Raw genomic sequence first — 72,089 nt, forward strand, 5'->3', positions numbered from 1 at the left:
CCGGATACATTTGGTTGGCAAAATGGCCGCCGAAACGCAGTGCGCATGTGCGAAGATCAGCGCATGCGCGTAGCAACGCCTGATGACATTTAGACCCTCCTTTCAGCTCCGAGAATGCTTCGTGTTCTTTTCCAGTTACGGGGCTATTCTGAGATCGTCTGGGTCACGGTGGTGGCGTTTTTCGGGCTCGTCGGGTTTGCGGCTGTCGGCGGTCCTTGAAGTGACTTGGTATTCGTTTATTTCCTGTTATCAGGTACTCTAGTTGTGAATTCGATTGGTACATATATTGTACGGTCTATTGCTGAGTCCAATTAGTTTCTTTGGTGATTATTACTTGTGCGGTGTTGAAGCCTTTTTTCCTTTACTACTGGACAGAGTTTTCTTTGTTAGTGATTCCCTGTTGTTATAGGGAACAGTTTTTCTTTTGCTTTGGTTTGATTTCCACTCTGATTGTTTCTCGAGGGTTTTGAGATTCATGGCGTAGAGTGAGTCAGTTGTTCTTCTTTTCCTCATTCAGTACTAGAAGGAAAAATACCTAGTTCTGGTTTATTCTTATTTCTCCCCGACTCATACACAGGTATTACGAAAGATAGATATAATTCCTGAGATCTCCATTACATGTTCACAAAGTGAAAAAACAATCATTATATTACAGGGCACTCCCAGTGGTTTCGTTCCTGTTAGGCAGACTTTATCCTTTCATCCAAATTCTACACAGAGAAGAGAATTACCCTGTCATCCATATTCCACACAGAGAAGAGAAAGGTACATTCATATACTTATCTCTCCCCACTCACTCAGACAAGACATAGGGGGTTACATTAATCTCTGTTCTTTGTCTTTTATATAGGAGACGGTTGGCCGAGGCACGCCTATTCCCAAAATTGCCAGACATTTCCACTTTCTACGAAGACCCTGTGTTTCCCCTCCTTACCTTGTTTTGTTTCCCTTCTTCTCCCTCGCGGGCGTCATCATTTTTCCAGTTTTCTTATAATCTGGCATATGGTGAACCGGTAAAGGGGAGTTGTGGAATTGGCTTCACTTCCGTGGTACTTCTGAGGCAACATCAGCACCAGGCGCGACAGTTTTACCGGTAACAATATTCTGTTCGCATTCTTCTTTCAGTCGTGAAATGTATGTACAAGATCAAAGTGCCAAAATAGAAGGTGTTTTTGTGCTGCAACAAGTAGGTCATGCCAGTTCTGCTTTGTGTTTTACCGGTAAGAATATTCTGTTTGCATTCTGTAGGTCATGCCAGTTCTGCTTTGTGTTTTACCGGTAACAATATTCTGTTCGCATTCTTCTTTAAGTCGTGAAATGTATGTACAAGATCAAAGTGGCAAAATATAAGGTGTTTTTGTGTGAAGAATAAAAGTGAGTACAATTCCACGTGTTACTCCGGCCTTTCTTAGTGTAAGAAGTACTTCAATCTCAGTTCTGCTTTCATTGTTTTCCGGTAAGAATATCCTGTGCTTTATTTCGTAGTTTTGTTCTTTCAGTTTCAAATACGTATTAATTAATAAAGGCTTCTCATCTTGTGCCCTTTTAACACTTTGCGTAAATGGTACTGGTCATTCTGTATAATGTCTAGGAATTGTATAGAATGCCTAGGAAAAGTATGTAACATTTTCACAAAAAACGTATATTTCCTAATTTGCCTCTAAACCATCAGGCATTCTATACATTACTTAGGCATTCTATACAATACCGGGATTTCACAATTTGCCGAATGCCTAGGAATCTCATCTTGTGGCCTTTTAACACTTTGCGTAAATGGTACTGGTCATTCTGTATAATGCCTAGGAATTGTATAGAATGCCTAGGAAAAGTATGTACTTGTAATTACTTGTGTTGTGACCTCTCCCCCCCCCCCCTCGTCACCGGACCGCTCTCGGCCGAGCATTGACGCTGAGAGCTGGTTCAGGTCAGGCGAGTGACTGACGGCGGCCATATTGGGTGTGGGCTATTGCTGGGACGCGCTCTAGTTGCGCTTAAAAGGGGCTTTGGGAGCCCGGCGCTTGTCTTGGCAGAACGATACTTTCCCCCTCCTGAGGCGGAAGCCGGGAGGTCTATCTCTCACTCTGTGCGCATTTTAAAAGTCGCGCGTTTTAATTCCATTTTTGGCTTGATTTAATAAGCTTTTATCTTGTACTTGTAATTACTTGTGTTGTGACCTCTCCCCCCCCCTCGTCACCGGACCGCTCTCGGCCGAGCATTGACGCTGAGAGCTGGTTCCAGTCAGGCGATTGACTGACGGCGGCCATATTGGGTGTGGGCTATTGCTGGGACGCGCTCTAGTTGCGCTTAAAAGGGGCTTTGGGAGCCCGGCGCTTGTCTTGGCAGAACAATACTTTCCCCCTCCTGAGGCGGAAGCCGGGAGGTCTATCTCTCACTCTGTGTGCATTTTAAAAGTCGCGCGTTTTAATTCCATTTTGGGCTTGATTTAATAAGCTTTTATCTTGTACTTGTAATTACTTGTGTTGTGACCTCTCCCCCCCCTCTCGTCACCGGACCGCTCTCGGCCGAGCATTGACGCTGAGAGCTGGTTCCGGTCAGGCGAGCGACTGACGGCGGCCATATTGGGTGTGGGCTATTGCTGGGACGCGCTCTAGTTGCGCTTAAAAGGGGCTTTGGGAGCCCGGCGCTTGTCTTGGCAGAACAATACTTTCCCCCTCCTGAGGCGGAAGCCGGGAGGTTTATTTCTCACTCTGTGCGCATTTTAAAAGTTGCGCGTTTTAATTCCATTTTGGGCTTGATTTAATAAGCTTTTATCTTGTACTTGTATTTACTTGTGTTGTGACTTCTCCCCCCCCCCTCGTCACCGGACCGCTCTCGGCCGAGCGTTGACGCTGAGAGCTGGTTCCGGTCAGGCGAGTGACTGACGGCGGCCATATTGGGTGTGGGCTATTGCTGGGACGCGCTCTAGTTGCGCTTAAAAGGGGACGGTCATGACTCCGCACAGTGGACGCGTACAGCGGACGCGCCGGACCTGCGCCGGAGTCGTGCCAGAGTCCTGCCCGTCTGCGCCCGTCCGCGCACAACCGGGCCCTGGGGCCGGTCCCCCAGGCAGTCGACTGATATACTCTTCTGGTGAGCTACACCGATTAGACTCAAGTACCTATACACTAGGCTCAACTATCCTGGCTAGGCTAAAGGCGACCGGTACTTTACGGACCAAGAGTAGCATGACTATGAATCCACTCACTCTGAAGCTAACCGGCCTGAATACAAGATCACTACAAAAACATCATCTTGAAATTTTCACCCTCCTTCAGAATGAGGACATAGATGTTTTAACTCTCACAGAAACGTGGTTGGGCGATAGCTCACTACCAGACATCATAGCCGCCCTCCCAAATGATTATGACGCTATGTGGCACAATCGTGCATATAATGTCAGAGGGGGGGGGGTGGCAATTCTGTATAAAAAACATCTAACAGTTACTAAACTAATGGCAGAAACAGTTGACCTAGCAGATATACTTGGGGTGAAGATCACCTTAAAAAATACCTGCCTTGCTGTTCTTACAGTCTACCGTCCCCCAAAATCTACCCCTTTGTTCAATGATTTACTTGCCCCCATCATTTCAGATATTTGCACACGCTACCAAAAAGTCTTAGTAACTGGAGATTTTAACGTTCACTGGGATAAATCTCATAAAGAGCGGCAACCCGACAGCTGAAGACCACCATGACCACACTTGGGCTTCAACAACTAGTAGAGGTACCCACACATATTAAAGGCCATACCCTCGATCTTATTTGGACCTCAGATCCGGAGGTAGTTCTTACATGTGTCCTACCCTGTATATGGTCGGATCACTACCTAATAAACTGTGACATCCCAATAGATGGGTATCTATCTCAACCACCTCCCCCAAAAACTAAAAAAGTTTGTCAATGGAGGAAAGTTGATTCAAAAATACTGTCGGACACCCTTCTTAAATATACTCAGCCACCTGATACCCATGGTGATCTAGATCAGGAATATGTGAATGTGATGCAATATCTTAGTCTGGCCATAGATGAAATAGCACCCGAAAGGAAACAGAAGATAAACGGAGCAGTAAAAGGGGCCCCGTGGTTCAACTCTTCTCTGAGGGAACAAAAAAGAAAGCTTCGCCATTTAGAGAGATGCTGGAGGAAATTGAGTGATCACACAGATCGGGATCATTATAAAGCATTTCTTAAGCTGTACAAAAAGAGTATTCTGTTAGCAAAAGCAGATTACTATGAATCCCGAATTAACAACGCGGTTAACATCCAGAAAGAAACCTTTATAATTTTAACAGAGCTGAGCAAGAAAGCAGAAAAATCAGAAACCCCGATAGATTGTAATACCTTTCAGAACTATTTTCTTGATAAAGTGAAAACCATTCTCGCCGACATCAAGAACACTTCTAACAGTCATCCTCCATTACTACACTCTCAAATCCCCCCTCCAGAATATACCATCTCTAAGTTTCCCTTGATAGACTCTCCAGTTCTCGGGCAGCTTATGAGTCGAACTAAGTCTGGCTCTCCAGCAGACCCATGTCCCCCTAGCGTTTTTCGACTAGCCCTTCCCACCTTAGAGAGTCATATTGTCTCCATATTGAATAACTCATTAGATACTGGACATTTACCCTCTAGTCTCAAAGAAGCACAAGTTAGGCCCATAATAAAAAAGCTTGGGGCTGACCCAGCCAACCTAAAAAACTATAGGCCAATATCCCAGCTGCCTTTTCTGTCCAAGATTTTGGAACAGCACGTTTTGATGTCTCTTTCATCATTCCTGGAGTCACACCATCTACTCCAGGAGCGCGAAGCGGGGTTTCGTGCGCATCACAGCACTGAATTGGTGATGCTCTCAGTGCTGGATGAGCTCAGAGGTATGGCTGACAGTAAGAAGCCGAGTGCCCTGATATTATTAGACCTGTCAGTGGCATTCGATACTGTCAGCCATACCCTGCTTCTGGACAGACTGGCCGCATCTGGGATACAAGACTTAGCCTATCAATGGCTAAAATCCTTTCTCTCTGGAAGAACTCAAAGGATTCAACTAGGGGACTGTACATCTGAACTGGGTACCCTTGAGTGTGGAGTCCATCAGGGATCTGCATTGTCCCCACTTTTGTTTAATCTTTATCTGCAACCCCTGATTGACTCTCTGGTAAATATGGGCTGCAGAATTTTAAACTATGCCGACGATACTCAGTTGCTACTTAGCATTGATAACACGGCATCTGCACAGATCCTAGCCCAAAATATTCTCAGACACACTGTGATTTGGATGACAGCGAACGCACTGAAGATAAATCCGGACAAAACGGAGGTTTTAGTGGTTTCAACTACTGCCTCACCTTGGTGTGACCTGTTCTGGCCCCAAGAGCTCGGCCCTACCCCGAAACCATGTCTTAACGTAAAAAGCCTTGGTATAAAGATGGACCATGAGCTGTCAATGGCCAGCCAGATTACCTCATTAGACAGCTACGAAGGCTAGTCCCTCTTCTTTCCCCTTCCACGCTTCGTACAATTGTCTCCGCCACAATAATTTCAAGACTGGATTAAGGGAATGCTCTTTACTTGGGATTGCCTAAAACTTTGACCAGAAGGCTGCAAGTGGTCTTAAACGATGCAGCTAGGTTAATTTTTAGGCTACCTAGACGGACCCATGCTTCCCCACTGCTGTGTAGATTACACTGGCTCCCCATAAAGCAAAGGGTGGAGTTTAAAAGCTTATGCATTGCCCATAAGGAAATCTATGGCCAAGCACCTGCCTATATCAAAGAGCGCCTTGGGGTTTATAACCCCACTCGATCATTAAGGTCCTCTAATACACAGCTGCTGTCCTGTCCTCGATACAAATTGGCAACTAAGGGAGGGAGATCCTTTTCTGTGTTGGTTCCACAGATCTGGAACAAACTTCCAGAGTCCCTCCACAAAGATTCAAATTTGTTGCACTTTAGGAAGTCTTTAAAAACGCTCCTGTTTAGGGAAGCCTTAGGCACCGTATAGTGCCACGGCCAATCGCTCCCTCTTTATCTACTCTGCTGTTGTTATCTCCTTCTGTCATGAGCGCCTAGAGACCTGACGGTGATTTGGCGCTATACAAGCTTCAGTTAACAATAACAATAACAAGTAACATTTTCACAAAAAACTTATATTTCATAGTTTCCCGAAAACCATCAGGCATTCTATACATTACCTAGGCATTCTATACAATACCGGGATTTCACACTTTGACTGTAACATATGTATAAATGAACCTATAATATTAATATAGAACAATTAAATATAATAAGATTAAAACATTAAAATACATATTTGAAAAAAAAATAGTTTACACTACATTAAATATAACAATACTAAATATGTTCGATAGCGTAAAGGATAACATTACTATTTCCACTCCAACGAGTGGTACAGTAGGGAACGTGTTAGATAGTGGGTGGGTAAAAATTACTATTCCCACTACTCCAGTGAGTGCAACAGTAGGGAAAGTGTTGGATAGCGGGAGGGTAAAAATTACTATTCCCACTCCAGTGAGTGCAACTGTATGGAAAGTGTTGGATAGCGGGTGGGTACAAATTACTATTCCCACTCCAGTGAGTGCAACAGTAGGGAAAGTGTTGGATAGCGGGTGGGTAAAATTCTTATTCCCACTCCAGTGAGTGCAACAGTAGGGAAAGTGTTTGATAGCGGGTGGGTAAAAATTACTATTCCCACTCCAGTGAGTGCAACAGTAGGGGAAGTGTTGGATAGCGGGAGGGTAACAATTACTATTTCCACTCCAGCTAATGCAACAGTAGGGAAAGTGTTGGATAGCGGGTGGGAAAAATGTAATATTCCCACTCCACCAAGTGTAACAGTAGGGAAAGTGCTGGATAGCGTAGGGAAATAGTTTAGTATATCTACTCCTGCAATATAATTTACATTAATTAACAAGTAGGTTTTTTTTCAAAATAAGTTTACCTCTCACCATTTTCCCCTATAAATGTCACCTACAATATTGTAAAATATTAATAAGTTAACATAATTAATGAACAATTAATTATTTAACTAAAAACAATGAACAAAAATATTAATAACCATCAAATCTAAATTAATTCACACAATTAACACAATAAAATACCTTTTAATAAATATAATATAAAAATAATAAAAATTACATTAAATTAAATGACTTCCTATCGTCAACCCACTCCTAAAAAAAGTACCCAATTGATATATTTACACATTACTTATTAATAATTCATATCTAATTAATAAAAAACACAATCAACAAAAATACCAATTATTAATTGTTATTAATCAATTTATACTTAATTAATAATAAATTAAGTAACTTAATAACCAATATAAACTATTAAATACAAAATTATTAATTAATAAAAACTTTAATTAATTAATTACAATTACATTACTTCCCACCCTATTTCCCTATAAACCAACAACCCGCTAGAGAATTAAATTACACAAAAAGGAATTAACATATAATTAATTAAATCTAAATAATTCTTAAAAATATATGTTATATTTAAATTACCTCCCACCCTATTCCCCTATAAACCCACAACACGCTACGGAATTAAATTACACAAAATTAATTAACATAAAATTCAAACATATATTACAAAATTGATACATACTTTTAACACATATACTAACACTTAAAACACAAAAGAAAATCGATATTTTTAACAACTATATTATGACTGTCGATATTACTAACTTCGATATTATGACAAACGATATTTCTTACCTGCATTTCCATATTCTGAACCACTATGTTTTTGAAAGTCGATATTATGTCCACTCGATATTTTAAACTCGATATTTTGCCATATCAATATTTAAAATTCTATGTTTTGACAGTTCACCCCACTGTGAGCCTTAAATGTTTCTTCAAGTCTACTAAAGAAATCTGTTACTTCCTCGCTCTCCTTTTGTTTACATGCTGTTAATTTATCCCAATCAAACTTTTCTTTGGAGGCAACATTTATTTCACTCTCTTAATCAATAGTTTATGCAACCGTAAAATACTTTGCGGGGGAAAATCTCCTGCGTGTCTATTTCTATCATCTCATTCTAAATCAGCCCAAACTATGTTCAGTTGTGCATGGTCATTCCGTCCCGCCTCATCCGATATTTCCTGAGACACGACATAGCCAAACAACATATCAATATCTTTGAGGGTCATGGGGGCAATATTAGTGGCTTGTGGCAAATTGTCATGGAATCCCTTGGGGTCTTTTCTAGGATCAGGGAGACCCTTTTTTATTCTCATTAATTCTGTCGTTGTCCATGCAGTGTGAACAAACTGTGGGACAGGCTTCACTTGTCTAGCCGGAGGAGACAAAGGATGTCTTTCCCTCATTGGCAACATTTTCTCTATATTAATATCTCCCTCTCTACTATTAAAATCTAAATCTGGAATTTACAAAAGTTTACAGGAGGAACATGCGTGCAACGCATAACATTGCTCAAACCAATCTCTACATTCAATCTCAGACAAAGTGGAAACATTGCTATTTCTACATAGCTGTCTAAATTCTTGTTGAAACATTTCACTACCTTCCGTTCTCCTTTCTATTTCTCTAAATACATCAATTAGGCGATGTGCCATACCTTGAAGAACATAATTTTTAGAGCTTGGGAGCATGGAAGGAAATGTATCAAATACATTTTTCTTTGTTACTTTCCCTTTTTCCATCCATTCATAAGCCATTGACCAAATTATTTTCTTTTCTTGCTTATCTAATTGTGTATGTGTACTCATTGGTGTGCCTTCTTCCAAAGAGGAACGTCTCATGGGCATCTTATATTTACTTGATGACACTTGTGAAAGATGTGACCATTGAGAAGAATCACCAGACCGCGAGGGGAAAGACCCTCCAACTGTCCGTAATATGGCGGTATTAATAATATCGGACCCTATCCATGGACTCTGCGGTATCTCAACATTAGTGGTACTTTTGGCACAGTGGAAATAGGTGGAGGAGGTGCTGGAGGTGCATTTGGCGCGATTCACACCGGTTGGGGAATCTGTTGTTGGGATAATGGGAGTGTAGGTTGTTGGGCCATAATATATGGGGGTGGTATATTCAAAAGATATGTTAAAAAGGGGTCTTCTTCATTTGCCACATACTTTCTGTTTGCGATACAAAACATTTTCTGTCTTCATTTTAAGTTCCCTATCTATTTGTTCTAAGTTTTCCTGCATTCTCCTAGCATTGTATTCAGATGCTTTAGTTTGTTAGATGGATTTTCAGTTGTTTCTTTCTATTTCGATTCTCCTTCATTGCTAGGCTACGCTTAATTTTCCCATATTTTAAAGACTTCCAACATTACAGGATGTACTTTTCTTTGCATCAAACATTCTTGTAAGTACTGCAATTTTGTAAAATCAGAATTTTCTTTGCGAGGGAACTGTAATTCCTTATTTTCCTTAGTGTACTTAGTCCATAATTTTTTGTACACATTCACGACACCCCTTTCTTTACCAATAATATCCAACCTGGGCTATCTTCAAATGGACGGGGGACGCTTTGTCTAACCTATTCCCTGAACTTGTACAACAATAACACTTTGAAATGCATTTCGTCATTTTAGTACTACTTATACCCATATTTGTTGAGAATCCAAGCCAATACCAATACCAATATGACCGGTCAATACCAATACCCAAAATTCCAATATTAGTAAAACAGAACAACCTCACCAATTGTTATCAATCTGTTACTGACATCCGGCCACTGGTCTTTAGACAAAACGCCTACCCCAAAAGATCAGTCCGGGGCCCTCAGTCAGGGAAATCTTGTTGTCAGGAGGCCTGTTTTGGACTTCAGATGGCAGCTGCTTTAGAAACTTGGTCTTCTAAAATTGTAGGGTGCCCCACAATCAGTTGTTCCCAGGCCGCACCTCCATGACCACCATTTTTTAAACCTGTTGGATGTCTCTCTGCAAGGTCCTCTTCATGGACACCGATTGTGGAAATCGATCTCTTTTAGTCTCCACTTTACAAACAAAGAAGCCAGTAGTCTGAGGTCTACCAAAGTAATTTGTATTTAATGTTGACGTGCGGGTGCACATAATCACAGCACTAGGATGGCTATGACAAGAGTGGACACCGTACAAAGATCTGCAAGGTTATTTATACATTTATACATGTGGCACTGGCTGAGGATGTACAAAATATTTACAGAAGGAACAGTCCTGGATTAGGTGACAAGAATATGACTTGTTCCTCAAAGACAGTCAACAAACGGGTATAAACAATGCAAGTGGGCATTGTTAGTTCCATCCCATATATTGACAGACAATCAAACAAATGAGTATAATCATTCCAAGTGGACATTGCTCGTCCCTTCTCATACATTGACAGACAATCAACAATCAAGTATAAACATTATGAGTGGACACAATTAGTTTTAGACTAGCAAAGAGCATGTAGGTCAACACCAGGGGCCCGATGTAGGTAGCCAAATACCGGTCGGTAACGGCCGAAATTCGGTAATTTCGGCCCTTACCGACCGGAATAAGAGTTTCGAGATGTATGTGGAAAAAAAGTGTCCGAATCGGTAAAAACCAGTCGGTAAAATACCGATTCGGTATTTCACGAATCGGAATATACCGAATTCTTATTTACCGAGTCGGTAAATAAGAAATTGGTATTTTCCGAATCGGAATATACCGAATTCTTATTTGCCAAATCGGTAAATCAGAAATGGTAAAAATGGCATAGCGAGATGTAGGAAACCCAAAAAATACCGAATACCATGAAAATCAGTATTTAAGAGTCGGTATTTACCACGGAATGAAAGCAGGTGGAAACCAGGTGCAGGATATAAAAGAAGGCCCCAAAATGCAACAGTGAAACCACAATGGCGGCTTTCTACATAATGACAAGGCAGCTATGGATACAGGCAGCAGGAGAGAGGGTCTGGCTAAGTGAGGAGCAGGTGTATAGGCAGAGGATCACCCTATTCCAACTGACTGAACCAGAGATCCTGCAAAGGTACAGGCTACACCCCAGAACCATCCTGGACTTGATCAGGGACCTCCACCCATATCTGGAACACCCAACCCCAAGAGCACACGCCATCCCACCCCATGTGCAGGTGCTGTGCTGCTTACACCTTCATGCTTCTGGGAGCTACCAGAATGTGATTGCTGTGGCAGGTGGGGTGTCCCAGAGCTGCCTGTCACGTTTCTTCAGGAAATTACTTTACGCCATGATGCAGAGGATGGGACACTACATTGAGTTCCCTGACACACCTGCTGAACTAGCAAAGACCAAAACCAATTTCTACCAACTTGCACACTTCCCGCACATCATAAGCTGTATCGATGGCACACACATCCCACTATGCCCACCTGCAGCAACAGAACACATTTATAGAAACCGGAAGTCTACGCATTCAATCAATGTGCAGGTGATCTGCAACGCTGCCAACATCATTACCGACATTGTTGCCAAATTTCCAGGGAGTACCCACGACTCCTACATCTTCCAGAATAGTGGGATATACACACGCCTTGTTGCTGGTGATTTTGGGGATGGATACCGGCTAGGTAAATAACTGTGAGACACCCTGATAGTCAATGCAGAAGGATCAATCATGAGTATGTGACTAATCATTATTTCATTTTCCACCCAGGTGACAGTGCATATGCCCTGCGTTCATTTGTCCTCACCCCCTACCTGAATCCATCCACCAGGAGGGAAAGGCGTTACAACGTTGCAACAGAACAACACGTTGCGTGGTGGAACGCACTTTTGGACTGCTTAAAAGCAGATTTCGCTGCCTCCATAAGAGTGGAGGTGCACGGCAGTACACGCCAATGATCTGTTGCAAAATTATTGCGACCTGCGCCATGCTGCACAATCTTGCCACCAAGGAGGGCACAGAGGTTGAAATCACATATCATGAGGACATAGATGATGGGACAGAACAAGCCGATCACAATGCAGCGGGAGCAGCGCCAGCAACAGATGGCAGACTGAGACGCGCAGAAATCACAACCAGATATTTCTAATAGAGTGAGGAGACACAGGCATGTTTAGTTCCTGAAGCACTCAGTTTAATATGCACTACTGCACTTCACATATACCAGACCACATGAATCAAACAACATCCGCATTTCACACTGGGTGGCCAAAGTTCACATCACTGTGACCTGTCCTGTGTTCAGGATTATTTGTTAATGCTTGCGCTTACACAATATGGTGTGGGAGCTACGGGGCAAGGGGTCAACTTGCGCAGAGGTGCAAGGGTCTTCTGCATGGAGCCTGCTGCTCCGACGAACATCCTGTACAGGCGTGCTGGATCCACTCCTGCTTGTGGACTCCTCTGTGTCCCCGACACACGTGTTACCAGCAGTGGCTGTCTGCTGTGTCAGCAGTACCTCCATAGCAAAGGTCACTCTCCCCATCCCCCTGGACAAGTCACTGCAGCAGTGCACAATGTCAGTATGCATGTTCACTGACCGGCGGCTTTGCAGGGTGGTTGCAGTTGCCAGCCGGTTGAGGACCTTATTCTGCTGCTTAAGTACGTGCCTATTCCTGCGCCTTTCTGTCTGGTCACTCTCCAGCATGTCACAGAGGGAACCCATGCGCACACCCATTTCCCTCACCCCCTCTGCCATGGACTCCATTCCTTTTGCCATGGACTCCATTCCTAGGGCCATGGAGCATATCCCCCGATCAATGTTTGACATCCTGCTGTTCAGGATGCGCGCCTGTCTGTGCACTGCCATGATCCCTTTGGCCTGCATGCGCTGGATCTTCACCATAGTGGTTTCCAAACCAGCAAAGACCCCCTGCATATCCTGCCCCTCGTCTCGCTCACGTGCCCTACGACCACGGACACTTGCACGCACAGATCCTGATGACCCCTGTTGCCCTGCGTTGCCAGCCAGTGGTGGAGTGCTAGGTGTGTGAACCTCTACCTCTTCTTCATCAGAGCTTTCTAGGATCCTGAGTGGTGGAACATCCTGCCTCCTTAGCCTCACATGCACAGAGGACCCTGAGGTTGGTGTTGTGGCACCTGCAGGTGCTTCCGGAGTCAGTGTCCCAAACAGCAGGGGTGACAGTGGCTGTGCTGTGGTGTCTTCCTCCAATGCTGTGGGTGCCTGCGCTGTAGAAGTGTCCTCAGGGACAGTGCTGGGTCCTGATGTGTCTGAAGGCTTCTCCCTCGCAGCCGTTTCTGGTGCACTCGCCTCCCCTCCCTGCGCTGCACTGCGCGATGACTCTCCTGTGGGCAGACATGGACAATGATCACCTGTGTGTCTTCATTAAACACATTCCTATCACACAAATTCCTAAGCCTCAACTGCTTGTGTATGGGGAGTGTGGCATGGCATGCTGAATTCTGTGTTGGCTGCTTTGATGTATGTTCCTATGACTACGACTACCATGATGCATTGGTGGTGAGTACTGACCTGTGTTCTGGATTGTGATTCAGTCACCCACATTGGGGAAGGGGCCAGGGAATGGGTGGGGATTCATGTCCATGCATCTTACCTTTCTTTCTTGCAGCTCTGGCTGAGCTGTCAGCATCCCCAATCCCGTGTATGCATTCCGGCTCCATGGTGGATTCCACCAGCTGCTCCAGTTCAGTGAGGCTTGGTGCACGGCTCTTCCCTCCACCTGTGGCTAAGGATTCTTTCCTCTGGGTTGCAATCTTCTTTTTGGTGGTGATCCTCAGATCATACCACCTTTTTTTGATATCTTCAATTTCCCGATGTGTGACCCCTAGGGCATTTACTTTGCTCTGGATCGCCAGCCAGGTGTTTCATTTGACAGACTCTGCTACTTGAAGGGACTGTCTCCCAAAAAGCTGGCTGTAATGCTGCACTACCTCCTCCACCAGCACCTGGAGCTCAGTTGTGCTGAATATTTGCTTCCTTTTTCTATCACCTCCATCCTTCTGGCCTTCCTGGGACTCCATGGTGATGCTCTGCTGGGCTCAGTGCACCCTGCTACTCTGTCTTCCCTCCAGCTCTCCAAACAGTTCTGTAGCTCTGCACCTGCATGGGTGTGGCCACCTCTAGGTACTGGGGTGTGGTACTTGCATCTGATTGGTTGATTTCTCAGTTGCTTTGTTGTGGGGTGTGGTGGGTGTCCCTGATTGGTTAACTGGCTCACATGTCTTCTATTCGAATTTTCGAGATCGGATTTTACCGATTCGGTAAATACCGATTCGGTAATCTCCGAATCGGTAATTTCCGATTCGGTATCTCCCATTCATTCCTATGGGCCTGGAGGCCCATAGGGTTGAATGGGGGATACCGATTCGGATATTACCGATTCGGAGATTACCGAATCGGTATTTACCGAGTGTGGATTCCGATTGTTTTTTACCGATTTTCTTTAGCTACATTCAGTTTTCCGATTCATAAATACCGATTCGGTATGAATCGGTATTTAAGAACCGGAAAAATGAACTTACCTACATCGGGCCCCAGGTGTCTAAACAACACGGTCAAAACAAGTCTATGCGTGCTGACTTGTAGCAAATAAAAAAGGCACCAAAGATCATGATTCAACATCTTGGGAAAGCAAAATGGAAGAACTGATGTTCAAATTCATAGAAAAAAAAATGTTTTTCACACTTTGACTAGGGGCAGTGGCCACAGAGGACCAAATTACCTTATTCGTCGATGATATTCTACTGTTCCTCTCCCAATCTTCTATTACAGGGCCCCAGCTGACCCAAATGCTCACACTATTTCGGGATGCCCCTGGACTCACAGTCAACTGAAGGTTGGAGGAAATGGCGGGCTTATTATGGACTGAACTAATGTAAAATTCTCTAGTTTTACCGACATGCTGGATAGGTACAGTTTTGTTATGCAGTAGTGTCTATATATATATTTTTTAATTATCTGTTGCTTTGTACATTCTATTGAATCAATACAATTTTGGATATACATTTTTTTTATAAGTCATCAGTTAGTAAGCCTTATTGCCCAAAAGGCAGGATGCATAGTATTCTTTCAGAGAAAAAGCAATACAAATTAGTTTTATTTTAGCAAGCCTAGCTGTTCCATTGGAAAGGTTTAGGATACAATATTCCATTTAATAATGTTATCGTTAGCTATGAAACAGCTACTGATTTCATTCTTGGACTTTTAACAATATTTATTTAATGCCCAGCTCACTGGTGAAGTGGATTCTTAACAAATAATTGGAAAGGTACTTTTAGAAATTTACCTATTCCCTGCCTATAAATCCTCTAGATGCACATATGCATGAGCTCCAACTATCACCTGAATAGCCCCCTTGATGAGCTGTGAAGTTGCTCCTAGAGCATGGGCTAAAGGCCTTGGGTGTGGGGAGGTGTTGTGTCCTCTTCACAGGATGACTTGTGGGCTGGGACTAGGAACTTGATTACCTTCCAAGTAATCTTCATTGTCAGAAGCAAACATTACCTGACACCAGGCCTGTCCCTTTCCTTTGTTTCTCTAGCCAGGCAGGCACCAAACACAGAGGGACGGGCGCTGCCTCCAGAACTGGTTTAGTTTGACCACAGAGGAACTTCTGCTCATTTCCATGGCCACACTTCTAGGGTGGGCACTGGGTAAGAAAGGTTTTGACATTTTGGTTTTAGATAGCCAGTGGCGCAACAAATGATTAGGGGCCCCCCTCAAGGTACACAGAGGGGCCCCCGCTCTGGATTTAACCTGGAGCTCTCAGGCCAGAGTACTGTGCTTAGGGGGCCCCCTGCAGCTTGGGGCCCCCCTAGCATCACGTGGGCTGCGGGGGCCTGTGTTACGCCCCTGTAGATAGCGATGGGCACTGTAGGATTGTTTGCAATAGGGCTGAAATTGGGCACTTGCGAGTCCTGAGGAATCCAATAGGGCCGCAACAGAGTTCCAATGGAAAGCAGACGTTAGCGCACCATAAGTGTGGGCCAAATTTACACAGCCTTTACTGACAGCTGCTGCTTTAACTGGAGTCGGGAAAAACTGGGGCGGTGGGCGAGGACACAGTAGCGGGAAGACGTAAGGACGATGCTGTAGGAGAGGAGGGAGAAGCATCGGACGGACACCACCTGAGGAACTGGACAGATGAGGACAGCACCACCAGGAAAAGAGGGTGGCAAGTGACCACTGCGCTGTGACAAAGTCCCGCAGCCCCAGAGAGTGGGAGGACACTGAGGCTCCCTACGCCACGGCCGTGGAGGGCCGTGGCTTCAGGCAAGTGCCGGGGACACATGGATTTTCTTTTTGGCGGTGGTGGGCTGGCATGCGGGCACGAAACGGAAGACAGATGGACTGTAAACACTGATGTACCCCAGCAAGCAACACCTTACTGCATGCACAAACAACTGGTGATGGGTATGAGTTAGTCAGGAAATCCCTCACACGCCCCAGCCGTTATAGGTGTAATTACCGAACAATGCTTTTTGTTTTGCTTTCGAGGACCCATTACTTCAGAACTCAGGAAAGACAAAAAGATGGGAGCGCGGAAGACAAAAGTGACCTGAGGCAACACCAAGACCAGACAGGAGGAAAGATGCAAGAATATCATGGAAATAACACATTTAAAAACATTCACCTGGATAAGCCTAGGGACTATAATTAAAAATCAATCACTGCATATGTCTCTCTTGCTAGCAAATGGGTTGACGACAAGGGCACACAGGAAATGCTGCTAAAGTGGATAGGGTTATTCCTGGGAGCTTTTACCATATTTGTTAGGGAATGGCCAGTATTTTTCCCACCTAGAGGCTGGGGCAGAGTATAAATGTGGCATCCCCACTACACTCCTCAGAACACCTTCTGGACCTGTAGACGTACAGTGGAAGCTGGACCTCCAGTCCATAGCCTAAAAAGAGCCTAGAAGACTGGATCTGCTTTCCCTCTGGTACCCAGGACAAAGAAGTGGACTCCGAGGGTCATAAGGCTGACCTCCAATTCAAGCTATAGGGACATAATAAGCTATTAGGGGCCTTTATCTGTAACTGCCCAGATGACTAGTTCCAACTGGACTTGCCCTGGACCCTGCTGCTGGAGTAAGTCTTGACCTCCAAGAGCTGTCTTCAAGGTCCTGGGCCTTTAGTGGGTGTCAAAGTGTACTCTTCCTATCATCTCCTACAACTTACAGGCAGATGCATCAAAGAAAATACCGGGAGCAAACGGGCAGATTCTCAGAATCTGGCCGTTTGCTCCCGGTATTTTTGCATTTGGGATGCATCATCCCAAATGCAGAAATCGCAATTTAAGGAATCTCTAAATAGCGATTCCTTAAATTGCTCTTGCAATTAAGGAATCCCAAAATGAGATTCCTTCAATGCAATGCATGAAACCCAAAAAAATAGCGAATTCGCTAATAGGGGGAGCAAATTACCATGAAGTTGAACTTCGTGGTAATTTGCTAAAACTTTGAAAAATTCACTTTTGTGCATTTTTCAAAGTTACATGTTGCTCACACACATGTCCTTAGGGCATGTGTGTGTAACATTTGTGCACAGGTCCATTTCAGGGGTGCAACAGGGTTTCCTTTGGACACCCTGTCACCCTTGAAATAGCGGAACATTAGCGATTCGGTAATAGCTACTCGCTAATAAGGAATGAATGGGAAAGCCATTCCTTATTAGCGATTAGCTATTACCGAATCGCAAATAAGGAATCTGTAGGAATCGCTAATAACATTGCGATTCCTACATGCATCCCGTTTTGCGAGTCTTTAATAGCGATTCCTTAAAATTCGCTATTAAGGACTCGCAAAACATAACTTTGATGCATCTGCCAGTTAGTACTTAGGGCCTGATTGCAAGTTTGACGGATGGATACTCCTTCACAAATGTGATTGATATCCCGTCCATCGTATTACAAGTTCCATAGGATGAATTGGAATTTGGCCGACAGGATATCCGTCATGTTTTTGACGGACTGACCCAGTCCACCAAACTCATAATCAGGCCCTTAGAAACGTTTTGGCTCCATGAACCTCTGAAGGACCGAGACCGACTTGCCAAGCCCATCCGACAAAGGTGCATCACAGCTGGGCCAAAGATTCAAGTTACTTCTGCTTGGAGCTCTTCAGCAGCTACAAATCCAATTCAGCGGCGCCTCTCGGAGAAGGAATCTGGCTTTGTGAAGCTCTCTTTGGCTACAGCCTACAGCTTTGCCCCACTGGAAGAATCAGAGCTCCAAAAAAGTGACTACGTCCGAAGTAGGAAATCTACACCAGGCAAAGACTGGACCTGCACCCTCTAACTCAGGCTACCTAATTAACTCCAAGGGCAAGTTAGCCGGCTCCTGTTCTGAGCTACAGAGACACAACAAGCTCCATAGGTCTCCCTGCAACTGCCCAGCTGACCTGCTGCAATGTACCTGCCTGGACCTGCAAGTGGAATTGTTTGAGCCCTGCTGGCCTCTTCTAGAGTGAGTTCCTAATCCCCAAGAGGTGGTCCCAGATCCTGGACCCTTGGTATTGCATCAGTTGAGCTCATTCTTGATGAAAAGGTGAAATCCTTAAAGTTTTGGGCTCTTCCCAACCTTGAACGAGTTAGTTCATGCCAAGTTCTTGCCAGCAGGGCAGACCGCCAATGCAAAGCTCCAGTGAACCCTCACTTGTACTACAGTGACCACCAGGAAAGACCATCAATGTGAGATCTGCCCTTGTGCTACAACAGGTGTCTCCACCCAGTCGATCGTTAGCTACCAGTAGCTTGCAGACACCTTCATAGTAGTTTGCTGCCTTGAGTTCATTTTTAAATAAGAACTGCAATAAATAAGTGTTGCGTTTTCCTCTTAAAGTTAGGGAAAGGCTGTGTTTATCTTACAGCAGATAGCTTGGCCTGATAATGAGTAGTGCTCCGCTCAGATTTATGACCCAGGGTGAGGCACAAAGATGATGAACTGAGGCGCTGTGGCATTTAACTCTTAAATATAAGTCCATGTCAACTCAATATTGAAGCATGAGAACAAAATTATGTTTCCGAATGCTTTTAAATGAGAGAAAATTAAACTGAAGAGTTAACTTAATGATTACATGTTTTAAAGCTTTGTTTTATTGATTTTGTACAGCAGAACAAAAACAAAAAGCAAAAAAACACAGGCAGTGCATGGCTCCATTCTTACATAGAAATGAATATCCCAGTCACATATCATGGCAGTACAGTCAAAAGCAACCGTGCACACGGCTGAACATAGGTCAGAGATACAGAACTGGCTAGGGTGCAATAACACATCAAAATCATTTCATTGAGCCAGAGATACAGTAAATAATACAAGAATCTCACACTTGGCTGTCACAAATTATGATACATCGGCATAGAGTTCACTAAAATCACACTTCCTTGTCGGAGCCTTCTTCTGAGCTAACAACATCCTCAGTAGTAAATTTATTGAGAAGGCAACAACATGACTGCATCTAAGGTACCCTTATCAGTATGGGCAAGGCGCATATGCAACTCCTCTGCCACCTCTATTTAAGGAGGTCCCACAGCCAAGTAGACACTAGTGGTACTTGAGTGCCCATCCAACCGATGGCCACTCGCCTTTTGGCCAAAAGCAGAGCAGCTGGGAAAGCATATGGGGAATCTTCCGCCTCTTAGGTTTTGCCCCAACCCCCAAGAAGCAAGCCTTTGAAGTCCGAGGAATCTTTATATCTGTCACCCCCACTAATATAGGCACCACTTCCCTCCTATATCCCTTAATCACACCACAGGCCCAGGCTAGGTGTAAGAAGATGGGCCCCAACTCCTCATATCGTGGCTCTCTCAAGGGATCCATCCTATTCATAGTGTGCTGAAGAAAACTGAAATGGAGCAACACAAATCTATGGTTGCAGGACACCTTCCTCACCAATTCACATGCAAATGCCCAGTCTGCATCCCCAATGGGCTCCTCCAACTCGTTCTCCAAGGCTCCACGTGAGGTGTAAGGGGACTCACCATGATAATGGCTGTATGTTTGTATTGTACCTGCAACCATACCACATATGGTGAAAGGTATGTCCTGTGCCACAAGTACATAAGACACAGGCTCTCAGTCCGTTATACAGATATATCCCATTTATTCACACACATGTTCATATAGCGGCACATCTCACACTCTCACTGACACATGTCAGCCCTGTCATAGTGCCCCTAGTCCAAGTATTTTGTTCAAACCATAGTGTCTTGTTCCACGGACAGTAGGTTGAAAGTCAATGAAGCGGAGTGAGGGGGTGTCTGGTAACAATGTGCGAGTTGCTTGACCTTTAGAAGCTCACAATGATTTGCCCTAATCAGAAGTAGCTCTAATTACAGGAATGGTTAGAGTTCTTGGCCCTACAGCACCGACAACCCCTGGTACCAGCCCACAAGAATCTCCAGCAACGTCCGTCAGTGATGCCCTGCAGGATATTCACCCTACAGCGACAACCATCCGTGACTCCAGGACTGCTCTTCGCACTACAGTGCTAACCATCCGCAACGCTCTCACTGCTCCTCGTGAACAGAACTGGACTTTAGAAGTTAACTTTTTTATCTGGACTAACCTGATCATTTTATCCAGCAGCTGGTTGCCCCCCCCCCCCACACTCGTCCTCCGTGAGGAAACTCTCCACTGGAGTACCTCATGACTCCACGTTGAGCCCTCTACTTTTCAATATATATCTGACCACCCTGTTTTTTTTTGCGGAGGAACTGGGTGCAAAAATGATAAGCCTATGCGGATGACACACAGCTGTTATTTACTTTGAAGGGTTCGGATCTGGACACCAAGATCGCTCAGACCTGCCTTTCATCTGTTTTCCGCTGGCTAGCACATGCCCAACTTTAGTGCAACGAGGAAAAATCTGAGGTACTCCTGTATGGCCAGTTCCCCTCTGCCTTCAGAAAAACGCTGTGGCCTCCCAATGTTCCTTGCCCCAGCTCCGAGGGTGATCCGGCGAAGAACTTGGGTGTATGGTTTGGGGAAGATCTACGGTTTGAAGAACACATTAAAAAACGTACAGGAGTCTGCTTCGTTACCCTCAAGGTCCTACGAAGGTTCTTTCCCCTGCTTCCGAGGGAGGCTAAAGAAATGGTAGCGCGTGCCCTCATCCTCTCCCGCCTCAATTATGCCAACGCTCTGTTCATTGGTATTCCGGGCTATCTGGTTAAGAAACTCAAGATCATACAGAACGCTATGGCTAGACTCCTGTTCAACATCTCTCGGAGATCTAGTGTCCGGCAACATCTGCGTGATCTGCATTGGCTACCGGTGGCCGAGCGGGTGCAATTTAAGGCCCTCATTCTATCTCACAGGGCCATTCATGGTCAAGGGTCAGCGTATCTTAGGAGACGTTACGTTCTGTATACACCAAACTGCCCTCTACGATCTGCCACTCAGCGACGGCTGGTCGTCCCACGGTTTCGTTGGGCGCGTCTGGGTGGTCAGTCCCTCTCTGTTAAAGCAGCAGCTGCCTGGAATGCCCTCCCCGTGGAGTTACAACATACACAGGGTTTCTGTCTTTTAACATTTTTAAAAAACCTATCTCTTTAAAATGGTTATTTAATTTTTCTGCCCATTCTCCCACAGCCTGCGCACACGCCAGGACACTCTAGAGTATTTGAGCGCGATACAATTCCTCATATAACAAAACATAACATATAACATATAACATGACAATGTGAAAATGCTGTCACAGAAACCTTCCACTATCTCCAGGTCCGACATGCTCTACAGGCAGTGATCCCCAGGGGAGAGGACCTTCCTGAATCGTCACCATTGTAAAGATAGGCAGTTAGATGATCACATGACCCGTAAAGCGATCTCCCTGATGCATAGAAAATGTATTAATAACTCACCGGATACACTCCTTCAGTTACAAAGTTGCTGGGAAGCAGATCCTGGAAACCTAGCAGACGAGGACTGGCTAGAGGACCTAGCCTCCCCTAAAGAGGTAGCGATTAGAGCACGGTTTCGTCTTGTCCAGCTTAAGCTCCTACACAGAGCCTATATGTCCTGTAATACCATGGTTAAGATGGGTAAGAGGCCTGACTCAGCCTGTCTGTGGCAGTGTGGATGGGAGGGTTCCTTTTTCCACAAACTTTGGGATTGTTTAGCGATCTATGCCTTTTGAAAATCAGTGGTGACTTGTATAAGTCTTGTTTGTGGTAGTGATTTGGCCTTTTCAGCAAAGTGATGCCTCCTAAATGTGTGGGAAGCTACAGATCTGGGCCACATGGAGCAAACTTTGGTCACCCTGGGCATAATGATAGATTCAGCGAGCGAGCCGTGCTGCACTGTTTGAGCCTGTGCCACCTAATCTCACTGTGAGAATCATGCCGTCATGACGAGTCCAGGGCACAAGTTGGGCTCTGCCTGGCCATGGCACATCAACAGCACATGTTGAGGTCATGAGGAGGTGAGCAGGTAGTCGATTCTCAAAAACTGGCTTCCTCCTTGTTAGACCTGACATCATTGGCATGAGTCTCCCTTCCATTTTTGATGGATTGCCTCCTCTGTTTTGACATGTTTTTTTGCTGGATTTATGCTTTGGGCACTGTGCCGCTGCTAATCAGTACCACAGTGCAAGTGCTCCCTATGTTAAATTGATATACTGATTGGATTCCATGTTTGGGTTATTTGATGTATCTGTTAGCCCCTAGTACAGTGCACCATGTGTGCCCAGCGCTTGCTAATCAAATGCTGCTGGTGGGCTTGCAGCACTGGTTGTGCCACCCACAGAAGCAGCTTGTAAAGTGTGTCTCAGGCCTGCCATTGCAAGGCCTGTGTGCAGTCTAACACTGCCATATCGACTTGCCGCTCGCAGCCTTGGGAGTGTGTCAGAGACGCTGTGGTGAATTTCGAACGCGGGGGAAGCCAGAACTTTGCCGTGTGCTGCCTGGATTACCTGGACTGCAAGGGGCGGTCGAGAAGCTTGTTTGGGCTGTGAGGGCGGGACTGCGAGTCCCAGCAGGAGTAGCGCTCCGGTCACCAGCGCACCTGCGACTCTTCCCGCCCTCCCCCTGCTGTACAAAGACGGCTCGCGGCCCCCGCTCCGCGGGCGCCGCTCGCAGCCTTGGGAGTGTGTCAGAGACGCTGTGGTGAATTTCGAACGCGGGGGAAGCCAGAACTTTGCCGTGTGCTGCCTGGATTACCTGGACTGCAAGGGGCGGTCGAGAAGCTTGAGTGGGCTGTGAGGGCGGGACTGCGAGTCCCAGCAGGAGTAGCGCTCCGGTCACCAGCGCACCTGCGACTCTTCCCGCCCTCCCCCTTCTATCTATTTAATCCCGCCTACCCACGCGCACGCGGGACGCGCATGGGCCGAAGCTCGGGGCGAAGCCCGGGCAAAGGGCGGGCCCTCTAAGGCCCTCGTGGGCCGGGCTGGGCCTACCCTCTTGTATTTGTTGTAGGGGTACTGGATTTAATTAGCCCCTGTTTCCCACCCGGGTACTATATACCTGCCATGCCTTCACCAGCTCTGGACGGACCTACTGTGAAGGCGGGAGGTGTGAAAAACAGGACTCTGGATAATTATTTTTCCCGCCCTGTGGGGGATGGGGATGGGGATAATGAAACCTCCCTGGCGGAACGCAGGGCCGAGCGCCGCCGCTCCATCGAAAATATGAAACTTAGACCCCTGGTAGATACCTCTTTTTCCCTAGAGGGCAGCTCTTCTTTGAACATTAGTGAGGAGCCATTATCCCAGGATGGCGTCCCGCTTCTGCTGAGGGATTGTACTATTAGTCCCTGTCGACACATCGTGCAGGCCTCCAAGGTTACCCTTCCCATCAGCCATAGTTGTACGGCTGTCGATCTAACCTCCCAACCCATCCCAACCTCTAAAGCTAGGAAAGTTAAGCCGAAGTTAGTTGCTGTGGTGGAGTTGCATGGCCCTCCCCCTAATAAGCGCAAAAGGAAGACGAGGGGAGGGCAGGGTAAATCCAAACTCCCCCATTCTGATTTCGGAAAATCCTCTAAACCCGCCCCAATTTCCGATAAGGGTATTAATGCGATGGACCCTGCTGTTGCCCCTGGGAATAACTCGCCTAATACATTGCCTCCGGCTGCCCCTCCAGGGAACCTGGAATTCCTACTTAGAGCTTTGCTCTTGCCTATCAGCGAGAGCATCAAGAAAGTGGAGATTAGACTCACTATTCTTGAGGCTACATTAAGTAGTATGAAATCACAGGTAACTACCCAAGGTAGATCCTCTGAGTCCAAGTCCCCTTCTACCACTTCTCATACCCCACAAACCCTCTTAGTTAATCCGGGACCCCCCTTGGTGACTACTGCCATCCCCCTTTTGCAACCACTTATGGCTAAACCAGTACAGTTGCACCATAGTAAATCTATCATCCCTCCATCACAACCCCCAGGTCCAGCCCCCCCAGTGATAATCCCCAGTGGGGCAAAAATCGGTGATAGTATTCCCCCCCTACTCCCCGAGAAACCTGCTCCTAGACCCCGGAGACCTGACCTACCCCCCGAGGCTAACGATTTTATGGTAGTTATGGCCGGGGTTCCCTCCCTTGAGGCGGGTGAAGGTGAGAATTTCCGTTCACTCAAAAGCAAAGTAATCAAATGGTTGAACTGGAATAGACCCCTCCCAGCGCATTTTAACAACGAAATCAACATGGTGAGAAGGGTACCCTGGCTGGGTAAGACCAGGAAGTCAATAACAGGAGACTGTATCATGGTGAGTTTTCGAGATACAAGGACTGTTCTTCACATCTGTGCTGGGTCGAATAGATCTCTTGAATCCACCATCCGGACTCTGCCAGTGTCTTTTTTCATCCCCCCCCATACATATGCATCATGACCAAGTCCAAGGTAATTGGACGAGGGTTGATCGGGGGGGCAGACATTGTGGGTATACAGTACGACCTGTTTTCCAACCCCCATTGACACCCTTTCATGATTATAACCGTTTTAGTTGTTTGAACGGTCTGGATGGTGTAGATTGACTGCCCCCAGCCCCAGACCCCCTTCTTCCACCCTCTGATAAAGGGTCTACTGTAATGTTTGGTAGTAGTCCCATTCCCACTCCAAACCTTGTAATGCCCCCGACTGCCCCGGTGCCTCCCGCTGCTTTTCCAGTTTCACTGGTTCCCCCAGTTGTTAACAACCTTTTATTTACCACTGAACCAGCACCCATTAAACCTTCCCCCTGTTCCCCTGGTTTTAAGTTTGCTAGTTGGAATGTTGCAGGCTGGAGTAGGCATTCGGCGTCCCTAGGTTGGAGTGAGATCCTCACCGACTATGATATTTTATGCCTGCAAGAGACCTGGGCAACTACGGACATTAAACTTGATGGGTTTGTGTCTTATAACAACTTTGCACTAAGGTCAGGTATGGGTAGGGCTAAAGGGGGGTTAGTGATTTTATTGTCAGTAAACCTCCCAGTCTGTATGATATCTCACCACCCTGTGGGTTACCACTCCCAAATCCTAATATTAGAACATGTAAAGGGCCATGTAATAGTGGTGATCAACCACTATAACAACCTGTTTGATGCTTCTAATACTTCGGTGGTGGAGGAGTTGGGTTCTGCCTTGAGGAACTTACGAAGAGATATCAATAAACCAACTGATATCATATGGGGCGGGGATTTCAACCTTCGTACCTGTCCTTATTCATTTACTAGAATCTGTGGTTACGATGGGGATAACGGGGAAAATCTGGCACATTTTGTCCACTCACCGTATGGTGATTCCCTTAATTCCCTCGTGTTAAGTATGGATCTCATGATTCATCCCCCGGCTGTAGATGCTGATGGCAAACCTGTACCAACTTTTGTAGGACCTAACTCGGCTTCTGTTATTGACCACCTATTGGCCTCTACGCATCTTATTCCACTTTGTATGGTCCCTGTTGTCACTGACCTTGGCGGTAGCGATCACCATGCTATTACCATGCTCATTTCTGCTTGGGGCTCACCAGTTAATAGTGATCATCTGGTAATTGAAGATGTCACCCCCTGTAGACAAAATGGTATCCGTATAAAGTGGAGCTTGGACAACTCTGAAAAGATGCAAGCCAAAATTCTAAAAGTTGGGTTCGCTGAAATTCATAATTGTTTAGACCCAGAGGCCTTTTATGGGTGCATCATAACCAACTTTGTGGCACTTGGCATCGTTATAAAAAGATGCCTTACTATTACTAAAGCCCGTATTAGGAAGCAAAATGTGGGTTGGTTTGATAGCATGTGTACCAAATCTCTGCGGGAACTTAAGCAGGCTTTAACTAAACTCCCCAGAGACGGGGAGGCTATCAAATTACTTAGACTCACCTACAAAAACAACCTTGTAGGTAGGAAGCACGAGCTCAGGTAACTTGCCTGGGATGCCCTGAACCAAGCATCGGTACTACGGGACAGCAGGCTCTTTTGGTCTACGGTCAACAGCCCCTTTCTTGCCAATGAAGAGTTTCCAGTACTGTCAGCCCAGGTCAGTGAAGCAAATTGGGTTTCCCACTTCTCTGGAATTTTTAACCCGCCCAGGGAGGACTTTGTCAGCCCTCCTATCCTGATGTCGGAAACGAGGTTACCTTTGGATATTACACTATCAGAGGTGGTTATTTCCATAAGCCTGAGTAAAGGGGGAAAGGCACCGGGACCCGATGGGGTCCCGGTTAACCTGTATAAATCTAACCCGACTCTTTGGAGCCCACTCCTGATGCAGGTGTTTAATGCTTCAGTTCTGGAGAATACACCATCCACCTGGAGTGAATCTATAATTCTACCCATTTATAAGAAGGGAGATAGAGGAGAGGCCAAGAACTACCGCCCTATCTCCCTTCTTGATTCCTCCTTGAAGATTATGAGTAGGGTTCTCCTGATGAGGCTGGAGGAATGGGTAGAGGAAAATAAAATTCTGGCTGAATCCCAATATGGTTTTCGCAAAGGACTGGGGACAACGGAGCAGTGCATCAATCTTGACCTCCTCATTGGAAAGTACACGAGAGCGAAACAGGGTTCCTTATTTCTCTGCTTCGCCGATCTTTCAAGTGCCTTTGACCTCGTGGACCATAACTTGTTATGGTCCACATTACTGGGTATGGGTGCCCCCTCAGCAATCATTCACTTCCTGGCACGACTTTACAATAAGTTATCAATCAGCCCAGATACGTTTTGTCCGGTCAGGTGAATGTACAGAGAAAATTAAAGTTAAGTCAGGCATAAGGCAGGGCTGCGTACTGGCCCCCCTGCTATTTTCCCTCTTCATTAACTCTATAGAATCGGAACTGAAGAGGGTACAGGCAGACTCCCCTTAGGTTGGTGGCCACCCGGTTCCAGTCCTGCTCTATGCCGATGACACGGTGTTGCTCTCGCGCACTCCAAATGGGCTTCAGAAACTCATGAATACTTTTTATAATTTTATTAACGAGAGAAAATTGAAAGTTAATAACTCCAAGACTTTTATTATTGCTTGTGGTAAACGGATGAAGTCTGTTATGCCGTTCCATTTTAATAATCATAAAATAGAGGTTGTGGACAGATTCTGCTACCTCTGAGTTACTTTTAACAACAAAGGGACCTGGGCCCAAGAGATTTTAAATGTTAACGGTAGAATGGCCAAAAGCTCCTCTGGAATTTTTCGTTTTGCAGCAAAGCTTGGGAGTCGCCGCATACCTGACATGGTAGACATCTATAGGCATAGGTGTGTATCTATTGCTCTATATGGCTCTGGTATCTGGGGCTACTGTCAGCATAGGGTACTGCAAGTCACTGAGAATGGGTTCCTTAGAAGACTTCTTTGTTTACCTCCCTCGGCACCCACCGTACTGTGTCATAGTGAGGTGTGCCTGAACTATTTGACAGATTTGATGGGATTGAGACCTTTAATGGTATGGAGGTCAATCTGGGCTAAAGAAGAGACTGACTTTACCAGGCAGATTATCCTTGATTGTCTGAAGCTGGATAAAGCCCTCAAGATCCCCTGGTTAAGTTATGTCTCTTCTTCCTATAGTGATGTTTTTAATCTTGACATCGTCAATGACCCATATTGTGCCGTTACTTTATCTAAAAAGGAACTCAAAGATGTTTTTATTGGAACTAAATCTGACTTACGCAGGGCGAAGTGTATCTCCATGCCTACTCATGTATTTTATCATTCTACTAAGATGGAAGAAAAGGGCATGCCTATGTATCTAAAATTTATAACCAAGCAATCCCATCAGTTTGTTCTAACGAGATTTAGACTTGGTATTGTACGTAACCTAGTGGCCTTCCCAGTGATGAAATTACATAGCTATTCCCCCTGTCCTTGTGATGGCCAGTCTAGGCAAAGCACTTTGCACTTTATGCTTATTTGCCCACTATATATGCACCTTTGCCGTTTCTACCTCAGACCCGTGTTTTTAAAATTCTCTGTGTATACTACTGCCCAAGCCCTGAAATTGTTATTTGCACTTGACTCTGCATCTATCTGTTTTTCTACCGCTACCTTTTTACTTAAAGCCATTTCGCATAGGAAAAGTCTGGTGTTTTAATACTTTTAAATTCTCTTACTGCTGAGTTATTGTTCTCACTGTAATGTTTGCATTGTGTGTTTTTATATTGTACGCTTTTGTGATTGTTTTTAATAATCGAATAAAGCTTTGAAATGAAATGAATGACTTGGCCAAGTGCACCCACTTGCCAGTCCCTAAACCTTCCCTTTGCTTCATATTCGACACCCCTATGGCAGGCCCAAGGGCAGGGTGCACTGTAAGTATAAGGTAGGACATGCTCTGATGTGTGTAGCATGTTCTAATAGTGAATTACAGCCATTTTTGTTGTTCACTATTGAAGGCTACCTGTTCTCATAGGTTAGAATGGGCAGTTAGATTATTACATTCTTATAATCCTAACTGACTCAGGGAACATGGTAGAAATTCGAATTAAGTATGCCTGAACTCAGAATAATAGAGTACATCTTTTAGTAAAGTTTATTTTAGTATTCTGTGTTTGCAAATACCACTCTTAGAAAGCAGGTATTTGCTTGCCTAACCACTTGAGCCTGCCTCTGCTGAGTTGTGCATTCCTTGTCTGGGTTTGTGAATGACAGGGCTGGGGAATTCCAGGAGACAGGCTGGGGCAGCCCAATGGTGAATATAGAGATCTGAATCCAGATGGGAGGGAGGAGCTATACCTGGGACCTGAATAGGGCTGGGCCTTCCCTCTCCAATGCTGGCTTCATCCCCTGTGGCTTGTCGGATGTCTCTGCCCTGCACTGTGAAAGGAGAGGAGGAATCATGTCAACAGAGTGCTCCAGAGCTGTATGTTCACTCCCCTGTGCTGGCTCCACCTCCTGTGGGGCGGCTGATGTCTCTGCCCTGCACAGTGAAAGGAAGAAGAGAGTCATGTAAACAAAGAGCTCAGGAACTGGTTTGGACTAGGCAGAGGCCTCTCTGCCTTCAGAGAACAAAGGATTTTGGGGTATAAATATTGGGACCCTGAGCCCAAGAAATTAGATCACGTCTGGAACAAGAAACCTTTCTGCCAAGAAGAACCAAGGAAGCTGCAGGAGTTTGGACTGCCCCTCTGCCAGTGTGCTGTTTGCTGGGTTGGCCTGCAGTGGTTGCTTCATTGCCAAGGGAAAGGAAAAGGAACTTTGGAAGGACTTTCATCTCCAGTATATTCTCCAAGGGTTTGAACTGTGCTTGCCTCCTGCTGAAGTCTCAGGGACAAAAGACTTCACCTCCAGCTCCCTCCTGAATTTCCTTGCTGGGAATTCTGACTCCAGACACTTGTGTGCCGCTGGGAGCTGGAAGCGCGACGCATCGAGTAGAAGCGTGTCGCCGCCGCAGCTGAAATCATCGCAACGCCGGAGAAGCGAGCTTTCGCCGCATCTCCCTGGAAGCGTGTGTTCATCGAAGCTGCCTGCTGTCGCATCACAGGAGAAGCGTGACGCCATCGAGAGAGTCGCCATCGCATCACCGGGGAAGCGTGTCGCAGGGCCTGTCGTGGCTCTAAAGTACAGAGTCGTCGCAAGGCTGCCAGGGCGTCATCACATCGTCATTGCATCTCCGCATCAAGGGCGCCATCTTCTCGTATCGCAACTGGATCATTGCATCGCATCAAGGCGCCATCTTGCGCACCGCAACGGGCCCGCGAGCCGAGAATCTACGCATCACCTCCGCTCCGGTAAGGCTCACGACGAGTGCCCTACTCTGCGCAAGCATTAAGGAAGGACGCAACCGTTCCCCCGGATCACAGAACCGACGAATCTCCTCTTTTGCGAGCCTTTTGTTTACTTTTCGTTACGCATCCAGGTACTTTGTTGAGAACTTTGCCGCATTTACCAACAACTTGAATTAAGAGACTTTAATCATCTTTTAAGTAATCTTAAGTGTAGGATTGTGGATTTTTGTCGTTTGTGGTCTTGTGTTTAGGTCTATATAAAGAATACTTATTTTTATAAAACCTGTGTTGTGTTCATCTGTAGTGTATTCACTGTATTACTGTGTATATTCACAAATGCTTAACACACTGCCTCTGAGATAAGCCTGTCTGCTCGTGCCAAGCTACCAAGGGGGTGAGCAGGCGTTATTAAGGAGTGTAATCCCCTTATCCTGACTTAGAAGTAAGGGTCCCTATTTGGACAAAGTTGATAGCCATTGCCAACTAGAGACTCCCAGACCTAACATTGGTGGTCAGCGGTGAGGATTTGGACTATGCATTTGTGTTTCATATACATTGATTGGTGTACACTACTAGTGAGTGCAGACCAAACGCGACCACATACTTTTTTTTATAATCCTTTTTCCTTTGACTGTTAGTTTTCCTGAAAACTCCCAATTTTTACTATCATGAGTATACCAGCATCGTTTGCATCAATGGATCTTGATTTTGAGGAAGAGCGGTTGGAAATCTACACTGTGAAACAGCTCAAGTATCTCCGCAGGAAATTGAAAGTTGCTACACCAGGCATTTCTAAAAAGGAAGACGACCAAAAGGCGATGAGGGCCTGGGTAGAAGCCATAAATGTCCCTGATCTGGTGGTGGAGCATGTTGGGATGCAGATGGGCAAATTGATGGGCCAGAGTTTCCAGCCAGGGGAGGGGCAGCATCATCTCTTCCAAAGATCTGTCCCCCAGAGAGTTGGAAGACAGGGAGAGAAATAAGGCACACAAGCTGGAGATGGCTAAGCTTAAAATGGAGAGTCAGAGGGAAACAGAGAATAACAGGTTGTCTTTGGAAAGAGAGAGAATGAGAATGGAGCAGGAAAGAATGTTGAGGGAGTTAGAAATCAAGGGCAAGGGCTTGGAAATCAATCCCTCTGGTGGCAGCGTACCATCTGTGCCTTCAGAAGGCAGGGTACATATTCCCAAGGATGTCATCAAAGATTTTCACAAAGGTGAAGATATTGGTCAGTGGTTTGCAGCCTATGAGATAGCAATGTTGACCCACCGGGTCCCTGAGAAGGATTGGGGAGCGGGGTTGTGGGTCTGATTTCTGACTGAGGGGAGGGATACTTTGTTAGACCTACTCAGTGAGCATAGGATGTCTTATCACCACATGAAGGAAGCATTGATGACAGGGTATGGGTTAACTCCAGAGCTCTATAGACAGAGGTTAAGGAATTGTAAGAAACTGGAGGGAACCAATTGGGTAGAATATGTCTTTCTTTTGCAGAGCTATGGATGGTTGGGTGCGAGGTAGCAATGTTGATAATTTTCAAGCGCTCTATGATTTGTTTGCTAGGGAGCACTTGTCTGCTAATTGTTTTCCAGAGCTACGCCAGCACCTTATTGATTGCAAGTTGACTAATCCTAGAAAGCTTGCTGAAGAGGCGGACCGCTGTGTCAGTTCCAGGGTCCACAAGGGTCTTGTGGGAGACTCCGCCAAAGATGGGCAGTAGCTTGCAGACACCTTCAGAGTAGTTTGCTGCCTTGAGTTCATTTTTAAATAAGAACTGCAATAAATAAGTGTTGTGTTTTCCTCTTAAAGTTAGGGAAAGGCTGTGTTTATCTTACAGCAGATAGCTTGGCCTGATAATGAGTAGTGCTCCGCTCAGATTCATGACCCAGGGTGAGGCACAAAGATGATGAACTGAGGCGCTGTGGCATTTAACTCTTAAATATAAGTCCATGTCAACTCAATATTGAAGCATGAGAACAAAATTATGTTTCCGAATGCTTTTAAATGAGAGAAAATTAAACTGAAGAGTTAACTTAATGATTACATGTTTTAAAACTTTGTTTTATTGATTTTGTACAGCAGAACAAAAACAAAAAGCAAAAAAACACAGGCAGTGCATGGCTCCATTCTTACATAGAAATGAATATCCCAGTCACATATCATGGCAGTACAGTCAAAAGCAACCGTGCACACGGCTGAACATAGGTCAGAGATACAGAACTGGCTAGGGTGCAATAACACATCAAAATCATTTCATTGAGCCAGAGATACAGTGAATAATACAAGAATCTCACACTTGGCTGTCACAAATTATGATACATCGGCATAGAGTTCACTAAAATCACACTTCCTTGTCGGAGCCTTCTTCTGAGCTAACAACATCCTCAGTAGTAAAATTATTGAGAAGGCAACAACATGACTGCATCTAAGGCACCCTTATCAGTACGGGCAAGGCGCATATGCAACTCCTCTGCCACCTCTATTTTAGGAGATCCCACAGCCAAGTAGACACTAGTGGTACTTGAGTGCCCATCCAACCGATGGCCACTCGCCTTTTGGCCAAAAGCAGAGCAGCTGGGAAAGCATATGGGGAATCTTCCGCCTCTTAGGTTTTGCCCCAACCCCCAAGAAGCAAGCCTTTGAAGTCCGAGGAATCTTTATATCTGTCACTCCCACTAATATAGGCACCACTTCCCTCCTATATCCCTTAATCACACCACAGGCCCAGGCTAGGTGTAAGAAGATGGGCCCCAACTCCTCATATCGTGGCTCTCTCAAGGGATCCATCCTATTCATAGTGTGCTGAAGAAAACTGAAATGGAGCAACACAAATGTATGGTTGCAGGACACCTTCCTCACCAATTCATATGCAAACGCCCAGTCTGCATCCCCAATGGGCTCCTCCAACTCGTTCTCCAAGGCTCCACGTGAGGTGTAAGGGGACTCACCATGTCTCCCATTTTTGCAGAAAACGTTTTTGCACTTTAAATTACTCCCATTTGAAAATAATGGCTGTATGTTTGTATTGTACCTGCAACCATACCACATATGGTGAAAGGTATGTCCTGTGCCTCAAGTACATAAGACACAGGCTCTCAGTCCGTTATACAGATATATCCCATTTATTCACACACATGTTCATATAGCGGCACATCTCACACTCTCACTGACACATGTCAGCCCTGTGATAGTGCCCCTAGTCCAAGTATTTTGTTCAAACCATAGTGTCTTGTTCCACGGACAGTAGGTTGAAAGTCAATGAAGCGGAGTGAGGGGGTGTCTGGTAACAATGTGCGAGTTGCTTGACCTTTAGAAGCTCACAATGATTTGCCCTAATCAGAAGTAGCTCTAATTACAGGAATGGTTAGAGTTCTTGGCCCTACAGCATCGACAACCCCTGGTACCAGCCCACAAGAATCTCCAGCAACGTCCGTCAGTGATGCCCTGCAGGATATTCATCCTACAGCGACAACCATCCGTGACTCCAGGACTGCTCTTCGCACTACAGTGCTAACCATCCGCAACGCTCTCACTGCTCCTTGTGAACAGAACTGGACTTTAGAAGGTAACTTTTTTATCTGGACTAACCTGATCATTTTATCCAGCAGCTGGTTGCCCCCCACCCCCACCCCCCCACTCGTCCTCCGTGAGGAAACTCTCCACTGGAGTACCTCATGACTCCACGTTGAGCCCTCTACTTTTCAATATATATCTGACCCCCTGTTTTTTTTTGCGGAGGAACTGGGTGCAAAAATTATAAGCCTATGCGGATGACACACAGCTGTTATTTACTTTGAAGGGTTCGGATCTGGACACCAAGATCGCTCAGACCTGCCTTTCATCTGTTTTCCGCTGGCTTGAACATGCCCAACTTAAGTGCAACGAGGAAAAATCTGAGGTACTCCTGTATGGCCAGTTCCCCTCTGCCTTCAGAAAAACGCTGTGGCCTCCCAATGTTCCTTGCCCCAGCTCCGAGGGTGATCCGGCGAAGAACTTGGGTGTATGGTTTGGGGAAGATCTACGGTTTGAAGAACACATTAAAAAACGTACAGGAGTCTGCTTCGTTACCCTCAAGGTCCTACGAAGGTTCTTTCCCCTGCTTCCGAGGGAGGCTAAAGAAATGGTAGCGCGTGCCCTCATCCTCTCCCGCCTCAATTATGCCAACGCTCTGTTCATTGGTATTCCAGGCTATCTGGTTAAGAAACTAAAGATCATACAGAACGCTATGGCTAGACTGCTGTTCAACATCTCTCGGATATCTAGTGTCCGGCAACATCTGCGTGATCTGCATTGGCTACCGGTGGGCCAGCGGGTGCAATTTAAGGCCCTCATTCTATCTCACAGGGCCATTCATGGTCAAGGGTCAGCGTATCTTAGGAGACGTTACGTTCTGTATACGCCAAACTGCCCTCTACGATCTGCCACTCAGCGACGGCTGGTCGACCCACGGTTTCGTTGGGCGCGTCTGGGTGGTCAGTCCCTCTCTGTTAAAGCAGCAGCTGCCTGGAATGCCCTCCCCGTGGAGTTACAACATACACAATGTTTCTGTCTTTTAACATTTTTAAAAAACCTATCCCTTTAAAATGGTTATTTAATTTTTCTGCCCGTTCTCCCACAGCCTGCGCACACGCCCGGACACTCTAGAGTATTTGAGCGCGATACAATTCCTCATATAACAAAACATAATATATAATATATAACATGACAATGTGAAAATGCTGTCACAGAAACCTTCCACTATCTCCAGGTCCGACATGCTCTACAGGCAGTGATCCCCAGGGGAGAGGACCTTCCTGAATCGTCACCATTGTAAAGATAGGCAGTTAGATGATCACATGACCCGTAAAGCGATCTCCCTGATGCATAGAAAATGTATTAATAACTCACCGGATACACTCCTTCAGTTACAAAGTTGCTGGGAAGCAGATCCTGGAGACCTAGCAGACGAGGACTGGCTAGAGGACCTAGCCTCCCCTAAAGAGGTAGCGATTAGAGCACGGTTTCGTCTTGTCCAGCTTAAGCTCCTACACAGAGCCTATATGTCCTGTAATACCATGGTTAAGATGGGTAAGAGGCCTGACTCAGCCTGTCTGTGGCAGTGTGGATGGGAGGGTTTCTTTTTCCACAAACTTTGGAATTGTCCAGCGATCTATGCCTTTTGAAAATCAGTGGTGACTTGTATAAGTCTTGTTTGTGGTAGTGATTTGGCCTTTTCAGCAAAGTGATGCCTCCTAAATGTGTGGGAAGCTACAGATCTGGGCCACATGGAGCAAACTTTGGTCACCCTGGGCATAATGATAGATTCAGCGAGCGAGCCGTGCTGCACTGTTTGAGCCAGTGCCACCTAATCTCACTGTGAGAATCATGCCGTCATGACGAGTCCAGGGCACAAGTTGGGCTCTGCCTGGCCATGGCACATCAACAGCACATGTTGAGGTCATGAGGAGGTGAGCAGGTAGTCGATTCTCAAAAACTGGCTTCCTCCTTGTTAGACCTGACATCATTGGCATGAGTCTCCCTTCCATTTTTGATGGATTGCCTCCTCTGTTTTGATATGTTTTTTTGCTGGATTTATGCTTTGGGCACTGTGCCGCTGCTAATCAGTACCACAGTGCAAGTGCTCCCTATGTTAAATTGATATACTGATTGGATTCCATGTTTGGGTTATTTGATGTATCTGTTAGCCCCTAGTACAGTGCACCATGTGTGCCCAGCGCTTGCTAATCAAATGCTGCTGGTGGGCTTGCAGCACTGGTTGTGCCACCCACAGAAGCAGCTTGTAAAGTGTGTCTCAGGCCTGCCATTGCAAGGCCTGTGTGCAGTCTAGCACTGCCATATCGACTTGGCCAAGTGCACCCACTTGCCAGTCCCTAAACCTTCCCTTTGCTTCATATTCGACACCCCTATGGCAGGCCCAAGGGCAGGGTGCATTGTAAGTATAAGGTAGGACATGCTCTGATGTGTGTAGCATGTTCTAATAGTGAATTACAGCCATTTTCGTTGTTCACTATTGAAGGCTACCTGTTCTCATAGTTTAGAATGGGCAGTTAGATTATTACATTCTTATAATCCTAACTGACTCAGGGAACATGGTAGAAATTCGAATTAAGTATGCCTGAACTCAGAATAATAGAGTACATCTTTTAGTAAAGTTTATTTTAGTATTCTGTGTTTGCAAATACCACTCTTAGAAAGCAGGTATTTGCTTGCCTAACCACTTGAGCCTGCCTCTGCTGAGTTGTGTATTCCTTGTCTGGGTTTGTGAATGACAGGGCTGGGGAATTCCAGGAGACAGGCTGGGGCAGCCCAGTGGTGAATATAGAGATCTGAATCCAGATGGGAGGGAGGAGCTATACCTGGGACCTGAATAGGGCTGGGCCTTCCCTCTCCAATGCTGGCTCCATCCCCTGTGGCTTGTCGGATGTCTCTGCCCTGCACTGTGAAAGGAGAGGAGGAATCATGTCAACAGAGTGCTCCAGAGCTGTATGTTCACTCCCCTGTGCTGGCTCCACCTCCTGTGGGGCGGCTGATGTCTCTGCCCTGCACAGTGAAAGGAAGAAGAGAGTCATGTAAACAAAGAGCTCAGGAACTGGTTTGGACTAGGCAGAGGCCTCTCTGCCTTCAGAGAACAAAGGATTTTGGGGTATAAATATTGGGACCCTGAGCCCAAGAAATTAGATCACGTCTGGAACAAGAAACCTTTCTGCCAAGGAGAAGAACCAAGGAAGCTGCAGGAGTTTGGACTGCACCTCTGCCAGTGTGCTGTTTGCTGGGTTGGCCTGCAGTGGTTGCTTCATTGCCAAGGGAAAGGAAAAGGAACTTTGGAAGGACTTTCATCTCCAGTACATTCTCCAAGGGTTTGAACTGTGCTTGCCTCCTGCTGAAGTCTCAGGGACAAAAGACTTCACCTCCAGCTCCCTCCTGAATTTCCTTGCTGTGAATTCTGACTCCAGACACTTGTGTGCCGCTGGGAGCTGGAAGCGCGACGCATCGAGTAGAAGCGTGTCGCCGCCGCAGCTGAAATCATCGCAACGCCGGAGAAGCGAGCTTTCGCCGCATCTCCCTGGAAGCGTGTGTTCATCGAAGCTGCCTGCTGTCGCATCACAGGAGAAGCGTGACGCCATCGAGTGAGTCGCCATCGCATCACCGGGGAAGCGTGTCGCAGGGCCTGTCGTGGCTCTAAAGTACAGAGTCGTCGCAAGGCTGCCAGGGCGTCATCACATCGTCATTGCATCTCCGCATCAAGGGCGCCATCTTCTCGTATCGCAACTGGATCATTGCATCGCATCAAGGCGCCATCTTGCGCACCGCAACGGGCCCACGAGCCGAGAATCTACGCATCACCTCCGCTCCGGTAAGGCTCACAACGAGTGCCCTACTCTGCGCAAGCATTAAGGAAGGACGCAACCGTTCCCCCGGATCACAGAACCGACGCATCTCCTCTTTTGCGAGCCTTTTGTTTACTTTGCGTTACGCATCCAGGTACTTTGTTGAGAACTTTGCCGCATTTACCAACAACTTGAATTAAGAGACTTTAATCATCTTTTAAGTAATCTTAAGTGTAGGATTGTGGATTTTTGTCGTTTGTGGTCTTGTGTTTAGGTCTATATAAAGAATACTTATTTTTATAAAACCTGTGTTGTGTCCATCTGTAGTGTATTCACTGTATTACTGTGTATATTCACAAATGCTTAACACACTGCCTCTGAGATAAGCCTGTCTGCTCGTGCCAAGCTACAAAGGGGGTGAGCAGGCGTTATTAAGGAGTGTAATCCCCTTATCCTGACTTAGAAGTAAGTGTCCCTATTTGGACAAAGTTGATAACCATTGCCAACTAGAGACTCCCAGACATAACATTGGTGGTCAGCGGTGAGGATTTGGACTATGCATTTGTGTTTCATATACATTGATTGGTGTACACTACTAGTGAGTGCAGACCAAACGCGACCACATACTTTTTTTATAATCCTTTTTCCTTTGACTGTTAGTTTTCCTGAAAACTCCCAATTTTTACTATCATGAGTAAACCAGCATCGTTTGCATCAATGGATCTTGATTTTGAGGAAGAGCGGTTGGAAACTACACTGTGAAACAGCTCAAGCATCTCCGCAGGAAATTGAAAGTTGCTACACCAGGCATTTCTAAAAAGGAAGACGACCAAAAGGCAATGAGGGCCTGGGTAGAAGCCATAAATGTCCCTGATCTGGTGGTGGAGCATGTTGGGATGCAGATGGGCAAATTGATGGGCCAGAGTTTCCAGCCAGGGGAGGGGCAGCAGCATCTCTTCCAAAGATCTGTCCCCCAGAGAGTTGGAAGACAGGGAGAGAAATAAGGCACACAAGCTGGAGATGGCTAAGCTTAAAATGGAGAGTCAGAGGGAAACAGAGAATAACAGGTTGTCTTTGGAAAGAGAGAGAATGAGAATGGAGCAGGAAAGAATGTTGAGGGAGTTAGAAATCAAGGGCAAGGGCTTAGAAATCAATCCCTCTGGTGGCAGCGTACCATCTGTGCCTTCAGAAGGCAGGGTACATATTCCCAAGGATGTCATCAAAGATTTTCACAAAGGTGAAGATATTGGTCAGTGGTTTGCAGCCTATGAGATAGCAATGTTGACCCACCGGGTCCCTGAGAAGGATTGGGGAGCGGGGTTGTGGGGCTGATTTCTGACTGAGGGGAGGGATACTTTGTTAGACCTACTCAGTGAGCATAGGATGTCTTATCACCACATGAAGGAAGCATTGATGACAGGGTATGGGTTAACTCCAGAGCTCCATAGACAGAGGTTCAGGAATTGTAAGAAACTGGAGGGAACCAATTGGGTAGAATATGTCTTTCTTTTGCAGAGCTATGGATGGTTGGGTGCGAGGTAGCAATGTTGATCATTTTCAAGCGCTCTATGATTTGTTTGCTAGGGAGCACTTGTCTGCTAATTGTTTTCCAGAGCTACGCCAGCACCTTATTGATTGCAAGTTGACTAATCCTAGAAAGCTTGCTGAAGAGGCGGACCGCTGTGTCAGTTCCAGGGTCCACAAGGGTCTTGTGGGAGACTCCGCCAAAGATGGGCAGGGTCCCCAGTAGAAGAGTGAGGGGGACAAGGGTAAACAGAGGGAGTTCCAAAAAAGGTCCCCAAGGGAACCAAGGTAAGGGTTCCCAGCCTCCCCCTGAAAAGAAGTCAGGACTCCAACAGGTAAACCTGTTCATAGGGGGCCTGTTTCCTGCTTTCAGTGTAAGCAGGTGGGACACCGTTGGTACGATCCCCAGTGTCCTCAGAAAGGACAGTATGTGCCACCCCGTGCACCACCCCGTCAGATGGCCAGTGTAGCCCTGGGTGGGGAGGAGATGGGTGCCCAAGGTGGGTGGGGTCCCGCAGAAATGTCCCTTGTCTCATTAGGAGACTTTGAGATGGTCCCTAAAACTCAGCTGCCTGAGAACACTAAAAAATACAGGCAGTGGGTGACCTTCAATGGCCATAGAGTGGAGGCTCTCAGAGACACAGGAGCAAGTGTGACAGCTGTCAAGTGTCACTTGGTCTCTGAAGAGCAGGTAGTCAATTCAATTCAAAATAGTCTTTATTCGATATTTTTCAATCATAAAAGACATTTACAATACAAATTCATCCCCCACCCCATAGATAATAAGATCCACATTTGGTCATTCGTTACCACTATATCTAAAAAGAGCTTACTAGCTCATACATGATTACAAAGAATTAAATATCACATTTAAAAAGTTAAAACAGTATTAAAAGGATAATTCATTCAGTGCTAGGTATATCGATTTCTCAATACAATTTACAAAATCGGATAGCAGCATATAACAACTGGCCTTGGGGTTATTCCAAACTCATTTTACGGGCGTGAATTATCCACATCCAGTGTAAAGATTTCGACATGGCTATAACAACTGGCTGAGAAGTGTCAGTTCTTAAGATCCTAATTGCCTCACTAGCAGTTTTGAGGCCTAACTCAACACAAATCGGTTTAAGCCACGACTTTCTTGGTACATTGTATTCGGGGCAGGCAAACAATACATGCCCTATGTTTTCCCTTTGGTCGGGGCAAAAGGGACACACCGAACTTTGGTTCCCACGCCATTTTGCAGTTAAAGTATTTAGTGGTAGTGTCCCCACCCTCATTTGGTGATACTTCTTCCGGTCCCCTGGAATAGTAATCCAGTCCCAATAGGGTTCTAGGGCCGGTGCATGCTTGAGCTCTAAGAAGTCGGTAGTAAATGATAATTCAATATGACGTCCAAATGTCTTGGTCTCAACCATGTTCCAATACAGATCACGAAGTATTTTCTTAGGTGGGAAGACATTCCCCACAGGGTCATCCCATAATGCAGATAGGCCCATAGCCATGTAAGTTGTTTTAACCTCCCTCATCCACTGGATTTTGTGGGACTTATCCGAGTCTCTAACCTCGAGGAAGCCCTGGGCATACTGCAGGAGTTCCGGGGTTACCCATAATCTCCTCCAGTAGGCAACTGATCTATATTTTGCCATATCCTCGAAGCTATGAGCTCCCAGATCATAGTGGAGAGGTATCAAGGGAGTGGATACTGGTAAACCAGTGATATTACGAACAAATTTGTTTTGGGCAACCGTCAACTTAGTGAGGTTGCTGGTCCACCAGAGTTCTGCCCCATAAAGGACCGCTGCTCCCACCTTAGCATTGTGAATCTTTAAAACAGGAGTGATAGGCCTGGTATGTGATGAATAAAATTCCTTGGTGAGTGCTCCTGCCAATTGTGCGTGCCTCGTAACCAGCTGATTGGTATGCTGTTTCCAATCTAATTTATAGGACAGGGTGATGCCCAAGTAATTAAAGACTTGGGTCTGTTCAAGTTGGACCCCATCCATGACCACCTTCCCTCTGACATATTTCCGTTTGTGCAGAACCATGAATTTTGTTTTAGCTGTATTAATAACAAGGCCATGATCTGCACAAAACACTTCAAAGACTCTAATAGCCTTCTGGAGCCCCTGTTGTGTCTTTGATATTAACAGGGTATCGTCCGCAAACATCAACAGGGGGATCAGTTTTCCGGCCAACTTAGGTGCGTCGGTCGGTTGTTGTTCAAAATACCTGATCACCCTGTTGATGTATAGCGAAAAGAGGGTTGGGGCTAGTACACAGCCTTGGCGTACTCCCTTTGCAATGGGAAATTTGTCGGTTACGCTACCCTGCTGGTTCCATCGGACTTGGGCAACATTATTCTCGTGCAGTCTAATTAAGAGAGATAGAATTTCAATTGGGATGCCCTGTTCCTGTAAAGCTTTCCACAACTTAGCACGAGGAACCAAGTCAAATGCTGATTTAAGATCAACAAAGGCTGCAAACAGCATACCCCCACCAAGTAACACTACCCTCCAGTATATCAAAACAAATCTAAAAACTTGGTCAATGGTACTAGTATGACAGCGAAACCCTGCCTGTAATGGTGACAAAATATCTTGCTCGTCTATCCAAGCATGGATACGTTGCAATACAAGCCTTGCCACTACCTTTTGAATGCATGCAATAAGGCTGATAGGCCTATAATTTCCTGGATCCGAGCTTTCCCCTTTTTTAAAGATTGGGATAATCTCGGCTCCCTTCCAGGTCTTAGGGATAGGTGAGCCCCTTGCAATGCCATTGGCTAGCAGCTGGATATAGGTAGCCCAAAGGTCCTTGTCATACATAAATAAATCAGCAGGGACCGAATCCAGGCCTGGGGCCCTCGCTTTTGGGATGTTGTTCAAAGTTTTTAGGATATCAGTTTTAGTGAAAGATAGATAGCTAGTGCTCAGATTTATATCCAAAGGTACTTCGCAACCATCTTCTTCGATGTCCTCCAAAGCAAACTGGGACGCATAGTGGGAAACCCAAGCATTTGGTGCCACATGATTCGTGGGTTCGCCTCTTTTGACCCCCCTTCCCCACTTAACAATATCCCAGAAAGTGGACATAGATCTTTCTTTGCTGGCTCTCATGAGGTCATTCCAATAGCCATCATCCCATTCACTTTTTGCCCTGATTTGTGTTTTTTGGTACATGACACGGGCATCCTTTATCTTCACTATATCTTTTGTCTTTACTGCCTCTGACAAGGCCCTGTAGGCAACCCTGCAGGATTTGTCATACCATTGATCCTCCTTCCTTGCTGGCCTGCTCTGTTTCTTAGTGACCTTTTTTACAAAGAAGGATCTCAATTTGCTAAAGAACACATCGTGGATCTTGCTAACGTTGGATACCGGAGCCTCAACAACGGAGTTACTCCTTAGGTCTGTAATAGCCTGGGTAGTTAAGTCCCTCATAGCTGCAACACTCTCTTCATTTGTAACACAGTTTGACCATCTAATACGTCTATAATCATTTGAAAGGGAAATTTGCACATTATCACTTTGTACTTCGCTATTAGATAGATCAAACAGCCTAAATAACAAAACTAACGGGTCATGATCACTTTCGGCCCGTGGCTCTATCCACATATCGATAAGACTAGACCAATTCTCCTTATTGATAAGAATGTAGTCAATACGACTATGTGATATACCGTTATTAAAGGTAGGGGCACCCAGTGTATCTGAACCAGTTCTTCCATTAGTGGCCCGCAACCCATGCTCCACACATAAAACTTTTATTTGCAATGCGGCCTCTGACCACTTTTTTATAGGTGGTAAGGACAGCTGAGGGATTTTCTGAATACAGTCTTCTTCCAACGTAAGGTCTATATCATAATTATCTAGAGGTTCAAAACAGCAGTTAAAATCACCTGCAACAATAGCGTTGCCGTTCAAACAATATTGTTTAAAAAGAATATCTAGTTGATCAATTGCCTCAGTGGCTTTCCCGCCTGGTAAGCCCCTTGAATAGATGTTAAAGATATAAGGATCTTTACACTGATGTCGCTGGAGTTTGACTAACAAAATGTCAGGGGTATTTGTAACCAACTGGAAGACAGAGTACCCGCTATTTTGTTTTACCCATGTCACCAGTCCCCTCTTTGACCTACCCCGTAAACTCGGAATAGCCGAGATATAAAAATGTAGGTAACCTTGCTTTGGTTCTGGGGTTTCCTGCCAAGTTTCCTGGAGGAGGATTATATCCTTTGTATCCAGGAAAGCTAGCCAGTCCAGAGATGTAATTTTACTTTTCAGACCTGCAACATTCCATGACACCAGGGTAAAATGAGCAACAACATTGACATTAGGATCCTCCATGCTGGTAATTTGGCTAACCCTATGGTTTTGAGATGGAATATTTTCATTCATGCAATTCTCATTTACCACCAAGTTAAAAGATGTTTTAACATTTTCATTAATATTATTATTAGAAACAGGTGGATCATAGAGATCATTATTTCCGTATGAACCCTCGAAAATACTTTGTTTACTCGTTAAGTTTGTCTGGAGTGTGGAGCTATCATTTTTCGAGGTATTCAACTGAGCTATAGCAACTCCCACTTGATTTTCACATGGTGGGATAGAGCATGCAATGCTATTTCCCCTCTTAAGTCAATCACACTCATTCAACCCTGATAGGGTCTCATATCTGTTTCCCAAAGGCCAACCCCATTCGTTAACTGGGGCCATTATTCCTCGTCTGTTTCTTATTGTATCCCATATTGGCCCTGGGGTCTTAGGAAATGTTACATTTTGTTGTTCGCCATAAAAGAATTTTAAAGTGAGGGGAACAACAGTCCCACTTCTTCTTTGTGGCGGAAGTACATTGATCAGACCCCCCAGGATATAGCGGCATGGACTAGCAAATTTAGCGGCACAAAAATGGAAATTTAGCGGCACAAATATGGAAATTTAGCGGCAATTTTGCGGCATTTTATTTGGCCATATTTCCTACAACAAACACAGATATCTTAGTTTTTTTCGTTATTTAACAACATGAAGCTATGTAGGTATACTAATGTAAGCATTTCTCCCTAGAAACACTCTTGATTGTGGGTTTAAGTAATTCCCTTTTCCTACAGCTTGACAGTTACACGAAATGAATGTCCACAATGTAGTGGTAAAGCTCTGGTTTAGGGGTTACTTTTTGTTAAAACCTCCTGAACCTCCATCTCTCCCTTTATTCTCTGCTCAACCTGCCCTTCTTTCTGTACTTGGCCTTTCCATCCTACCTTCTCTCTTCCTTCCTCCTTTCCTCTCCTCTCCCATCCCCTACCCCTCTTCTCCTCTCCTCCTCTGCCGGTCACCCTCCCCAGCCCAGCCCGCCCCTCCTCTCCTTAGCTCCACTTGCTTCATGTACTCTCCTCCCCTTCTCTACCCTTCCCACTACCCTCCTCTCCTCCCCTCCCCTCAATTCTCCTCTCTCTACTCTTCTCTCTCTTCTCTCCTTCTCCTCCCTCCCTCCCATCCTGTCCCCTCCCCTCCTCAGCTCTCCTCTCCCTCTCTTCCCTCCCTTTCTTCCCGTTTCCAGAAGGGGCCCTGGCACTCGTCTCGCAGGCCTCAGTCAGTTTTCCAGGCCTTATCTTCAGAGGTGCGAGCCGGCAATTAGTCTGCGTGAGAGTTTTTATGAAGGACAACATAAATAGAATAACTTCAAGTGTGAAGTTATTGCAAGATAGAAAAGTTGAGGTGGTCACAGTGACGACGTGACACACTAACACTCACCAAGCTAAATCTCACAACAACAACAACAACCAAAATAATATTAATCACAAAGGCGAAACTGAAAGCATTTAACAATGCTTCTTATCCCTTATTGTGTCCTTTGCACCAGGCATTTCACTGTTTTCAACCTTCAGAGAGGCCGGGTCGGCCTTGCACATCTGTATGTTTCACAGGGTCACTAAGCTGGGAATAGCTCCTCAACCACTCGAGGCCCCTGTTTGAGTGACCACAGCATTAGCACCTCACCTTCCTGAATAAAGCTTTGTTTGCTACAGTCCTGCTGCTTGTACCCCCGATTCTGCTGCCTTCACGGATTTATCAAGAATGAGCAGAACAGCTACCGCAGGGGCAGAAAGGTCAGCAGGCATGGTGTGTTCCACGCATGGAAGACACGGAGAGATAATAGCTGAAGGTGAACCTTTTCTGTTTGCCTGGCATAAGCCCTCTGGAAATGACTGCGCCTGATGAAAATTCCACACGCCCCACATAGAAGAGTCCTTGACCCCCTTCCAGCACATGGTCTAGCGTGACTGTGTGCGCGCCGGTGACATGGCTGTACTGCGCCTGGGGGGGCACAGTTAGCATTCGCCCTGATCGCCCATCAGGGCCTTTCATTCCCATATTGACCCTCGGCTCCAGGGGAGAGGGCGGGGGCTCGCCCCAGTCACCGGGGGGGTCTCCAGCGGGGAGCCAGGCGCGGGAGGGGCACTTCAAAGCCCTTCACAGTGAGCTGCTAATGCCCCATTAAGCTGCCCCATTAAGCCCGGAAAGTTATTCTTTTGTGTCCTTCCCGCCCGCCCCAATAAACAATGTAAGTGGGCCCCCAGGATATGCCGGCTTTTGTAAAAACGCCACGATTTCAACAAAAGTGCCAATTTCGCGGGCACTTTTGTAAAAATCGCGGCATTTTTACGAAAGTGCCGATTTCGCGGCAAATCGCGAAATCGCGATATCCTGGAGGGTCTGATTGATCAACACATTAGGTAGAACAGCCGGATGGGAAAAAGTCACCGCTACACAGTCTCCTTTAAACCGTTTTGGTCTATTCCCAATCCAGGTAACCCTTTTCACTGCCTTAATTTCGCCCGCTAGTTGCTGTTTCCCTCCAGGCGCCATCTGCATGTTCCCTGTAAGCCAATGCAGCGCCTTACTGGTCAATGAAGCTGAAGTTTCCAATTGACCTGTCACCAGGGGTGGGACATTAGCTAACACCAGTACCACAGGAGAAGCTTCTTCTATAAAATGAAGTGGATCTATTTCTTGGCGTATTGCAGGCGTGGTATTTGGTATTATTAAACCACCGTCTGTTGCATCAAGGTGATTGTTAGAGCTTAATTGGACCTGAGCCAGGTGGTTGCATGGCATCGGACCACCCCCCTCCATTGTTGTACTCCCAGGATTTTCTTCGGTTGCCTGGGCTGCTTTTGTCACTAATGTTGCCACCTTATCAACCTCGTCCACTACCTTAGTCTGGGTTGCACCCATTTTTTTTTATTTCAGTGGTTAGTTTGTCAATCTTAGTGACCAGTGGCTTGATGATAGTTTTAATTTTAGAATCAATCATATCAGCTATCTTGAGAAGCAGTTCATCGTCCAAAAAGCATTTGGCACTGTCAGCCCCATACTCCATACTTCTAGCCTTGGTTTTCCCTGGAGGAGATGCCCTTTTCTTCCTTAGACCTGATTGTAGGCCTGTTCGTTTTGGCTGAGTTCTTCTAGTGGTTCTGACAGGTCGAGTTTCCTCTTCAGAGGAGGAAGAGAGGTCTTCATCTGTAATTTGGGCACACATCTCACGATCAGAACTGATATTTTTTTCTAGATCATTTGCAGCAGGGTTTTCCAGGTCGACTACCAGGGCATTACTTTGGTCATCAATATAACCTATGTAAGAGTTATTAACTATCTGATCAAAGGGGGCATCCAACAGTGGAATTTCTGCCTGTAAGGATAGTGGAGTTGGGCTCAGGAGTTGAAGATCAGGAGACTGGCTTAGTCCCAGTGACTGTCTTCTGTTACTGTTTATTTTTGTAACCACTTGGACCAGATAGTTATCCATTGTTTTGGTGGGAATTGACACTAGTTTTTTAGGCATAATGGACATTCAATAAATAGGTACACTTGAGAGGGATATATCGAGTCACAAATGCTGCTGGAACGTGCAATGGGGAGAAGAAAGGTACGAGGCTCAATTTTAGCTTCCAATTGCAATAGCGAATTAGTAGATAAATACCTTACTTCAAGTGCAGGAGGTGTGGCCCAGTCCAGTCGCGGCCAGTCTCGGACTGTCTTAGACTGTCCGCCCTTAGTCCGGGCTTCGTCCGGCGCGTCCCGCGCGCGTCCACGCGGGACGAGGGACCTGCCGGTGCTTTATGCGCCTCCTGGCGCGCTGGTTACTGGCGTCGTCAATTCCCCCTAGGGATGCTGGGGATTGTAGTACGACCGGCGGAGCCAAGCCCGGTCCGGTCGATTTCAGCGAAGATATGGCGGAGCCAAGCCCGGCCGCTGCAAGCAAGGATCAGAAGAAGAACGGGGAACTCGGCCCCTGCCGGTGCTTTATGCGCCTCCTGGCGCGCTGGTTACTGGCGTCGTCAATTCCCCCTAGGGATGCTGGGGATTGTAGTACGACCGGCGGAGCCAAGCCCGGCCGGTCGATTTCAGCGAAGATATGGCGGAGCCAAGCCCGGCCGCTGGTGTGGGAGGTGAGGTGCCTCAGCGAGTCTGGCAGCAAGCAAGGATCAGAAGAAGAACGGGGAACTCGGCCCCTGCCGGTGCTTTATGCGCCTCCTGGCGCGCTGGTTACTGGCGTCGTCAATTCCCCCTAGGGATGCTGGGGATTGTAGTACGACCGGCGGAGCCAAGCCCGGCTGGTCGATTTCAGCGAAGATATGGCGGAGCCAAGCCCGGCCGCTGGTGTGGGAGGTGAGGTGCCTCAGCGAGTCTGGCAGCAAGCAAGGATCAGAAGAAGAACGGGGAACTCGGCCCCTGCCGGTGCTTTATGCGCCTCCTGGCGCGCTGGTTACTGGCGTCGTCAATTCCCCCTAGGGATGCTGCGGATTGTAGTATGACCGGCGGAGCCAAGCCCGGCCGGTCGATTTCAGCGCAGATATGGCGGAGCCAAGCCCGGCCGCTGGTGTGGGAGGTGAGGTGCCTCAGCGAGTCTGGCAGCAAGCAAGGATCAGAAGAAGAACGGGGAACTCGGCCCCTGCCGGTGCTTTATGCGCCTCATGGCGCGCTGGTTACTGGGGTCGTCAATTCCCCCTAGGGATGCTGGGGATTGTAGTACGACCGGCGGAACCAAGCCCGGCCGGTCGATTTCAGCGAAGATATGGCGGAGCCAAGCCCGGCTGCTGGTGTGGGAGGTGAGGTGCCTCAGCGAGTCTGGCAGCAAGCAAGGATCAGAAGAAGAACGGGGAACTCGGGCCCTGCCGGTGCTTTATGCGCCTCCTGGCGCGCTGGTTACTGGCGTCGTCAATTCCCCCTAGGGATGCTGGGGATTGTAGTACGACCGGCGGAGCCAAGCCCGGCCGGTCGATTTCAGCGAAGATATGGCGGAGCCAAGCCCGGCCGCTGGTGTGGGAGGTGAGGTGCCTCAGCGAGTCTGGCAGCAAGCAAGGAGCAGGTAGTCCCTAATGCATTCTTCCCAGTTGTTGCCGCTGACAACACAGAGAGCCATTGCAAAGTGGGCCAAGTTCCCTTTGAGTGGGGGGGGTCTCTGGTACACTTCAAGTAGCTGTGAGGCCAGCCATGCCTGTTGATTGTCTGTTACGCAATGATTTAGAAAGCTCCCCTTGGGCTAAGGTGGAGAGGAAGGCGCATTTGGAGATGTTGGGTCTGCCTGAGTGGGCATGTGTGACCACTCGGTCTATGGCAGCTAAGGGTGTTCAAGAGACCCTGGAGCCTGAAAGTATGGTCCAGGCACCTGCCTTAAAGAGAAGAGGTAGGGGGCGTGGTAAACCAGCCCCCATTGTTCCCATGGTCCAGGAGGAGGCAGACCTTGAGGGGGATGCCCTGGAACCTACAGGGGAGCAAGTTTCTGAACTGGGAACCTACCTGAGCTGACCCATTGGCAGCAAGAAGGGGGTCCCTCCAGGGAGGAATTTTGTGAAGAGCAGAAGAAGTGCCCTTCTCTTGTGGGTTTGTGGCAATAGGCCACAAACCAGGCAGCAGGTGATCAGTCTGGATCACATTGGATCTACTGGGAGAATGGTCTCCTGTATAGCGAGCCTAAGGTTGCTGAGCCTGGGTCAGCCCGTGTGCTGGTGGTACCCCAGCGTTTCAGAGCCTTCCTACTGGGTTTGGCTCATGATGTTCCTTTAGCTGGTCATCTGGGGCAGAACAAGACCTTTGAACGGCTTGTCTCCCACTTTTATAGGCCCCAGATGCGGAAGAGTTCAGATACTCATTGTAGGACCTGTCAAACTTGCCAGGCAAGTGGGAAAAGTGGAAGGAGGCACAAGGCCCCTCTCCAACCTTTCCCTGTAGTCAGTACCCCCTTTGAACGGGTGGGGATTGACATTGAGGGGCCACTGGACCCAAGACAGCCATGGGCAACAGGTTTATTCTGGTCTTGGTGGACCATGCTACCCGGTACCCGGAAGCCATTCCACTCAGGACAGTGACGGCCCCCGTGGTGTGACGTCCCTCTTGCCATGCCTTCTGTTTGTCTATCGTGAGGTGCCACAAAAGTCCTTAGGGTTCAGCCCCTTTGAGCTTTTGTATGGTCACCCGGTAAGAGGACCTTTGAGTCTGGTCAAGGAAGGCTGGGAGCAATCTCCCAGGAAACCTCCCCAGGAGGTGTATAATTACATGCTGGCCTTCAGGAACCAGACTTGGCGTTTCAGGGATCTCTCTCAGGCGAATCAGGAAGCCAGCCAGGAGGAAATGAAGCGGTGGTACGATCAGAATGCCACTCTGATTGAGCTTCAGCCTGGACAGAAAGTTTGGGTCATGGCCCCTGTGGAGCCTTGTGCGCTCCAGGACAGGTGGAACGGTCTATATGACGCGACCTGCGACTCGAACCACAATACCTTCACTTCAGGAAACGGCTCAAGACTCACCTTTTTCCCCAATGAATCATGCTCGTCCGTAACCCTGATCTTCTATCCCCCTTCCCTCTTCTTTTCTCCCTTGTCCCATTGAACTGAAGAGATAGGATTTGTTAGCGCTGGGATACCTCAGGGTGACTACGCGCTCTATAAAAATAAATAATAATAATAATAATAATAATAATAATATGAGGTCGTGGAGCGCAAGAGTGATGTCACTTATCTGGTGAACTTGCGGTCTCCCAGGAACCCCTTGCGGGTCCTGCATGTTAACCGCCTGAAGCCCCACTTAGAAAGGTCCGAAGTGGGCATGCTCCTAGCGACAGATGATGGAATGGAGGAGGAAACCGAGCCTCTTCCTGACCTCCTGTCTGCAACAGAGCAAGATGGGTCAGTGGATGGTGTCAGCCTCTCTGCCACACTGACCCCTGATCAGCAGCAAGATTGTCGCCAGCTGTTGGGGCAATTCTCTGATCTATTTTCCTTGGTTCCTGGTGTCCCAGAGTGGTGCGTCCATGATGTGGACACTGGTGACAGTCCTCCTGTCAAGCACAAGGCTTACAGAGTGACTGACAAGGCTAGGGCTTACATTAAGGAGGAAATCTCCAAGATGTTTGCTTTAGGGGTCATTGAGTCCTCAAACAGTCCTTAGGCCAGCCCAGTGGTCTTGGTCCCAAAGGCTGCCTTGCCGGGTGCCACACCCGAACTCCGGTTCTGTGTGGACTACAGAGGGCTCAATTCAGTCACCAGGACTGATGCACACCCCATCCCCAGGGCTGATGAGCTCATTGATCGGTTAGGGGCTTCCCGGTACCTCAGCACGTTTGATTTGACGTCTGGGTACTGGCAGATCGCCTTAACTGGTGGCGCTAAGGAGAGGTCAGCATTCTCCACACCAGATGGGCACTACCAATTCCGGGTTATGCCCTTTGGGATGAAGAATGCACCTGCCACCTTTCAGAGGTTGGTCAGCCAGGTGTTGGCTGGGCTGGAGGATTTCAGTGCCGCGTACCTGGATGACATTGCAGTGTTCAGCGCCAGTTGTGAAGAACACGTGCAGCACCTCTGGGAAGTGTTGATGGCCCTGCGCAAGGCAGGCCTCACGATCAAAGCAAGTAAGTGCCAGATCGGGTAGGGTTCCGTGTGTACTTGGGTCACCAGGTAGGAAGCGGCCAGGTGGCGCCCCTACAACCCAAAATTGATATCATCCTGGCATGGGAACCCCCAAAGACTTAGACACAGGTGAGAGCCTTTTTAGGAATCACGGGGTACTACAGGAGGTTTGTCAAGGGGTATGGCAACATTGTTGCACCCTTGAGAGAGCTGACTTTCAGGAAGCAGCCCAAGAAAGTGAAATGGACTGACACCTGTCAGAAGGCTTTTGATGCCCTGAAGACTGCCATGTGCACAGCACCCGTGCTTCAGGCGCCCACCTTCTAAAAAGAATTCATTGTACAGACGGACGCTTCAGAGCAGGGTGTGGGGGCTGTTCTATCACAGTTTAATGAAGAGGGCCCAGACCTACCTGTAGCCTTCATCAGTAGGAGGTTACTTCCATGGGAACAGAGGTGGAGTGCAATTGAACGTGAGGCATTTGCTGTGGTCTGGGCACTGAAGAAGTTGAGACCATACTTGTTTGGGACTCACTTCCGAGTTCAGACCGACCACAGGCCCCTCAGATGGCTGATGCAGATGAGGGGTGAGAAACCAAAGTTGTTGAGATGGTCCATTTCCCTACAAGGTATGGACTTTACGGTGGAACACCGCCCTGGTACAGAACACGCCAACGCTGATGGTCTGTCGAGATTTTTCCGCCTTAGTGAAGAGAACTCCCAAGGGGAAGGTTAGTTCTCCCCACATTTCAGCTGGAGGGGACACGTGTTAGACCTGACATCATTGGCGTGAGTCTCCCTTCCATTTTTGACGGATTGCCTCCTCTGTTTTGATATGTTTTTTTGCTGGATTTATGCTTTGGGCACTGTGCCGCTGCTAATCAGTACCACAGTGCAAGTGCTCCCTATGTTAAATTGATATACTGATTGGATTCCATGTTTGCGTTATTTGATGTATCTGTTAGCCCCTAGTACAGTGCACCATGTGTGCCCAGCGCTTGCTAATCAAATGCTGCTGGTGGGTTTGCAGCACTGGTTGTGCCACCCACAGAATCCGCTTGTAAAGTGTGTCTCAGGCCTGCCATTGCAAGGCCTGTGTGCAGCCTAGCACTGCCATATCGACTTGGCAAAGTGCACCCACTTGCCCGTCCCTAAACCTTCCCTTTGCTTCATAATAGACACCCCTATGGTAGGCCCAAGGGCAGGGTGCATTGTAAGTATAAGGTAGGACATGCTCTGATGTGTGTAGCATGTTCTAATAGTGAATTACAGCCATTTTCGTTTTTCACTATTGAAGGCTACCTGTTTTCATAGGTTAGAATGGGCAGTTGGATAATTACTTTCTTAGAATCCTAACTGACTCAGGGAACAAGGTAGAAATTCGAATTTAGTATGCCTGAACTCAGAATAATAGAGTACATCTTTTAGTAAAGTTTATTTTAGTATTCTGTGTTTGCAAATACCACTCTTAGAAAGCAGGTATTTGCTTGCCTAACCACTTGAGCCTGCCTCTGCTGAGTTGTGCATTCCTTGTCTGGGTTTGTGAATGACAGGGCTGGGGAATTCCAGGAGACAGGCTGGGGCAGCCCAGTGGTGAATATAGAGATCTGAATCCAGATGGGAGGGAGGAGCTATACCTGGGACCTGAATAGGGCTGGGCCTTCCCTCTCCAATGCTGGCTTCATCCCCTGTGGCTTGTCGGATGTCTCTGCCCTGCACTGTGAAAGGAGAGGAGGAATCATGTCAACAGAGTGCTCCAGAGCTGTATGTTCACTCCCCTGTGCTGGCTCCACCTCCTGTGGGGCGGCTGATGTCTCTGCCCTGCACAGTGAAAGGAAGAAGAGAGTCATGTAAACAAAGAGCTCAGGAACTGGTTTGGACTAGGCAGAGGCCTCTCTGCCTTCAGAGAACAAAGGATTTTGGGGTATAAATATTGGGACCCTGAGCCCAAGAAATTAGATCACGTCTGGAACAAGAAACCTTTCTGCCAAGAAGAACCAAGGAAGCTGCAGGAGTTTGGACTGCCCCTCTGCCAGTGTGCTGTTTGCTGGGTTGGCCTGCAGTGGTTGCTTCATTGCCAAGGGAAAGGAGAAGGAACTTTGTAAGGACTTTCATCTACAGAATATTCTCCAAGGGCTTGAACTGTGCTTGCCTCCTGCTGAAGTTTCAGGGGCAAAAGACTTCACCTCCAGCTCCCTCCTGAATTTCCTTGCTGGGAATTCTGACTCCAGACACTTGCGTGCCGCTGGGAGCTGGAAGCGCGACGCATCGAGTTGCAGCGTGTCGCCGCCGCAGCTGAAATCATCGCAACGCCGGAGAAGCGAGCCTTCGCCGCATCTCCCTGAAAGCGTGTGTTCATCGAAGTTGCCTGCTGTCGCATCACTGGAGAAGCGTGACGCCATCGAGGGAGTCGCCATCGCATCACCGGGAAAGCATGTCGCAGGGCCTGTCGCGGCTCCAAAGTAGAGAGTCGTCGCAAGGCTGCCAAGGCGTCATCGCATCGTCATCGCATCGCTGCATTAAGGGCGCCATCTTCTCACATCGCAACTGGATCATTGCATCACATCAAGCCTCCATCTTGCGCACCGCAATGGGCCAGCAAGCCGAGAATCTACTCATCACCTTCGCTCCGGTAAGGCTCACGACGAGTCCCCTACTCTGCGCAAGCATTGAGGAAGGACGCAACCGTTCCCCCGGATCACGGAACCGACGCATCTCCCCTTTTGCGAGCCTTTTGTTTACTTTGTGTTACGCATCCAGGTACTTTGTTGAGAACTTTGCCGCATTTACCAACAACTTGAATTAAGAGACTTTAATCATCTTTTAAGTAATCTTAAGTGTAGTATTGTGGATTTTTGTCGTTTGTGGTCTTGTGTTTAAGTCTATATAAAGAATACTTATTTTTATAAAACCTGTGTAGTGTCCATCTGTAGGGTTTTCACTGTATTACTGTGTATATTCACAAATGCTTAACACACTGCCTCTGAGATAAGCCTGTCTGCTCGTGCCAAGCTACCAAAAGGGGGTGAGCAGAATTATTAAGGAGTGTAATCCCCTTATCCTGACTTAGAAGTAAGGGTCCCTATTTGGACAAAGGTGATAACCATTGCCAACTAGAGACCCCCAGATCTAACACTCCTGTTTAACCCGGGGCCATGCAGGGTGCGTTGCAGAGCAGCAATGAATTCCTGGGTGCCTGGGTGCCGGGCCGGTGGGCAGAAAATTTTACAATCTGCCACAGCATGCGCTGACTGGACACAGAACCTTTCCAACAAACAATGTGCCCACGTGGGTACTGATGTGACGCGGGTACCCCTACCAGATATACATGGAGTTCTGAAGGCCAGCCACATGACAGAGTCAGTGTTAGAAATTTCAGGTAGCCAGGCTGGTGGGGTCTCAGCTGCTGCTAATGCAGTCAACTACGCCGAGCCCCACCGCGGCAAAAGCCCGAGCGAGGAACACACTTGAGTCTCATTATTGCACTGCAGTCAGAGTTCTTGCAGGCAGGGGCAATGAGTCGGGACACCATGCTGCTATGCCTTGAGACAACCGCCATGATCGCGGTCACTACCTAGTTGTATGTCATTACATTGCATTCTAATACCACGCGTGCCATTAGAACACGGGTATTACTACACAATGTCAATGACAACGACATGCCATTTCATCGCAATTTTTTACCACGAGTATGCGTTTACCACGCATGCCATTACAACGTAAAGGCATGCGTGGTAAAGCTAAACTTGTGGTAAAAGTTTGCAAGGTAAGTGACTCTACACTACCCCTGCACAACTACTCCCTACAATAACACTACACTACACAACCCCCCAACACTACCCTAAAACACTACACAAACACTACAACACTACACTAAATCCTAAAATACTACACTACACAAACACTACAACACTACCCTAACAGTACCATAAACCCTAAACAATTACACTATACAAACACTACAACACTACCCTAAACCCTAAAATACTACACTAGACAAACACTACAACATCACCCTAAACCCTAAAACACAACACAAACACTACAACACTACCCTAAACCCTAAAACAGTACACTACACAAACACTACAACACTACCCTAAACCCTAAAACACTACACTTCTACACTGCCCTAAAGCCTAAAACACTATACTAAACAAACACTACAACACTACTCTAAACCCTAAAACACTACACTACTACACTACCCTAAAGCCTAAAACACTACACTATACAAACACTACAACACTACCCTAAACCACTACAGTACACAAACACTACAACACTACCCTAAACCCTAAAAAACTACACTACACAAACACTACAACACTACCCTAAACCCTAAAAAACACTACACTAAACAAACACTACAACACTACCCTAAACCCTAAAACACTACACTGCTACACTACCCTAAACCCTAAAACACTACACTACACTACCCTAAACCCTAAAACACTACACTACACAAACACTACAACACTATCCACACTACTCCCACCCCTACACTACCCTAAACCCTAAAACACTATGACACTATCCTACCCTAAACCACTACCCACACTACTCCAACCCTACCCTAAACTCTAAAACACTACACCACTACAACACTACTCCCACCCCTACACTACTCCTAACCCTAAAACACTACAACACTACCATACCCTAAACCACAACCCACACTACTCCCACCCCTACACTAACCTAAACCATAAGACACTACAACACTACCCACACTACTCCCACCCCTACACTACCCCAACCCTAAAACACTACAACACTACCCTAAACCACTACCCCCACCCCAAGCACAATCAGCCTTACCTCTTTCCTCGTGGTTCCAGTGTCGCCGTCTCTGCTCCTGGTTCCTGCTTCCAGGGGCGGTGCACGTCGTTGTGAAGAAACAGCCTCAGTTTCCTCACAACGACGTGGATAGCCATTACATCGCATGCGTTGTAAAAGCGCTTGCGATGTAATGGTATGCGTAGGTTTTACTACGCGTTGTAACGCATGCGATGTAATACAACGCGTAGTAAAAGTTGCATTGTGATGGCTGTTCCCCTCACTACCTGCTTAGTTCACCCAGTCTCAGCACATACAGGCTTGTCAAGGCACTAAACATGCATGAGTATGCATTTGAATGCGGTGATGCAGACCACCACATTAAAATGCGTTAGTCTATCGCCTGCTGCGTGGTACTTGACAGGGCTGGAGAGGGTTGAATCTCCTCCTTAGATCCTGTGGTCCCTAAAGGCGACTTCTGGTGTTACAAGGAAAAGTACTGTTAGGTATTTGGAGGAATGAAACTGCCCCTAAGTACTAGATTTTATCTAACATCGTACTTGTTGGTGGTCAGAAGATATATGTATACTATAAGGAACTATCGGGAAGTCAGGGAATCCTGGCTAATAATAATTGGTGTAAGGACTTGGGTTGGTGTATGATGGCAGATTAGGTCATTCATGGCAGCTGCGATTGCCCTAACAAATTTGATAAAATCAGGAAACCCTAAGAGGGTTTCATGTTATTCTTAAATGGGGAAAGGGTTTCCAATGTGACTGTACCCTGTACCTCTACTTTGTATAATTATAAAAGCAAAGAAGTTATTTCTCATGAATGTGTATTTAGTAACAACTGTATCTTTTACAGACTTCTAAATCCTCAACATGACATAATGATGTACACTCGTTTGTGCAGTAAACCCGCTTGAAGAGACCTGGTGTAAAAGTGATGCCTGAGTATATTTTATTGTTTGTGTTTCAAAACAAAATTTAAAATATGCGGTATAATATTAAAGAGGCATAGTAAAAGCAAAATTAGAAAGTCTATTTGCACAGGACAGAGAAGCCCAAACTCAACTAAAGCTTTATTTCAGAAGATAAAGGATATAGTGCAAATAAGAGCTCTATTCGTAGATGCCCAAAGAATTGGTGTCATATGGTTCAAAAGATTTTTTATGACAGGACTGACTAAATTAGGGCAGATATTATCAAGTCTGAAGTTAGCAGTAGGACTAGTACCAGTAGTCCTTCAACCAAGCATTCCCAGTGAACCTTCATGTGAAATCTGTCTGAAAGATGTTAGTTCTATTATGTAATCGCTCAACCCTATTTTTTGCCAAGGAAACCCTGGTCCCTCCAGGCTAGCAACAGAGGTGCACAAGGGACTTGTGTCTTGTATAATGAACATTATTAATTATTAGTCTCTCCTTTAAGAAGTGACCAATTACTACCCTTCTGAAGGAATCATAGGTTTCTCCATTGTTAAAAAATTTACTTTAAATTGTTGGACCAAAAAACCTATTGTCCTATTTCTAACGTAGCCCAGTTGTTGAAAAGTATGGAGAAGGCAGCTACTGTTAAACCACTAGAGCATGTCACAGCGGCGGTGCCTCCATGAGGGCAGGGGAGCGTTACCCCTCTGCCGGAGAGCAGAAAACATGGAAAATAAAATGGTAATAAAACAGATTTATTACAATGTGCACTCCAGTTTAAATTGTGCATGTCACTTTGGCTGGTTGTCTTGCAAGGCCAGCCTGACATGCACACTTTAAAAACTCCAACCCAAGCAGTCTTAAACCACCTGGGTGAAGAGCAAACCCAGACCCCCAGTGCTTTAAGGGGCCAATCCTGGTGCTTCTTTCATGCTGGCCGAGCAGCATGAGAACAGCATCTGGATTGGCAGAGGGGAGTTACAGTTTGGAGCTCTGGGAACCTGTGCTGCCGAGATGAAGAGGAGCACCGAGCATGAAACAGCAGGTAAGTAAATCTTTTTTTTTTTTAAGTTTGTTTAACTCACTCACAGGCACGGTGAGAAACTCACAGTGCCTTCAGTTTCGACTCAAGACCTCTGAATCCCTTGTCTGTTATAAAAACTGTTTAAAACGGACCACGATTGAGAGCTTTGGCTTTGACCCTAAGGTCACTGCTGTGTTTTTTATTAGTGCCTGTCAGGAGGTTACATATATTTGCCCGTTGCCTCACCTGGTTTGTTTGTCATTGGCTGCCACTGGTTGCATATAATATTCTCGTAAGCGAAAAGCAGTCTGTGTCTTGTTTGCATACAGGTATTGAGACAACCCAGCTTGAAGGCTAGTCCACCCTCCCGGATATTTTGAAGAGAACTACCCACTGTTACTCAGGCTCCTTGACAGAATAGCCATCTTAGACACCGTTGGCTACCCAGCACTCCAGAATAGGCTTACTAGTATGGCTGGGGTGTCCCAGTCTTTCCTCCATTTGCTGAACTCTTTCCTTACCAGCAGTAACACGAGTAGTGGCTGATAATTAGAACCAACAGTTTTATGGTTGTGACCGGGTCTGGGACGGCAGGGGAAGGAACGGAGTCGGTAGGCTGGAAAAGTGCTTTTAGAGAGGGTTTTATTTTTAAGTACGCTTTCTTTCTGCGATTGGACAGTCTTATGCGTGCTATCTCGTCAGGCTCCGTTCTGACGCCTCTAGGGAAACACGGGAGTTCCAGGGTGTTGCGGCGTTGTCCCGGGGGTGTAGCAGCCATAATGGTGACGTCACAGCGACCTCCAGGCGAAGTCCGTGGTAGGCACCGACCAAAAGGAAAGGAACAGAAAACAAGGTATCAGGGGAGCGTCCAGTATATTCTGCTTAGGGACCGGGAGTGAGGGAAACCTGGTGCTCAGTGTATCCACAAGGCGGTAGTGACGTAGTGCATATTGATTGCTGAGTGCATATCGTAGCGTAGCGCTTTGACACTACCAAGCGCTCTTTCTACCGCTAGCCTGTTGTTCGTTTGCGCACTGCTGGGCTTTGTATTGCTTGGTAAATTATTGATTGTTGAGTGCATTTTATAACATCTGCTGCCAAATTTCGTAGCGCTTCTTACCTTACTATTGCGCTTTGAACCGCTAGCCACTGCTGCATTAAATCTCCCCCATAGCGCTCCATTGTTGATATTGCTTTTTGCCCCATCTCGCCCTGCCCTGCAGCATTTGTTATTGTTGCTGCCATTTTGTTTGCTGGGCCGTCCCACACCGTACCTCCACCTCGCTCCCGCCTCCCAGCTGACCCTCCCACCCACTGAAGCTACACGCCGTCCGCAACCTCGTGGAGAGCTGTGACCGTCCTGTCCTCTGCAGAAGCGGTCGCTCCCCTCACCTCCTCCTCACCTGGTATCGTAGCGTAGCGCTTTGACTCTACCAAGTGCTCTTTCTACTGCTAGCCACTGTTGTTCATTTGCGCACTGCTGGGCTTTGTATTGCTCTGTGAATTTTCGATTGCTGAGTGCATTTGAGTGCATTTGCATTTGCTGAGTGCATATTGATTGCTGAGTGCATATCGTAGCGTAGCGCTTTGACACTACCAAGCGCTCTTTCTACCGCTAGCCTGTTGTTCATTTGCGCACTGCTGGGCTTTGTATTGCTTGGTAAATTATTGATTGTTGAGTGCATTTTATAACATCTGCTGCCAAATTTCGTAGCGCTTCTTACCTTACTATTGCGCTTTGAACAGCTAGCCACTGCTGCATTAAATCTCCCCCATAGCGCTCCATTGTTGATATTGCTTTTTGCCCCATCTCGCCCTGCCCTGCAGCATTTGTTATTGTTGCTGCCATTTTGTTTGCTGGGCCGTCCCACACCGTCCCTCCACCTCGCTCCCGCCTCCCAGCTGACCCTGCCACGCTCCGCCCCCTCCACTCTTCATTTATGACAGATGGACCTACGTGCAGCGTCCACGCGCAGCGGTCGCGCCGAAGGTGCGCCAAAGGTAAGCCCGTCTACGCCCGTCCGCGCCTGGACCGCGCCCAGCGCCAGACCCCCTGGTCCCCGCAAACCCATCACCTCCCGCTCCACATACAACGCCGCAACCCTCACAGCCCTTAACCCCGGCCGTCCACCAAACTGCCACCAAGCCGCCCCAGGACACACCCATGGACCATTCACCTGCCACTCCTGCAAGTTCAACTGCATCAAAACCCACACCAAATCCACAAACACCAAACAGAGATCCGACACTAACCACCTAAAATGCATCCTTCTCAACACCCGCTCGGTCCACAAACACGCCATCAACCTTTGGAATCTACTCGACACCATTTCTCCGGACATCGCCTTCTTAACAGAAACCTGGATGAATGCCTCATCAGCTCCAGACATCACCATAGCCATCCCGGAAGGCTACAAGATCATCCGAAAGGACCGCACCAACCAAACAGGAGGAGGCATCGCCATCGTCCATAAGAACTCCATCCGTGTCTCAACCAGTTCAGACGACAACCTCGCTATCGCCGAACACCTTCACTTCCAGATACACACCGACCCCAAGACCACACTCAGAGGCACCCTCCTCTACAGGCCACCAGGACCCCGTACACAATTCAGTGAAGACATCACTGGCTTCATCACCCCACACGCCCTCCCCTCCGAGGAATACATTCTACTGGGAGACCTCAATTTCCACCTGGAAAAGAGCAACGACAGTAACACCACCACCCTTCTGGACAATCTCGCCAATCTCGGACTCAAACAACTTGTAAACACCCCCACCACTACGCAGGACACACACTCGACCCTATCTTCACCTCCAGCAAGCACATCTCCTTCAATCACACCACAGCTCTCCATTGGACGGACCACAGTTGTATCCACTTCAACTACAAAAAGACCACGATCCACAACCACCCTCAACCAACTCTGCCAAGAAACTGGAACAAAATCACCATCGACCAGATCTCCACATCGCTTCTTCAAAACCCTCCGGCCAATTCATCGAACCCGAACCAAGCAGCCATCAACCTCACACAATGGTTAACCCACAGCGCCGACAAACTAGCACCCTTGAAAAAACATCAAATCAAGCTAGGCAGCAAAAACGCCCCCTGGTTCAACGATGACCTTAAGAAATCCAAGAAGCTCTGTCGTTCCCTTAAGAAAGCCTGGAAAAAAGACCCAAACACTTCCACCCAAGCCGCCTTCCATAATGCCACCCGCAAACACCACCAACAAATCCGGACAACCAAGAAATCAGCACTCAAAGACCGACTAGACAACAACGCCCACAACAGCAAGGAACTATTCAACATCGTCAAAGAATTCACCAACCCCACCGCCAGCTCCAACGACATCACCCCCTCATTAGTCCTCTGCCACTCCCTCGCCTCATTCTTCCATGACAAAATCGCCGACATTCATAACAGCTTTGACAACCAACCCGGAGACCAGTCCACCCCACTCACCACCGAACCAAACCCCCCCGAATTACCTTTACGACTGGGACCCAATCACCACTGAAGACACCATTCGCCTGATGAACTCCATCCACTCAGGATCCCCAACAGACCCTTGCCCCCACCACATCTTCAACAAAGCAAACTCCATTATCGCACCCCATCTCCGAGACATCATCAACTGCTCCCTCAACTCCGCCACATTCCCAGATAGCTGGAAACACGCCGAACTCAGCGCCCTTCTGAAAAAACCCACAGCAGACCCCACCGAACTCAAAAACTACCACCCCATCTCGCTCCTCCCATTCCCTGCCAAAGTCATTGAGAAAGCTGTCAACAATCAGCTCGCCGCCTTCCTCGAAACCAACAAATCCCTCGACTCCTCACAGTCCGGCTTCCGAGCCAAACACAGCACCGAAACCGCCCTCATCGCAGCAACAGACGACATTCGAACACTACTGGACAACGGAGACACAGTCGCCCTCATCCTCCTTGACCTCTCTGCAGCCTTCGACACAGTCTGTCATAGCACCCTTATTCAACGCCTCAACAACATCGGAATTCAAGGAAAAGCATTAGATTGGATCATCTCGTTCCTCGCTGGAAGAACTCAGAGAGTCTGCCTCCCACCTTTCAAGTCAGAGGCCACCGAAGTCATCTGCGGCGTCCCACAAGGATCTTCTCTCAGCCCTACCCTCTTCAACGTATACATGAGCCCCCTCGCAACCATCGCGCGTCAACACAACCGCAACATCATCTCCTACGCTGATGACACTCAACTGATCCTCTCACTCACCAAAGACCCAAACACCGCCAAAACCAACCTACACGAAGGGATGAAAGAAGTAGCTGAGTGAATGAAGCACAGCCGTCTTAAACTGAACTCGGACAAAACGGAAGTCCTCATCTTAGGTACATCCCCTTCCGCCTGGGACGACTCTTGGTGGCCAGCGGCCCTAGGAAAAGCACCCATACCGAGGGACCACGCACGGAACCTGGGCGTCATCCTGGACTCCTCACTCTCAATGACCAGACAAGTCAACGCCGTTTCATCTTCATGATTTCAACATCCTACGCATGCTCAAAAAAACATTTCGCTGGATCCCCATCGAAACCAGAAAAACGGTCACCCACGCACTGGTCACAAGCCGACTGGACTACGGAAACACCCTGTACGCCGGTACCACCGCAAAACTTCAGAAAAAACTCCAACGCATCCAAAACGCTTCAGCCAGACTCATACTAGACATCCCCCGCAAAGACCACATTTCCGGTCACCTGAAAGACCTTCACTGGCTCCCCGTCAACAAGAGGATAACGTTCCGTCTCCTCACCCACGCACACAAAGCCATCTACGAACTTGGACCCGATTGCCTCAACACGCGCCTTTCCTTTTACGCCCCCACCCGCCAGCTGCGTTCGTCCAACCAAGCCCTCGCCGCTGTTCCGCGCATCCACAAAGCCATCATGGGGGGAAGATCCTTCTCCTACTTAGCGGCAAAAACCTGGAATTCCCTTCCCATCCACCTCCGCCTTACTCAAACCCACCTAGCCTTCAGAAAACAGCTTAAAACCTGGATATTCGATAAGTAAATCTCCCCCCCTTCCTCAAGCGCCTTGAGACCCTCTGGGTATGTAGTGCGCTATATAAGTGTTGACTTGACTTGACTTGACTCGTGAGGTAGGGGGACAGGGGGTCGTCTAGGCGGTATATACACAGTGGATTAACCACTCCAACCCGCCCACCCCGCAACTTTGCCCCGTACCTTTGTAAGCCACGCCCCTCCCGTGGGAGCGTGGCGGGGCGCTTCGCGGAACCGTGGGCCTCCTGGCTTGTCGACTTCAGCTGGGCTGTTCGTGCTCTGCTCTGTACTCGGTCTCCACTCCTCCTCGCTCTCGTCCTCCAGGAGAAGGTCTTCCGGCGTCTTCCGAGTTCTTCCTGCTTTTGACGTTACGATGGGCGGAGTCTCGTCGTCGACGCTATCAGTCTTAAAGGTACACTGCTCAGGTTCTACCTCGCATCCCCAAGGGTAACCAGAGTCCGGGTCCGGCCACTCCTCTGCCGGTATGTATGACGGCTGTAGCGGGGGAAGAGAAAAGGGCGAGATAGGGACAGCTGACCACCAGTCTTTATACACGGGTTCTTTATCCAGTAATTCACAGGGGTGCCCCCCCCGACCCGTCACAATGGTATTTTTTCCATTTATATTAGTATTTATCTGTGCATTTTTGCTCATCTTATCTGTAGTTATCCTGATTTATCTTGAGAGCTCTGAAAGAATAAAGTGGTAACTACTGTTTTCTGCATTTATTTAACTCGTAATAGTGTACTCACACTTGTAATAATCCCCCCAATTTTAGCACTGTAAGCAGTCTTCAATATGCATCACTTAACTCATGTGAAAACAGTAGCTTTATAGTAGAAACATATTTGCACATTTGCAAATTTTTAAGGAAATCCTTTCCCTTTTTTACTACAGATGAGACCAGTCAGTACAGATGTGGGCTTGGCAGTCATAATTTGCAACACCAAGAGTCCGCTAATACAAACACAAGCTTTCAGCATTTCTTCATGTTGCTTAAAATAAATACAGATCCAGTTTTCTGTTTGTATTTATATGTAAAAATCAGTAACAATGGGAAACTGGGAGCCATATTGATCATGAAAGTGATGAAACCCTCACTATTCATTGTGGCGTATCCCATGGTTTCTATTTGCCACTGCTTCTTTTTATTAGGTCTCATCTCCTAACAGCACAAGCTGTCTGGTTGTGAAAAGACCTATTGTCAGCTTAGAGTGGGCTTGGACCCCCAAAACCCACCATTGCTTTCCATTGGTTGGCTTTATTGTCATTCTCATTTACTTGCTTTTTATTCCTTAGCTTGTGTAAGCTTTGCTTCATATTCTTGTGTTTGTTACTCCCCAGGAGCATAGCCTCATTACTTGTATCTTTCCAATGCTTACTTTTCAGGCACAACTTTCTTCCTCTTTAATTAAGCACCCCACATGGGTGCTGGTGTTTTCCAGCTGTCTACCTTGTGTACTTCTCTTCCCCTTTCAACAGGATCTGTGTTTCTCCCGCTCACTCGTGTTCTTCTCCTCTATGGTGTGCTCATCATCGTGTGCTTCTCTCCATGTTGATTTCACATCTGTGTGTTTTTACCTCGAGTGCTAGTGACCCCATTCACTTGCTCATTGTTTTTGCCCCTTCCGACCGTCTGCGGTCTTTTAAAAAATATTCTTTGCAGTAGACCAGGTAGCAAATTGCTACCAGCCCGCCTGCCTTAAAAGAGTTATTGCACTGCTTACATTTCTTTTTTTTCTATTTACTGATCCAGGCGATCAAAGGTGAGACCTATTGCCTTTGCGAATGTTTGTTAATATTAATTTAATATTAATGTTCAAACTTTTTATCAGTTGCTGGTGAGTCTAGGGGTTGATATTTCAATTTATGTAAAAACTCTGTTTTCAGAGTCGGATGAATCCTATTTGGCTAGCTTGAATACAGTCAAAACCAATTTTTTAGCATCTTGCACGGATCATTGGCTGAAGACTTACAGTTCTACCTACAGTTCATTACAGATTGGATGCACTGAAATCCCTGTTGAGGATAAAGCAAAAATGTCAAGGGGTTATTTTGATGCCCAAGATTCCATATATAAAACATTTAAACAATATTCTGTCCTTATTTATTTATAAAGTTTTATATATAGCGCGAACAAGATCCCGGAGGATATCAGAGCGCTTTACAAAGGAAGGAAGGAAGGACATGAATCCAATATCGCCAACAGGAAAAGATTACACAACAGGAATACATGCATAAGTACAGACAAATAATCACAAAAAATCCCAAACAAATAAATCAAGGAGAGTAGTACCATAAACGGGTATGTAGCAGACTACGAAGGGGGTACACAATGCGGAAAAGAAGAGCATAGATCCAATATCGACATTAAGTAGGAATACACAATAGGAATATTTGCTTGTTTCCCAAACAAGAGAGTCAAGGAGAGTAATATGATAAGCATGAATATAACAGGCTACGAAAGGAGGCACACAATGCGGTAAAGAAGGGCAGCATCACATGAGGGTACAATGGTTGTAGGAACAATGATTTCGAGCAAATTATCCTGGGCCAAGTTAAGGTAAAAATGTGTTCATTAACCCCTTCCCTGCGCATGACGGAACCACGCCGTCATGAGCCACGGGCGGCGTGTGCTCATGACAGCGTGGTTCCGTCATGCTGCGGCCGCTCCGCCCACGCGGCACTGATTCCCCACCTGTGCGGGCGAATTAGTGAGTGGGCGAAGTCGTGACGTCACCACGCCGTCATGAGCACAGCTCGCCCATGACTCATGATGGCGTGGTTCCACCACGAGCATGGCAAGGCCGCGCTCCCCACACCTCCAGCACCAAGGCAGAATTAGCGCTGCGGCCAAGGGGTTAAGAATCTTTTGGCTTCCAGTTTGAAAGCAGTCGTTGAGGAGATTCTGTGTACTTCCGGTCCTCTATTAACTACTATCTCAAGCTACTGCGAAAACCCTCCACTTGGTGTCTGAAGAGGATAGGCTCCACAATTGCAGTACCCATTATTGGCACCAAAGCTGACCATGGCAATGCCTTTGCTGGCATGAACATTGCAAGGTAATGTTAAAAAGCTTTAAACTAAAGAACTCAACATCACAAGCTGTTTGTAATTTTTCAAAGTCAGCACATATTGCTCCCACATTAAGGAAGCGTCATTGGCCTCTGTTCATTTTCACAAGTCACAAGGGGAGAGGATATGGCACAACGGCTAGGGTGTCGACCTTAAATCTGGGGAACCGGGTTCGAGTCTCAGCAGTGACGTTCAACATCCTGTGATTCTGGGCAAATCACTAAATCTCCCAGTGCCTAAGAAAACAAAATGAATGTGTCTTTATGTAACACAACTGGTGCTCATGTAAAGCGCTCTGATACCTTTGGGTCAAGTTTGCGCTATGTAAAACCCTAAAAAAAACAAATTCAAGACGTTGACGATTGTTTATAAATCACTTCTTAGCTTGGTCCCTTGTTTTTCGAAACATTGCTTTAAACCCTTTTCTCTCACTGTTGCCCTTCAATTGGCCAGTATAATTATATTACTACAAGAGTTGCTAATGAGCTCATTAAGGAGATGACAATGGCCTATAAAATGAGAAGGTCTCACCCCATTCCACCATCAGCTGGGGAGAGGAGTGGACATAACTAGGAGAACGGCGAGGGACACACCTTGAGGCAGTAAGGGTGTGACTGGATGTATGAATGAGTACTCAGGAGCATCTCACTTTGGAGCTCCTTTTTTGAGACATTGTATTTATTGCATAGTTGATTATTTACCTCCCATTATTATCATCTTATTCTATCTTTAGAGTGTGACTACAGGGGTCCCTCTGACTCTGGGGCAATTAGGATTTTAAATGCAGTCCGCGACACCTAATATAAGTGTCGACTCTCTGGGCACAACCAAAAGAAACGTACAAAACGTTTTAGAGGAAATTAATTCAGTAAATGTAATTCACTCAGTGGTATCCTTGATAATCGCAATGATTTATTACATGTTATTATTCACATGTCTTAAAAGTTCATAGCATCATGATAGATTTGATCCAAGTATCATGTCCAGATACAATGATAATTCAATTCATCTTAAACCGATCACATCACCCAATGCATTTCGGACGACAGTCCTTCATCAGGGGCAATCTGCAAACAATACAAATATGAACTATGTAAGAAATGCTGAAGTGTCTACGTTATAAACATATTAGCCTGAAACTCAACATTCATGACGGAATGGAACGGAAGAAGGGTGCCAAGAAAATCAACAAAATGTGAACGAGAAGGTGCCATGTAACGGTCAGATGACCCGAAACTAACAGTGTCTGCGAACGTGTAAGTGCCTGAGTAATCAAATGAAGTATCCCAGGTACCGAAGAGATCATGCTGTTCTGCGTATCATCCACAAGATTATCAAACGCTAAATAGCCACGGTGCATTTATCAGAAGTGTGGTGAATTAGTGTCCAAACCAAAACTTCAACAATCAAAGAAAAACGTACTCAATAATTCAGCATGAAGTGACCCTGTGACTTCGTTCATCTATCGCTACGTCTAAGCGTTTGCCAGTGTCGCGTGTAAGTGAAAAAAGATCAGGAAACGTGTGTATAGAAAGAGGACCCAGTGCATGGCGGCCATTTTGGAGTGGTGTATAGTGCATGAAACTTCAGTATGGTACAAGAAGTGGGTAAAATGCATCAAATAAAGCGGTAAACAATGCGAATAAACCAACAGAGCCGTGTAAACTGTAAGGGAATAAATTAGCAAATGACAAAAATTAAAATTCAGTGAAAGTAATAGTGATCATCATAGATATACATCATAGATAACAAGAAAATTCCATCCGATCATTTAACCCAAAAGGTTTGAAAGATTGCAAAAACTTGATCCAGTGGTTCTCACGCTGCAACAGAAAGTTGTTATTGTCTCTGTCCTCACGCTTGGCCACCACTTCAACAGCAGCAAATCTGAGTTGACTTATGTTGTGTCTGTGCTCTTTGAAGTGTATTGCCAGGTTAGATTTTACATTTTCAGTTCTTATGTTACTTTTGTGTTCATTGATTCTCGTTTTTAATTTACGTGATGTTTTGCCAGTATAAATCAAACCACATGGGCATTTGATGATGTAAATAGCATTCTCAGTGTCACAGGTGGCATTGAGTCTCAAATTGATATTGGTACCTTTCATTGGATGTTTCATAATTGGTCCTTTGATTAAGTTGTTACAATTTTTGCAATTGAGACATGGTTGGTTGCCTTTGTACACTGTAGGAGTGATGAGTTTAGGTCTGGTTATGATTTCTTTCAGATTATTTCCCCTTGTGTAGGCGAAAAGTGGTTGACCTTGAAAGATCTGTTTGAAATCAGGCTCCATATTAATAATAGACCAATGTCTCAGTATAGATGCTTTGTAAGCTTTAGAAACAACAGAGTACTTGGAAACGACCACTGGTCTTGCCCTTGTGTTTAGTGCCTCATCACGACTCAATTTATCACAACGTTCCTTAGCGTTTTGCAAGATCAATTTTGGATAGCCCCTCTCTTCAAAACGATTGATCATGTTGATAGCTTGATCCTCGAACTCAGTAGCATTAGATACGATGCGTTTCACGCGGAGGAGTTGAGAGTATGGCAAATGATTCTTCAAGGCTGTCTGATGAAAGGACCTATAATGTAAGGTGTTGTTTTTATCTGTCGTTTTCCTGTATAAATTACTGACTCGGCTGATTTTGACATCCAAAAAAGTGATGGATTCCTGGCTGAACTCGTGCGTGAATTGAATCCGATCATTGATAAGATTCAATTGTGTTAAAGCTGTCTGTAGAGAATCTTGGTCTCCCTGCCATAGAACAAAAATGTCATCAATATATCTCAGGAAAATCCTGGCATGTGTTATCCAAGTGATGTGGTTCAAGATATGATTTTCCTCAAAGTACTTCATGAATGCATTCGCATAGACAGGTGCGGCACAGTTGCCCATAGATGTACCGGACAACTGTATGTAATATTGATTTTCCCATGAAAAGTAGCTTTGGTACAATGTGAAATGCATCAATTGCATGATGAAAATTTGAAATGGGAGATCTAAATCAGAATGCACAAGAATGTTCTCGATGGCTTCCATACCGAGATCATGCGGTATGCTGGTGTACAAAGATTTGACGTCTATAGAGCACAACCAAATAGAGTCTTGTTCTGAAAAGGAAATATCACGTATTTTGTGCAAAAAGTCTGTGGCATCTCTGACATAAGTACGTGATGATTGAATGAAAGGTTGTAGATATCTGTCAATTAGCTTGCCTGTAGCTTCATGTATACTGCCCAGTGTGGAGACAATAGGTCTGAAGGGAGGTTGTGTCAAACTCTTATGTATTTTAGGCAGCATATATATGCTGGGTATTCTGGGATTGTTTGGAGTCAAGAATTTTACAGTTTTCTGACTGATGATTCCATTTTCACAGGCTGTAGATAAAATGTTCAATAGTACTTCAGTGAATTGATCAGTTGGAATGTGCCCACTCTTACCCTAGCCACAGCTGACGTGTATAACACTTTCGTCCATTGTATAAAGTCCGACCCCAGGCCAAAGCGTCCCAGTACTCTGTATAAGTATCCCCACTCTAGACTATCGAGCGCCTTCTCTATGTCCACTGATAGTATCATTGGTTGCCGCGCCTCAGGATGGTCTTCCTCTAGTAGCTGCACCAGCCTCCTGATGTTTGCGGAGGTATTTCTCGTCGGTATAAAACCAGCTTGATCTTCATGGATCAATGTAGTCATAAAATCCAAGAGTCTGGTCGCCAACACACTACTCAATATTTTGTAGTCAGTGGTCAACATCGATAGCGGTCGATAGGAGGCTGTTTCCGTACTGTCTCGACCTGGTTTCAGCAGTGGGATCACCAGCGCTTCTCTCATAGATTGGGGCAACTGTCCTAATTCTTTCGCCTCCCTGTAGAGCTCCTGTAGTCTAGATGCTAGGATATCATTATATTTCTCATAGAATTCTATAGGTAAGCCATCTACACCCGGGGTTTTGTTACGGGCCATGTGCTTGATGGCTCTCCGGATTTCGCTCAGTTCTATGTCCTTTACCAATTCTTTCGCCTGCTCATGATCTACTTCGGGCAGGCACCATTCCTCTAAGAAGGCGTCGATGGAAGGGTCCCCTGCTATTATTGTGCTTTTGTATAATTCTTCATAATAACGCTTAAAGCATTGCAGGATCTCGTTCTGGGTATAGACTATAGTTCCCTCCTCTATGCTTAGCGCCGGAATGGGGGAGCCTCTTTTAGCTGGGTTGGCCAGCCAGGCCAATAAAGTCCCTGCTTTGTCACCCTCCGCATGAGCCCTCTTCGTATAGGCTTTGTGGTCGAAACTGCGCAGGCGTTCAACTTCTGCCGCAACTGCTTCCTTTGCCTGTCTAACCTCTTCTTGCAGTTCCGGGCGTCCGGGTCTCGCTAGTTCCGCTGCTCGCAATTTATTGTCAGCTATAGTCAGGTCGTTTAAGAGTACTTTGCATACTCCCGGGTGTTTCCATATACAAATCCCCCTCATTACCACCTTGAAGGCGTCCCACTCTGTTGTTCTCGTAGCCGTCGAGTTAGCATTCTCCGCGAAATAGTGGGTAATCCCTTCTTTCAGTGTTTCAGAAAAGATTGGGTCGTCCAACGTCTCTGGACGGAGCCTCCAGGTGGGTATGCACGTAGTTCCAGTCATCCAGTGCAATGTGATCAGCAAAGGATTATGGTCTGAGATCGTCCTGGTCAGATATTCGGACTGTACAACGGCTGGCAGCACCGTAGGGGAGCACAACACTGCATCCAGTCTGACATGCAATTCATGCATCCCAGAGAAAAATGAGTAGTCCCTATCCCGCGGGTGTTGCTTGCGCCACACATCTACCAGATCCCATCTTGATTGCCATTCCAGCCTACCTTTGGTCAACCTATGGATTGGGAAATCAGCCAGTGGGGGATGAGACCTATCTAATGATACATCCGTAATGGAGTTGAGGTCGCCACCCAGCACTAGCGGTCCCGCTAGGTAGTGCGCCAAACCACCTGACAGCCGTGTCAAAAAGCCCAGCTGGTCAACATTGGGTGCATACACACTACAAAGGGCTATGTCCTTGCCTCTAAGTTTCTCCCTAATGGCTACAAATCTGCCTTCAGTGTCAATTACCTGACTAGTTAATTGAAATAGGACTCCCGCCCTCACCCATATCAAGGCACCTCTAGCAAACGCCGAATATGTAGTGTTATAAACTTGCCCCTCCATCTCCGCTGCAACGCTATACCTTCTGCTCTAGTCAGATGAGTCTCCTGAAGTAGTGCTATGTGTACCCCCCTGCGCACTAAATAAGCATGGATTTTGTGCCGCCGCGTCATGGTATGAAGCCCTCTTACATTCCAGGTTATACATCTCAAGTCATAAGTGTCACACATTTTCTAACAGTGGCCTGCGCAACACTAAACATGACCCTACATATGCGTCGATGACTGCCCCTCCCCGACTCGCCCCTGAATTCCCCATTCCGCCCTCCCTCCCAAGAACAGGACCTAGCAACAACCACCTAGTTCCCATCCAAACCATAACACAATTTAACATACTTCTAAGCCCAGCAGTAGCCACTGCAGGCATGCCTTAAGGGCAAATGAGGGGGAGCTGCGCGCCAGGTGGTAGCTACCTTACTTCGATAGTCTTGAGTGTACCGCTGAGCCCCTAAGAACTAGCGCCTCCAAAAGTCCCCCCGCCCCCCCAACATCACTCGATCAATCAGCTAACTTCTCGCTAATTAGAAACAGATGGCCCCTCTGCGCCGTTGCTCGCTCCCGCAAGGTGGATTTCCGCCACACACACAAGTGTTAGGAAAGTACAGACCGATTCCAAAAGGTCATCTCCTAGAGCAGCGCAAGTGCGCTGCGCTCGACCTAAAAATGAAGGTCTGCTGTTGCAAAATGTTGACATTAGTTTATGGTTGTGTGACGCACTTAGAGAAGGCCGTATTATGCTTACATTTCTGAAAACCTTGCTCCGCTCATGTAGTGTGGGCTTTAAGCCATGCCTGGGCATGCTACATAGAAGTTCATATGACGCGTCTATAGTTTGCACACACATCTATGAAGAAGGTGTAGACACCTACCCAGTTACCTTGCCAAATCCAACACCAGTAACCCATGTGCAAATGCAGATCAGGTAATCTAGTTGGCTAAATATCTTCATATTAGGATAGCCATACAGGTCTTTGTCAATGTGGACAGTGTGTTCCACTACGGGGTGCTGTTTGTGAATTTTTGCCTTTGTGCACTTCAAGAGAGCTGAATGGAATACAGTGACAGTTTACAGTTAAGAAATATTATCCAAAGAGGAGGGCACTCCTAGGTAGTTATTGACCAAGATGGAGTCCGAGGGACTGAGGCTGTATGGCTATATGCTACCCAGTCAATAACTACCTGGGAGTGCCCTCCCCCTTTGAAGTTAAATTCACTGAATCATTTAATAGATTG

This window comes from Lissotriton helveticus, chromosome 8 (assembly GCF_964261635.1).
Source record: "Lissotriton helveticus chromosome 8, aLisHel1.1, whole genome shotgun sequence".
Taxonomy (NCBI): Eukaryota; Metazoa; Chordata; class Amphibia; order Caudata; family Salamandridae; genus Lissotriton; species Lissotriton helveticus.